Genomic DNA, 72,089 nt, shown 5'->3' with positions numbered 1-72,089 from the left:
CATGGCTTTTACCTCACCTTTCTCTCCCCCAGTCATCTCCACCATTTCTGTAAAGCACAGTCTAGTCAATATTGTAATTGATTTATGCACGTTATTTTTTACAGGGAATATCGCCCCCTAGCGGACGGTTGAAGTAAGGAACAACGTTTTCAAGCAGATCATCTACTCCTTCCTTGACAATTAATTCTGTGGCAATAATTTTGGTATTCTTAAACCAAGCTGATTCAGACACACACACACACACACACACACACACAAATAAAATAAAAATACTTTTGCATTTCCAAGGGTGGAAAAAGTATGCACATACAATATTATGAGACACCGAACAGAGTATAACATTTCAGTCTCAATGTACTTTTAATCAAATAAAATCTTTTTTCCCTTTCTGTTCATCAAATGCTTGTTAAACTTGTTCAGGTTATGTCTGAACTTAAAACATTTATAGTTTACGAAATTTGCTGGAAACGTGAGAGGACATTTTTGTTGAGTTTAATTTGCTAAAATGTCTAAAACTATTTGACATTTTAAAGGGATAGTTCACCCGAAAATGAAAATTATACCATGATTTACTCACCCTCAAGCCATCCTAGGGGTATGTTATTATTATTATTTTATTATTTAGTCATTTAGCAGACGCGACTTGCAAATGAGGACACCAGAGGCAATCAATTGTAGTATTAAAACCACTAAAAACTGAAAGTTTAAACTTTATAAATGCTACCTATACACATTTTAAAAATAAAGAAATTAAATAATGACAAATGCATACAAAATTCTCAAAACAGTTAAATGGAAAAAGAAAAATTAAGCTAAAAACAACTCAATATTAAATAACGTGTGTATGTACAACCACACACACACACACACACACACTTATGATTCAATATACATCATTTCATTTAGTCTGTAGAAGTATTAAAATAAGTCTAATTAAATAAAACTTAAGTTTATACAAACATAATAAATTCAGACATAATTTAACTAAAATTAAAATAACTAATACAAATCAAATGGAGCTCATAAAAGTTTTCTGAAGGGAATCGTTGCATTTTTGTAAGAAAAATATCTACAGCTTTATAAACCGTAATCTCTAGCTTCCGCTAACTGAACCTACAGGTTGACGAGAGAGTGGCATTCCAGCGGATGATAAAAGGACGTAGGCGTAGCGTAAGCTCCGGTGAGAAGAGATGAACGTGGAAGCACAGAGAAAAGAGCAAAACAAAACAGATCCCAAATTAGAAGTACAAAAAGAGCATTTGTTAAATAAATAGAAATGGAGGATTTCAATCAACCTTTCCTTTGCTGTAAACAAAACTGTGCTCACGAGACTAGCATATTCTCACCTGAAAGTCATATACACCTAGGATGACTTGAGGGTCAATAAATTATGGAGTAATTTTCATTTTTGGGTGAACTATCCCTTTAATAACCCACACACCAAATGACAATAAGGGAAAGTAGTTTCATAGAAACAAATAAATAAAACAAATATGTCGTAAAGGTCAATTTCAACATTTATGTTGATTTCAGGCATCCACCCCTCCACAATAAGAATAAACCTACATATGAATAAGTATTCAGACGACAAGTTGCAAAAGGCAAATGTAGCTCAAGAATGAGAGTCAATTTTAATAGTGCTTTAATAAAGTTCAGCAAAGGCAAAAATAATAAAACTCAATGTTTCAACAAAATACTAAAGATCTCTACTTACAGAACACAACCTTCATAGAGATGAGAATCAGAGACAGAGCAGTATGATTGGTAAAACAGTATATGAATAAACATTACGTTCCCTCACATAACCCAGACAGTAGTTCTGAAGTATTCTTTACTCGCCGTTAGAAAAGCAAAGCGAAACGTACAGTCCGGAGGATGTGTTAAAAACTCTCCCCATTAGACAAAAGACCTGATAGCTAAATTAAATCTGAAAGGCACAAACAAGGAGCATAATGAACTAACATCGAACAAACATAGCATGGACATAATTTAATGAAACCTATCAATACTTTCAACTGCTGAACATACAGAACACAACCTGTCATGTCACAGACTGTATGAGGGCACAGATTAAAAAGTCAGACTATATATTATAAAACAAAATATGGGAGGAAAAAAACAACAACAAAACACCCTAACAAAGCTCCACAGTGCACAGAATCAGGTGTTGAAATCCTCCTCGGCAGAGAACGGGCTGAAAGGAGCACTTCTTTCATTAAGAGCACAGTTCGGTTTCATCCCCTCGAAATTCAACGCTGCCTGAGCTTCAGGAATAAATACAAACTACTAGAAATGTGTAAAATAAGCCTGACCGCAAGTAAAGAATGAAGGGTGGCCTGACCGAGCACTTCATTGACACCTAACGCAATAGATTGCACACAAACACACGCAGGACAACACAAGCTCTGTGATGCACTGCCCAAAAACATGCATCATACTGACAGAGCAGATCTTTAGCCAGAGTACAGTTAGAAAAATCCATGACAGACGTACAAACACGCAAACAATTTAGTGAGATCGACAACGTTACACTTAACTTGCCTGTTTTCATTGGCGTCTCTGCTGTTGAACATACAAAGGTCTAAAAACATAGCAAATATGAAAGGGAATTATTGGAACACAGTTCTTGGTTGCTTGTTTTTAGTGTTTGTATAAGGTGGCAAAAGGTGATGAAATAGTCCTCGTGTTGGACGATTCTCTTTATCAGATGGCTGACCTAGCTACGGAAATCACCAACAAACAGGCACGGCTGCAGTAAACACTGGCCGTCTTTCTTAACACACCAGAGTCAACTTAAGTTAGCGCCAGGCGCTGAAACTGGCTCCCTGCGCCTAATGTTTTCATATTTCTGAGGGGCAAGAATATTGTTCTAAAAGAGAAGTTACGGACTCCTGTGAAACTCTACAGGTAAAAGGGCCATCTTAAAAGGAGGGGGAAAAGAAAAACAAATCTTTTGGATGGCACACGTTATTTTTGTGCCGATATCATTTAAACCGCACGGTAGCACTGGGACGTTACTCTTCAGCCCCCCCAAGTGGGAATCTCCTGAAATGTACAGTTTCAGGTCTCGATGTGTCTTGCCTTAAGAGTGGACAGTTCGGGGTTTCGTTCTTTACCATTTACCACTCTGCATCGCCAATGGCTTTGGAGAACACGTAATCCCGCCCGTTCAGATTCATTATCCCGTCTTTCAGGTGAAATTTCCATTTGTTCTTACTTCTGTGAATCTGAAGCAAAAGATATTGTCTGAATTTAATTTCATGGACCATCAATTAAAAAAAAAAAAGTTTGCATTAAATTTCTAAATGTTTAATATATCAGTGGCAGACCATTTTAATAACATTTTTATATATTGATTTTATTTATATTGAAGTTTAGAATTCATTTTTCCTTATGCAATGTCAAATTTCACACATCAAAATGATCAACAAATAAACTATCACGATAATGTCCTAGTTTATACTTCCCACACAATCTCTAATTTCACTTGTAACTTTACAATAAAAATAAATATTTTTGCATTTAATTTGAAGGTATGTAATGTGACGGTTTAATACAGTTTGTTTAACGTAATTCCAGCTTCTGTGGATATTTTCATGGCGAGAAATATGGCTGAATTGTATCATGTTTTTGTTAAACTGTTAAATAATAATAAAAAACTGAATAAAAAAAAAATTAGTTGAAACCAGCACAATCTAATAAAACATGCTTAATGGATAAAGGGATTCCAGTTTGATACAGTAAAATGCAGTTTATTTATTAGTATTGGTTATTAAAAGTAATGCACTTTTCTCTATGCAAATGTTCAATTTCATTTGTAAAAACACGTTAAAAACATTTTTGCATTCAATTTCTAGGTATGAAAACGGCATAAAAATCCTTTTACCACAGATTGACTTATTGCAACATTTAAGTGTTCACACAACAATGTTATGTCATTATAGTAGACCAGTGCAGTACAGTAGGTCTTAATATAGGCCTCAATGTAAAAAAAAAATTAAACTTTTGTAGTTTTAATAATTTATTTGTAATGAACACACTAAAGGTATTTTTACATTCGAGTATGTTTTTCTTGAATGCTTTGTTTAGATGTAAAATGTAATGCATTGTTTCTTATTTGTTCAACTGCTTTTTTTGCATTTGTTCTTATTTACAATAACAAATAAAATAAATAGCTATATTGTGATTATTAATATAGTAATGATTAAGAAAAGAACTGGAGAAAAAGATGCAATGCTGCTAGGTGAACCTTCAGAAAACTAACTATTTCTCAGAATTGAGTTTGCGGACTCTGTCGACTTCAAATGGGTGTAGCTCAGTTATTTTTCAAAAGATTCTAACAAATCTTTTAATTTCTTTTTAAAGAGAAATTTTAATGTCTTAAATTTTAGTCTTTTAATGGAGAATGTAAAGTTTTAAAATAACTAATTTTTCCAAAATCTCATCGTGACTCATTTTGCCAGCACAGGTCACATTTATATATAAAACTGTAGACATTTACCGACATTCTAGGTGGACTGAGCTATCACCCATTTAAGGAAGGGAGAGAAAATAAATAAGTGTATTCCTATTTATTTTTCTCATGTTTTAAAACTTGTATGTACACTAACAAATGAGGTAACGCAAGTTCCAATACTCGCCTTGTCATACTGGCAAACCACCACGTTCTCAGTGTCGAACAGCTCCTGATCTTCCTCATCACTGACGTCATCTCCACTGTTTAATGGCTCCTAAATTAAAAGATTGTCAAATAGATGAACTATGACTGGACCAGAGAAGACCAGACCAGTCACTGTCCAGCACAAGCATAGTTTCAGTAACATTTATATATAATTATAGCTTTATTCATCTTCAATCAGTTATATATTTAACATGCCGTTTTAATTAACAACAACACTATCCAGAAAGTACCTCCTCCACTTGGCCATCCTCTCCACCATCTTTCTCTTTGTCTTCATCCTCGTCCTCATCATACTCGTCCTCCTCCTCTTCGTCCTCCTCTGAGGATGTGTCTCCAGCACCATCCACCTGGAGCACCATGGGAGGTTGCTGCGAGGCCTGCTGCTGCTGTGGCTGTTGTTGAGGTGCCTGTGCTTGAGGCTGAGGCTGCACATGCGCAGCTCCCTGTTCTGGCTGCACAGCCATCGCTGCTGCCTGCATGACCTAAAGAGACACAACTCCCCTCAATACACACATGCCTCATGCATTTTTCAGTATTTGAGACGTGTACTTCAGGCTTGAGGTCAGACGTTCTGCTGACCTGAGTGTTCTGCGGTACTTTATTTCCTGTGAGGACAATCTGCTGTGGCTGGATGATGACTCCGGTCTGCTGGGGAAGGCCTCCCTGAAGAGGAGTCAACACCTACATGAAGAGAAACACATTCACTGCACTTTTGTGCTCATACACAGATCATGTGACTCCTCACCAGACTTTGAAAATCAATTGTAACATTAAAATAATTTAAAAAAAGCTACAGTAACAACCTGGTAATTGGTTAAATGGTAAGTTTACTTACTAAATATGGTGACAAATGGTAATAGATCTACACAGGAACAATACTACTAAAATGTACTTAATTTTTTTTTCCACAGGGAATTCTGTGATGTTTCACATTTGATGGTTTTTCCATTTAAAAATGTATTCCACATTAGGGTTGTTTTACATTTTGTGTGATAAAATTAACGTTTATTGCATTATTTTTGTGTTATGTACCATGGTGTTTTTTGCATGACATCATCATTTAAATATATTAGCGTTTACCTTAGTTTGTGGAAAAGCTACCTGTGGCAAATTCTGATTCATCACGTGGCTCTCTTTACTATGCAGATAAAGTAACTACGTAAAAAAAAAAAAAAAAAGAAAAAATAATCAAGCAAATCATACATATCACTTATAAAATAGTAAAAATAAATGAAAAAATACAAGTGTAATCTTGAAGTAAAAATAGAAAAAGCTAATTACAATACTCAACGTTAAAGTAAAGTTGCGTGGTAAATAGGTATAAAAAAAAAAATAAAAAAAAAAAAAAGCAAAAAAGATACTTAAAAAATACAAAAAAAACATTTTACTATGTTATAAAAGGAACAAAAGTACTCTGGAATACGTATTAACATTTTATGAAATAATCTGTAAATTTAAGTTGCTACTTTTTTTTTTTAAACAGTAAAGATCTGGCAAACACAGCTACACCATGCATTTGACTGATTATTTATAGTGTACATCATCTTTTATAAACCACTGGAGTAACCCTGCAATAGTAAAACCTGCTCTATTTCCATCAGTTCTCTTCCAGTAAAACAGTCCTCCATCAATTCTGATATTGCATTTTAAATAAGACTTCCTGCATTGGCTAGCAATGAGGAGGACCTCTGCTGACTCTAGGAAACAAATCCCACTCATCAAGTGCATAGACGCAGTCACAACACACCCTGCAGTGACGGAACTAGAACAAACGTGTCACTGTTGTGTGTTGTGAAGTTTGAAGCACAGACCTGCTGTATGACGGGGGCCTGCACACCTCCAGGCTGCATCTGTGGCAGGACCTGCTGCTGCAGCACCATTTGCTGCTGGGGCTGAATGATGTATTGAGCTCCATTGGCAGTTCTGACCACCTGCAGGATCTGACCTGAAGACACAACAGAGAGATGGGCTTTTATAAAGGCATTCACACACTTGTGTTAACATGCACATAGTCACGAAACGTGAACAAGACAAAAGAGGGAGGACAGAACTTGATTCTGTCTACCAGGAATTGATTGGATTGTAGAAAGAGGACGCAGCAAACTAAACATAATTATTTTATGTGAGTGACAGATTGCTAGCCAGCTGAAATTATTAGCACATTAAACGCAAAGCTTCCAAAGAAAAAGTTCCTAGAAAGCATCTCTGAGCCCGACAAATGAACAAGTTAAAACAATACGGACATTTAAAGGATCATTTACAGTTCTATCACTTACTGCTCAGTTTTTTACCACTTAAAGGGGTAGCTCACCCAAAAGTGGTAAAAAATGATGTCATCATTTACTCACCCTCAAGTGGTTTCAAGCCTGTACAAGTTTATTTCTTCTGTTGAACACAAAAGATATTTTGGAATTTTTTTTCTTCATATTATGGAAGTCAATGAGGACCATCAGCTGTTTGGTTACCCATTTTCTTCAAAGTATTTTCTGAGTTCAACAGAAAAACTAAACTCAAATGGTTTGGAATAGCTCAAGGGTGAGTAAATGACCATTTAAATTTTTGTGTGAACTATCCCTTTAAATAATGATGGGGACATGAAATATTGTTTTGAGAATCATTCACGAAATGCAGTTCCAGATTTTTACGAGTTTATACATTTTGCGCAACAAAAGCGCGCCAATATTTGTAAAAATTATTATTTTATCCTTATTTTCCCTCTGCAAAAAAACAGAAGTTAAAAGGGGCGTTACCATAAACTAAAATAAATCCCACTGCTGTGATTGGCTAACTTCATCGCACCATATCCTCAAATAATGTGTTTGCTTAAATTTTTAGTATATGGTTTAAAAAGTACCATTACTTGCGTAATAGATGCTGCATGTACTGCGGTTGTGTACTGTACTGATTTTATTGGCAACAGCCAATGATAAACTTGGCGTTTTAATAAACGTCAAAGCAGCATTTAACACTATTACAAACACACTGTAAGATTAAAATGTATTTACCTGCATTGCCTCTGAGGACAAAATACTTGGCACTGACATATTTAATAAAAGACATTTCTGGAATCATAAATAATTCAAAAAATAAAAAAAAGAGATTTTTATTCAGTCACTCTCTTTATCCAGAAGCAGTATGGCTCTTGTGACTGATTGACAGACACCAGTTGTTCGGAATGATTACATGTGATGACGCATGTTAAGGGGTGGATCAAGGAGAACCGCAATGATATTCCTGATTTGAACTACTTTTTATTAATGCAGTTGTTATGCAGACACTTTTCCAAAGCACCCTCACAAACCAGAGTAAAAGTCAAAAACAACTTTAGTCTGATAATGGATTGCATGCTTTTCAGAGGTCATGAACTGAGAAATCATGTAAGAGGTCATTGCACTATAAAAACATCCTCAGCTTTGTCTAAAAACAGCTTATATTGAAGGCAATCTGCCAAAACAACAGCTTGTGGAATGTTCTACTCTCAGTCCTTTGGTTTACTTCATTTTACCGTAGATTCGTTTAAAAACAAGGCACAATTTGACGCAGGATTTTCAAAACGGTTGAAACTAAAAGACAATGCTCTGATTCACTGAGTATTTATGCGTTTTTTAAACCTACAATACAGCAGCGTCCACCTGTGAAGGACGCAGGCTGTCAAACATACACAAGTGTTAGCCAATAGCAGTGGGCGTTTACTACGAGTCTAAGATATGCCACACCTATTCAAACACAGCGTTCTAATGAGGGGGGGTTAAAAACTGGACAGAAAATAGCCCATTACTTCTAAATTATGTTTTTGGTGTAAAAATCTTGATAACGTTATAGGTGGACCTCAGAGAACAGTACAAAAAAAAAGGCAGTTCATGACCCCTTTAAGAAGTTAATGGAAAATGAACACATTTATGTGTTTGTTTAAACGCCATTCCAGGGGCCCGTTTCATAAAACAAGTTTTCCAAATAAGCCAGGTTTATTTCATTTAGTTTGACTTATTTTGAACCAAATCAACTGACAATAAGTCAGACTAACTTAAACCTGGCTTATTTGGAAAACTTGTTTTATGAAACAGGCCCCAGCATCTGTGGCTATTTTCATGGCGAGAAATATTATTGCTGAATCATATCATGTTTTTATAATTTATTTTTGCTAGAAACTCCAAAACTGTATTTGGCTTAACTGTTAAAAATCTCTTCAAAAGAGTACACTCTGTGCTGGAATTTTTTTTTCCAATCTAATAAAACATGCTTACTGGATAAAGGGATTCGGCAGAAAGAACATGGAGGATATTCCCCTAGTATTAAAAACTTGTGTCATCCTGCAATTACTTATTCTAAAGCGGGTATGAACAATCTGGTCCCATCGGTTAAAAAATTCATAAAAACCCCAATTATGGAAGTGAAAATGACATTGTGATACGCATTTAAGTTATTTTATATTTGTTTTAAGTCATCTTGAGGCCCCATTGTTGAGAACTGGCTGATTGTAAAGTCTTACCCTGATGGGTGATAAGTTGCTGAAACGGTGCTACACCTGCGGGTAACGCCAAAGTTGCTGCTGTGGCTGCTGCACTCTAGTGGAACAAAAGATTGAAACAAGAATTGAATCCACAGAGGACACACATACATTAATGATCAGGTAGAGAGGGAGTGAGAACAATATCCTTGCTGGAATCTGCTGTGTAATCTAATTTGGAGTCGCCAGCTTTGTCTAAACCGTTTTCCAGGAAGACTCCACCCATCTGTTCTCCTGCTGGCATGAATGCTGATCCTACAGGGTGTTCACATGAACAGAGAACTACAGCGATCAAACCACTCCGGTCATTCACTGTCAGTGGGAGATTTCTGGATTGTGAGTAACGGTGACTGTTGGTGGGGTGATGTTGGCATGTTCAGATTTGCATCAAAGTTGCAAAAATGAGCAGTGATGCAGCTAACTCTAAAGGCCCGTTCACACTAATGACAATAACGACAGTTTTAAAAAGTGTTATACATTAAGACTTTATTTACTTTACTAGCTTGATGTGAACAATTAATCCGTGCAAATTAATCTGCTGAAAAAAATTTTCTTGGTAATCTTTAATCAAAATCTGAACATTTACTTACGCTCCAAACCACAACTATAATGCCACTGAGAAACAATATCAGTGGAACCATTTTCAGGATGACTTTTAAGCTCATGAATGAGAAATATGTCAACAGCAAGTCAGATTCAATCCTGCTTTAAAGACTTGAGCATTTAAAGTGGCAGACATCACCGCCTTAACCCAAGCCAACAGTAACACAACAGTAACCCCCCTTTTTCAGTTGCCTTGGAAGCATTTTAAAGCACATTTTAAATACCCAAAGACGTGAGTTAACCCAAAAACAGGTTTTATATTTCAATATTCCAAACACTAACATGTGAATGAGAGGAACTCACCATTCCAGTGGCGCCCATGTGCTGGAGAGCCTTAGAATCCTGAACAATGACCTGCTGCTGAGGAGCTGAGCAGAGACAAACAATTTACTATTGAATATTTACTGGATCTTATTTCATTTCTAAGAACTCGTGCATTTTCAGATCGGGCCTCACCCTGCTGCGCTGGAGGCAGGAGGATATGCTGTGGTTGGAGTTGTGGTTGCGTCTGCTGGGCATGTTGGACTTGCAGCTGTTGAGCTTGCAGAACCTGCTGCTCCTGCGTATGAAAACCCTCCACTGCCTTGGACTGCATCAGCTTACTCTCCCACAGCTGCTCAGTAACAGAAGAGCAGCGAGATGCAGGTTTGAATAAACCATCTATCCATGCAGCTTGTTAAGTATTCATTATAACAGCAAACAACTTACCGTTTTCAGCTCCATCAGGACCTGTTCATCCACTCCCTCATCCAGGAAAAGCTCTCGGACTTCATTGATGACATCCTCCATCACTGCTCTGTACACTTTAGGCTTCAATGAAAGCAAGCAAATCGAATCACTTACTACCGAATTACAAAATATTACAAATCAATATTATAAATTAATTCTTTAATGAATTGGTTGAATCTGCTCAGAATATCAATACATGGGTACCTGACGTATCTATGGTATGACTGCAAAAATGTAAAAAAAAAAAAAAAAAAAAAAAACATTGAAGATAAACCGCTTTCATGCTATTTGTAACTTTAAGAAAGATACATTTTTCTCATGTTATTTGTATGTTAAGTGTTTTTCCTACTTTTAGTCCCATTTTTGTCAACTACCCACATACAGTTCGCTTACAAACTGGACAGAAATGGGGGAGAAAAAATTTAAATCACTGACGTAATGAACAAAACATCTCTTGCCAGTGTGATTCATGATGAGCCAAGAAACAATAATAGAGATTATTTGGATTGAACTGAGAATTTGACCAATGACAAAAAGTTATTTTAATGGTCTTGTAGCAGAAACATTCAAAATAAAGGCATTAGCAATGCATTTATAATTTGTCTTTATGACAACTACCAAAAACATTTACGGTTTAAATATTTCTTAGGCAAACAATACATTTTTGTATTGTCTGTAAATTATTAATATATATGTTTTATACAGTTGTCAACATTTGAAGTGGATCAAAAAAAAGTTCAAAGTTGTCCTAAAACAAGAACACATTTTGGTTTTGGGACAGCTTTGCTATTGGGTAGAAACATGTCTGCAACAACCTGGGGACAAAACATAGTATAAAGTATACATAATATAAACAAAATGTGCCTAGATGTGGCTTTATGGTAAATTTTGTCTTATAGCAAAAACACTTCAGGCTTTGAGGGAACACTGGGGGTGATGTAATAACGCAAAAAGCCCCGAACTATGTTCGACCCGGCTCTTTGAACCGATCCGAGGGCTTTCAGTCCGACACCCCGACCACCGTCTGGTAACCGGATCGGAGTCGAAGCACAAATAGACACACGGCGCGCGATGCATCCGCTTCGTCCACAAACAGCGCGTGCACTGCGGCGAAACTGAAAAATGAAACTATATTCAAAACACATGCACTTCCGGATGCAGCAAACACGTCTTTCTCTAAGTTACCCAGAAACCACCATCGCTATGGCGCCACTAATACATTGTTTTGCTCAAACGGCAAACAGGCAGCAGGCTCGCGGTCTGCGTCGTGTCCCGTCCGTCGGCTCACTATTTAAAGCGCAGTCTGGTGTTTATATGCAGAGCCGGTGACGTAGCGCCGAGTAGCACCTTCCCATCCCGGGCAGACTATATTAGAGCCGGTATGGCTGTATAAAACCAGGCGTCTGAAAGGAGGAGGGTCAGAGGCGGAGAGAGACGCAGACAGAGAAGGGCGACGGTAGCCATGATGAAACAGCACCGTAGCGCTCAGCTCACAGGCTTCCGTGAACCCGTTTTATTGTGAAAATCGGGTCATATTTGGGTTTTTATGCATGGGATTCGGTAATATATGGATGGGGTCATGTACATTTCGTTAAAATAAGATTGTTGTGATGGAGCTTAGAAAGGCAGGACAACAAACAACAGCTTCCTTGAAATATACGCAGCACTATTGTATTTGTTTTGGTACAATATCAGACTCAAAGGGTGCTTTAGCAACAGACTGTAATATATCGAGTTACACGAAGAATGCGAGCCGACATATTTTTAATTTCCGCATCAAAACACAGCTTTTTACACGGCCGAGGCCAAATGTAAGAAAGTCCGTGTTAGTTTAACACTTTAATGCGCTTTTCCCAACACATACTAAAGCTTACTGCCGTGGATCAGAGCCTGTTTTCTCGCTATCAGCAAACACTTCCCTACAAAAGAGCTCAAATGGATCAGATTTGATGTGTACGTGTGTCTAATGTTTTATTATTGAAAATGCCAAGTGTGGGTTTGGTTAAAATGCGCTGCGTCTAACTACAATGCTTGGACACGTGTGTGATTTGGAGTATGAGTGCCGTTTGTCTGATCCTTACCACTTGGTTTGAGTTAGCCGAGCTCGCCATTATGAGCGCAGTGAGGGGAACAAAACACCGCGAATATCAAGCAAGAACCCCAAAAAACATTTAAAAAAAGCACGGAAACATCTAAAACGTTTAAAAAGTTGCCGGTTAAAGTTTCTGGAAATAAAAACACAGCTGTTTACGGTCTTATTCACAGTCCGAGGGCTGCTGATCCCCAGCCGTCCGTCTTCTCCGGTCCTCCGCCTTTATATACGGAGCTGCGCGAGACACAGGGCAGGGTCAAGCGGGCGCTGTGCGAAGTATCGCGAGATTTCGACGCGAACGCGACACGATTAGTCAGCAGATCCTGGATCAGCTCTTCGCTATATTTTCTCGTCTATCGGCATGAAAAAGACCAGCTGTTACACTTGTTCGATTATTAATTACTATGTTTGTGTATTGACCCTCTAACTCAAGCATTCTCTATTCTTTTTCTATTCTTTTGAGTTGTTTTATTTTTTTTTATAAAAAAAACCCCACTAACACTAGCGTTTTCTATTATATCTACTTGTTTTCTTTTTATTATATATATATATATATATATATATATATATATAATTATTATTATTACTATTATTATTACTGAGACCAAATTTATTACTGTCCACCTGCATATATGCCTAATGCTATAAAAACTTAAATATTTATGTTTTTAAAACGAATTTAAACTTTCAGGAATCGCTAAAAGTCATGTCATAACATAACTTTTTTATAACTTAGAGTTATAGAATTGCACTATTAACACAAGTTAAATGAATAAAGCAAGTTATGGGGAAATGTATAGCTAGTTCTTCATTGGAAAATGCAAGCCTAAAGGAGTTACCATTTTCAGCACACGAGGGCGATGTGTACCACTCCATAAGCAACTACTGCTTTATATCTTACAATTTATATTAAACATTCGTATGCATGTGTTTTAGATTTATTTCTCAGCACATTTAAGGAAAACTAACAGTGTCAACGTTTTTGGAGATAAATATTTCAAGAAGTTTACTTCTATAGGGAAGTGAGTTACTACCTCACTAATAGACTGGATTGTCTACATTCAGATCTGTTTCAGATTTAAGGCTGCTCTTTGCTTGCTCAAAATTCAGTGTAAATTATGCATGTCAGCACTTAGTATCAAAGGCAGTTTATGCTATGCATTGATGCCTCCTCTGAGAAGCATTAAACACCTAAATTAAATGACACATCAGGTGAAGCTTCTGTGCCACTTGAGTGCAAATTTGGTTTTGGAAGATAAATAGAAATGTAGAATTCATGTTTGCCGATGGAAATAGTGTCAATATCATGGAGTGTATTAAAGGAATAGTTCACCAAAAAAAAAAAAACTTTAATTTAGCGTTTTAGTGTGATTCTGGGAAATAAAAGTGAATTAAATTCATATAAACTGATGACACCCAAACTATGTGTAAATAAATTATATTATTGTATTATGTGTGTGTGTAGGCCTATATATATTTCTGCTTGTATGCAGTGCATGAACAATGCATATTTCAAACAAGACCGTTTTTCACTGGAGAAAGCAATATTATGGATAGAGGACTCATAGTTTTGCTGAAAGCAACAGTTTGAAGTTAAAAATGGATTTGTTTCTTTGATTTTCACTTCACAAGACATTAAAGGATGAACTTGAGTGGTGTGGATTATTGTAATGGTGTTATCAGATGTTTGGACTCACATTCTGACGGCACCCATTCACTGCAGAGGATCTGCTGGTGAACAAGTGATGTAATGCTAAATTCTGTTTAAATTAATTTCACTCACTTTCAAAATGAAACACTCTCTATGCATTATTTCTTCTGTGCTATGAATTTTTTGGCCTGTCTTTCAAGCAAGAAAAAGCACTTAAAATTGAAGGTGTTAAAGGTATAAAATACACAAGTAGTGTTTTACTCATAAAGACTCGACACAAAGACTAATAAAATGCATCAAGCACAGATTGCTTACTTATGGCTCCTGGAGTTGCATAGCAACAGAGATGGGCTCCAGTGAGCACAGGGAGCTGGTGGCTGCTGATTAAGCCTGTCTTGCCTTTAATTATGAATAAAGCTCCAGTTGCATACAACCATCATTGGGTCCCATTAGCCACACCCAAACTCAGAGCAATCAAGTCACCTTAAACATGGGAAAAATCAGTCAAGACTGCAGTTAAACCAGACAAATCACACACAGTGAGGACGTCTCAGATGAAATGGTTTCTATAGAGGTGATGATATAATATCAGCTCACAAAATAGGTTATAAAAACATTTTTACTAATGTTCCCATTAAGTTAAAAATATATTATTTGAATTTTCTCATTTTAGAAATGTTTAATGCATTTTTAGAATTTTACAAACATTATGAGAATGTTACTATGAATAAATAATGTTTTTGTGCTAATTATTAAAGACCAGACAACTTAGAACAAAACATTACCGCAAAAACATTTGTTCATAACTTTAAGATAATCTTGGCAGAATGTTGCCAAAAAAAAAAATATATAGTATAATATAATATATATATATAAATTTAGCTATCAACTGAATTACTACTGAAAATAAATAAATGACTTGTCATTTAAAACTCTGATATTTTTATTATTGCAACTGGAAGACAATACATTACATAAACATTATTTGAAGTTTCAGGAGAAATATGTGGAAAAGTAACAACATGATGTGACATTTATTGTCATATAGACCATGTGGTTATTTACATGTATAGATGAAATAGTTTGATCTTGTTCTTTGGCAATATGATTGCACACCAAGGAAATAGACAGCTTTATACTCGTACAGCATTGGCATCTGAGTGTATTGAAAATAGACCTGGTCAAATACATATTCATCATGATTTCATTGTGCTCTAAAAATCATACCAGACCACTAGTGACTTACGCAAGTACAAGGACGAAAACATATTTGGGAAAAACAAACAACATCAACAACATTGACAAAACCCTTATATTATTTCACACATAATTTCAGAGGCAGTGAGAGTTTTCCAATAAATAATTCATGCATATTTTTCTCCCCCTTTTGTCTTACATGGATTTGTATGAATCTTAGCCATTAAATCAGTTGTTTTTGGTACACAAAACAAATGGCATTTTATGGGACTGGAATAAATTGAAAGCAAAACAGCATAGCAGCAGCTTATTGCCTATATGCGGATAAAATAAAGTAGGGCCATCCCACCGTACGTCTTATTTTACATCATACTCACACTTAGACAGTGCCGCTCCATCACTAGACCCCCTGCCAAAGATAAATAGTCCTATCTTACTATTAAAAAAAAGTGCAGAAGTATCGAGCTGAAGTGTTTCAAAATGTTTGATATATCTGTGCTCCGCTCCCCCGGGGGCTCATAACATTCAGAAAGCGATTCATACATAAAGCGGAAGTGGAGTGTAAACATCGTGATAGATGCCGCGTAGCGAATATATGTTTGACGCTGACAGATGTCCACTAGCAGCATTCAAAACAACATTAAAGGAACAGTTCACCAAAAAATGAAAATTCGTGGACTATTTACTCAGCCTCAGGCCATCCAAGATGTAAATGAGTTTGTCTGTTCATCTGAAAAGATTTGGAAAAATGTAGCATCACCAATGGATCCTCTGCGGTGAATGGGTGCCGTCAGAATCCCAATATCCCAAACATCCCAATAAACCACAACATGACTCCAGGCTATCAATTAATGTCTTGTGACGTGAAAATCTGCATGTTTGTAAGAAACAGACCCATCATTAGGGTGGTTTTCATTTCAGATGAGTCCTTTATCCATTACATTGCTTTCTCCAGTGAAAAACTTGTCTTGTCTGAATCAAGAGAGAAAGAGTCTTTTTTTTTTTTGACAGTTTTTCACTTCACAAGATGTTAATGTTGTGGATTATTGTGATGTTTTTAACAGCTGTTTGGACTCTCATTCTGACGGCACCCATTCACCGCAAAGGATCCATTGGTGTGTGATGTAATGTTAAATTTCTACAAATCTGTTCAGATGACTGATCTACATTTTTATTTTAGAGTGAACTATTCCGTTTAAGGTAACGGTAGGACTCCCTTGCACACTTGGACATTCAGATTCACAGATGAAGTTCAAGTTTATGAAGGTTGGAAGCAAAAAAATAGAGCAAACAGACAAGCCAAGGTTGATTGCAAAGTATCGCGCTAATAAGGGATTATCCTAAAGCCAATTCTAATTCCTTGTCAAACTATTTCAGTACAATTTATGATATCAATGCTGCAGATTGCAATGAAAATGACAGTATCGAACCGTTACAAAAGAACAGAACAGACATCCAAGCACATGAACTAAAGGCAGGCACAACCTTAAAGGGTGTACAGAGTGAGAGGTCATCCAACACTGATTATTAACAACATTTGAACACTTACATCAATGAATTGAAAAAGGACCACCAAACCGAGGACCACAAAAAAGGCAAAATCTGTTTCACCTGATATTTAATACAAGGCAGATCTGTTCATTAATGGGTTTCCGTAAAGTCTCTTCCTTTGGAAGAGTTGTCTGCCGCAGAAGAGAGATACAACTTAAAAAAAAAAAAAAAAAAAAAAAAAAAAAAGAGTAAAGAAAGAAACCTACGCTTTAAGAGACGCCTCTGTTTTCTTGTAAGAAAATAAGCCATGCCTCATGCTAAATATCTATCTTACATGTTCTTTCATTTAGAAAAGAAAATACTTCTTATGTACAAGCACCCATGCAATATAACTGAAAAACAGGCAAAAAAACTGCCTTTTGTGAAAAGAAAAAAAAACGGGAGTAATTTTTACAGTGTTATCCTGACAGGACAAATTGCTTGGATTGTGATGAAGATTTAAAAAAAAGATTTTTAAAAACACCAACATTTTGGCAACACAATAGGCATTTGTGACACATTGCTTCATAAAAGATTAGTTTTAGTGTGCTTCAAATAAGAACTAACACCAGAAATGTTTTAAACACCAGGCATGTAAGAGAGAATTGGCATATTGCATTTGACCGTTACATTTGTTATCCACTGGACACAGGCCATTTTATACAAAACATCTGCTGCTTAATAAATAAATGGGTCAATGACATAACAACACGTGCTATATATGAGTCATGTCATGCGGTGTCACCGTTCATTATACAAGTGTCTAATTATTATTTTTAATTGAAAAACTGTCATTATTTGGCAAATTATCTGATGTTTTAAGTTTGCAGGGGTCCTATTTTTTATTTTTTGGTTGCATGACTTTGATTTAGCAGACCAAAAATGATTTGTTTTAAAATATTTCATTATTATAATACGAATTTAATAAAATAATATATTTTAAGGAATAAAATGCAATGCCATACTACTTTTAATGAGGACAGCTGTATCAAACTGACATTTTTAACTTTATGCCCCAAAAAACTATCACTATTAATTGAGAAATTAAAACATGGCCATCGTAGAAAAGGTCTATTCAACTAATTGTATGCATGAATTGCATTTTTAAATCAATCAATAAACCCAGACCAAGACAACTGAGCGTCATGTCATTGACCCAGATATTCATCTGATGTTTTTTGTAATATAGGTTGGTATTACTACTTTTTGAAACTATTATTGGTCTTACTAAGTGTGCATGGATTAGCTGCACTTTCATCAACAGGTTTCATATCTTTGGCACACTTGAGAGCAGCATAAAAAATCTCTCCGTTCAGCTTTCTCATGTGAACTAGAAGGATTGCTACAACATAATTAATTCATTTAAATTGTTCGGTAAGCTTGATGAATTAAAAGAAAAACATTTTTCACTCAAATGACCCAAATTTTACTATGGCTTTTTTCCCTCTTCACACACGCGCACACACACACACACACATTCGCACAAAACAACATGAACATGAGAATCTTTCACCCTGGAAATCAAATCTGACAAGGGACAACAGTGATTTTATTGATATTGCAACAACTGACTAGAATTCACCTGATATCCTGGAACAGAAGTATTTAGATCTGCGTTAATGGGATTTTCGTTCATTGCTAATCATTGGCTTCCTCTTTCAGCTCCTTCTTACACGTACGCAGAGCGTTTTTATTCACGCCGGTGTGCACGCCGGCCAGGTGAAGTAACGACCCCGCCGCCTCCATCTCCTCGTCTTCCTCCTCTTTGACCAGGAGCTTTTCCGCCCGTCTCTTCTTCAGGGGAAGCGTGTCGCCGGGGGTCCGTAGGTGACCTTTGGTCCACAGCAGTCTTCTGCGCTGGAGCAGCTGGGAAGGAGGTGGCGTGGCGTCCAGTGGAAAGTCTTTTTGCTCCTCCTTGACCTCAGTGAGCGTCACCTCCTGACCGGGGCTGTGGGCAGAGAGGGAACCCTGAGTGGAGCAGGAGGAGAGGGAGGAAGAAATGTCCCCCTTTATATTTAGGGACTGCGAGCTGCTGTATGTGTGGTCCTCCTGCTGATCATCGCTGGGTGGAGGAGAGTCACTGCGCAGGCTGTTTTTCCCCCGAGTCAGATAGTCGCCCAGGGCTGATCTGTTAAGGCAGACAGAGAGAGGCAAATCATTAAATGTATTACAGTTACACAGACGCTATTATCCAATATGACTTGCTGTGTATTCAGGGTATATGGTGTGTTATGTTATGGCTGATATTACAATTTTAAATTAATAAAAAATTAAATAATAAAAACTAAAATGAGCCATTTAAAATGCTTTATGTGACCCTGGATCACAAAACCAAAATAGCAATAGCCAAAAATACATTGTATGGGTCAAAATTATAAATTTTTCTTTTATGCCAAAAATCATTAGGATCTTAAGTAAAGATCATGTTCCATGAAGATATTTTGTAAGTTTCCTACCGTGAACATATCAAAACTTAATGTTTGATTAGCAATATGCATTGCTAAGAACTTAATTTGGACAACTTTAAAGGCGACTTTCTCAATATTTGGATTTATTTGCACCTCAGATTCCAGATTTTCAAATAGTTTTATCTGTCAGATTTTAAATAGTTTAATATTGTCCGATCATAACAATAGCTTTCAGATGATGTATAAATCTCAGTTTAAAAAAATTGACACTTATGACTGGTTTTGTGGTCCAGGGTCACATATAGTATATGAATAATATAATATTCAGTATAAAACATGATTATTCATTTTTTGATTTGCTAAGAGCACTATTCAGTTATTAGTGTGTTTAAAGACTAATTTAAGTAAGCATTAGATGTACTGTAAATGTAATAATATGGAAAATAAACTAAATTAAATAGCCTATACTGGAAAACATCCAATATACAGTATTTGATCTTTGTCTTTATTTTACATAGTCAAATATGTTTTTCTTGTTTTAAGCAAAAATCTAACAAAATTTACTAAGTTTTATGTAAAAAAAAATGCATTGAAAAAATATTTTAATGTTATAAAACAAGACAAAAGTTTTGTTTAAACAGCTTTGCATTTGCATTTTCTTCTGTCAGCTCCATTTATATGAATTAAAGACAAGAAATGTATTATTTATTCACTATTATAGTAATTATTAATATGATATAATACAGTTTCATTTCAGTTGTGTGTGTTTTTGCCATTTTTATTATTGTTAATATCTCTATTTTGCTTTCATTTTTGTTTGAGTTTTAGTTTCATCATTTCATTTTGTAAATGTTTGTACTTCAAATTAAATCTATTCACTTCAGTTAGTTGCCAACATTAGATTTTATTTGAGCTTTTTTCAATTACCAAAAACGATTTCAATTGTTGAGTTAACAAGAACAACTCTGATGGAGAAGGATATACTAACCTCACAGCTGTGGTCCTCTTGCTCACAGGACTCAAAGGAAGGGGTCTGATAACCGGAAAGAGCCCCTGAGCGGCAACACGTGAGCTATGCTGTATCACTCTCTGTGGAACTGTGAAAAACAAACCCCATTTACAACACATGGCATAAAATACACACAGAAAATATACTGGACTGCATTACATTACTCCTATTCAACCTATTTGTTTATGCTCCTCTCTGAGCTATTGTTTTGCTCATACAACCTCTACATTACTGATAAATATCTTAAAGAAATGCTTAGGAGAACTGAAAAACTTTTTTGATTTCAAGGCCCCTCACTGCCCAAGATAATAATCAAAGGCCCTCCATGTAGAGTAAGATATTTATGGTACTTCTGCAATAATGACAAAGCCACTTGTTTTCAAAATGGTTTGCTTGTTTTGATTTGTTTACAGAGGATATATTAAGATAATTAAAGAAAATAATTATATTCTGTAATTTCAAAATGTTCAAAAACTGAATTTTCCAGTAGTACAAGGGGATTTTACCATTTTTTTTCAATATAAAATATAATTTAAAAATAATTAAAATAGCAATTTCTCATCTGATAGAATTTTTTAGAGACAGAACTATTAAAAATTGTAATTCTCTTATTATCCAGTCTTCAAAACCTGTATAAATGAGGGAATAAACAAACAAAAAAAAGGTGATATGTTAATATATGTTAGTTTACATCTAGATTTTTTGTTGTTTTTAGGTCAAATTTAGCTTATTTTAAACCAACTTAAGCTATCTTATGGGACCCTTGGAATTGTGCTGATGCCCTCTAGTGGTTCCTGGCGCCCCGGTCGAGAACCACAGCCCTAATAAATCTGAAGAACATCACCCTGAGAATAATCTTGTCCACCTCACTGGAAAAATTCACCTGAAAATGTTCCTCAAACAAAGCTACTGTATTGCTGTAAAGCTAGTGTAGCATGTAAGTCATATGAATTACTTTCATGGTGCTTTTGCCACCTTTCTGCATGGAAAAGAGCAGCATGAACATTCTGCTAAACATCTCAAACTTAAAAAGTCATTTGTATTTGGAACAACATGAAGGTGAGTGAAAAGTAGGATGGACACATTATAAACCATTTCATCATAAATATTAACTAGGTGACATTATGTTCGCTCAACTGATTTGCTGTAAGGTCAATAATAGTATTCAATCCACCGCTACAGGCTTCACAGCAGGAAAACAAATGGAAAGTGAATCCCCTGAGAGTGAATAAATGATGACAGAAGTTTCATTTTTGAGTGAACTATTGCTTTAAGGGACACGGCAAAAGGACACTAGACAGCCTTCACAGGTGTCCAGCCACTCACAAACTGTAAGCTAGTAGCAAGCTTAAGTGAAGCGGCCTTGAGCTAAGACTGTCCGGTCGAGCAGTTGACACACACACACACACACACTGAGCGCTTTGCTTTTATGTAGACAGCCATCAAGACATTCACATCACTCAAACGCCAATAGCCCTGCTCAGACACTTTTCACAGGCAGCTCTGCCTCCATTATTCCATTATCAAGAGCAGACGAGAAGGAGAGAGGAGCCACTACAGACAGATAATGTATCCATTTCCTTCCATTTAGCTGCTCGCGGTGGAGTGGAAAGAGAGCACCCTGATTGGAATCGAATGGGCATTTAAACGGCCGGGACACCAACAGGGAGCAAAAGAGAGAGAGAGACAAACAGATGGACTGAAAGAGAGAGATGAAGGAGCAGTTGTGGGAAATGAGAGAATCAGCGGTAAAAAAAAAAAAAGAAAAAAGGAATGATTCCCATTTGTGCGATAGAGGTTTTTTTTTTTTTTTTTTATAAAATCAAAGTCAAGGATCTCTTGCAAGGTGCTTTTACAGGGCGCATTAAATCACTTGACAGGCACAGTTTTCTTTCCTGTTTTGACATATTTCCTATTAAAACTGGAAGTTTGAGTGGGACTTATTAGAGGGCTCGTCACGTTTTTTAAAATTATTTTTACAATTATTGCTGGATGGTGACAGGTGGTGTTAGGAGGTGGGTTATTTTATTTTAATTATTTGATTGGACAAAAATCCATGTAGTACAGGATGAGTCATCACTATTTTTGTTCCGTTTTCCTGTAAAAGACAGACTGTAAATTGTAAAAAAAAAAAAAAAAAAAGTATATTAAGTACTATATTAAGTCATTTTTATTTATTTGAAAGAAATTAACATTTATTCAGCAAGGATGCATTAAATTGATCAAAAATGACAGTAAAGACATGTCGATATTTAAAAAATTTCTATCTCAAATAAATGTTGTTCTTATGAATTCACTATTCATTAAAAAATCCTGAAAAAATGCATCATGGTTTCCACAAAAATAAGCAGCACAAATGATTTCCAATCTGAAAATAATGAATGTACATGAGCAGCAAAGCAGCATATTAGAATGATGTTTGAAGGATCATGTGACACTGAAGACTGAAGAATTATACAAAAAAATTCAGCTTTAATATTACGGGAATAAATTGCATTTTAAAATATGCTAAAATAGAAAACTTAAGTAAAATATATTACTGTTTTTCTTGTATTTTTGATCAACTAAATGCAGCCTTGATGAGCATAAGACTTAAAAAATAAAAATCATACTGACCCCAAACTTTTGAATGGTAGTGTATATTCACTATAGGCTAATTTATCAACAGTGAGGAGTACGTGGTTTCAAAGCTAATAAATGGATTAAAACCAACAAAACCCCTGATTATAATGGAGTCTTTAAGAAACAGATTAGAAGAAATGGCAAAAAACATAGGGCTTTTACCTTGTAAGAGCACTCCTCCATTCTTTCTGAAGAGTGGACTTCCTGGCCATAGTGGAGGACTGAGGGTTATAAACAGAGCGAGAATGAGAGAAAATCCAGATACTGTGAAAAGCATTGAGTGATAAAATCACATAATGAAAAAACTTTTGTTTTATGAACTTCTGAAATCCTAGTCACAGTCTAAGTATAGGAGATATGATGGTGTGGAATGCAAACTGGAGACTGAGAGGTAGAGCAAGAATCTAATTGAACAAGTACAGACTTTCTGGCGAGGCTTGGAAATCCCATTATTTACCATGATTACTCATTATAGACTGTCCACAGCAATGGATCCAAATGGCTTGTACATCCAATAACAATCGATATTATCCTTTAACTTAGATTGACTCACTCCTTTAGTCCTGAAATCAGAAACTCAAACTAACCAAGAGCATCATTTTTTTAAGTGATAGGAACAGTTGGGGGTGTTGAGGTTCACAGACGAGCAGACTGACATCGCATTTATCTTATCTCATTATCCTAATGTTGTAAAAATTATCCCACTGTCGTAAAATGCAAAATCTTTTAAATGAGTATGAGCATTTCTAATTGCATTAGTATGCCAGTGGATATAGATTAAAGAAATATATATCAAAATTAAATTACAACTATACAGTATTAAAAAAAAGTAAAGCATTGCCACTCATTACAACATGAAATGACAATTCACCCAATCTTATTTCTAAATGCATGTTATTGATCTTATTTTAAACAATCCATGCATGGTTTAATCAGGGGTTCAAGCGCACAGCGCTGAAACCCTATTGTAATTGTTAGAATGGCCAAGGATTAGCAACCTCCACGCAAACCAAACCGAAGGTCATAGAGACTTGAAACGTGACGGGATGGTAGTACTCGCACCACCTACAACGTCACCAAGGCTCGCCCCAATCGGCCTAACAGGGGTGCTACAGTGGTCAAAAGTATGAAATCACTCATAACTCCTAAACTGTTAATCACAGGCTCACGTGTCTTATTGTTGCAATCCTTGGCTCATTTTTTTGAAAACCTTACTTTTGCGAACTAGTCCTAGAATTTGCCCCCGATCGGAACCAAACCAGAGCAGAAAGATTCCTCAGAGAGTGAATATCAATAATTATAAAAAAGAAAATGAAGTTGAACTTTCGACTCACCATCGCAAAGGGACGCCAAAACGTGCGAAAGGGACAGGGCTGCTTTTACTAAAATGCTTATAACTGTTGAACAGAATGAGATATCTTCTCCAGACTCAGAACACATATGTAAGAGCTGAATCTGAGGTCACATGGAAAAAAACTTGCAGAGCTTGGCCACTTGGTGGTGCTATAAGAGGAAAAAAACATTGGCATTTTTAATTTTTACTTTTATGCCGGACTTCTCCAATCATTTTGTCAGCTTAAACCCCGCTTCCTTTTTACAATTGACGGCAAGCTCGCAATGAGTTCTGCCTCGATCCAATCCACAACTACCCAATCCATTTTACATGGCTATAGATCACAATATTGAAGAAAGAACCTGTTGCTACTTACGTTACATCACATCTTTTATGAAATAAACCATCTAAACTAGCTTGGACCATCTAAAGACCATGTAAAACTATTTAAGCTTTCATATTACCACAGTTTAAAAAAAAAAAATCCATCCCATTTCAACTGAAACACTTTACTTCACTTGCAGCATTGAAATTAAGTATAATCAACTGGTTGTACAAGTTATACTTAAGTCACATTAAACCAATCAAACAGAAATTGCTCAACTTATTTTGATGAGTTAAAGTAAGGTAAAAGCATAATCTGCGATAACTGTTTTTTACAGCAACAGACAATAAATTTGGAGTATCAGGTTTAATGGATGGATGGATGGATGGATGAGGCATATATATAGTGATTTACAATCATATGAGGGGATATCTCCTCAACCACCACCGGTGTGCAGTATTCACGTGGATGATGCGACGGCAGCCACAGTTCAATGGCGCCAGTGCGCTCACCACACACCAGCTACAGGTGGAGAGGAGAGTTGATTGATAATGGCCAGTGGAGGGAATTTGGCCAGGACACAGGTTACACCCCTACTCTATTACGAGAAGTGCCATGGGAATTTTAATGACCACAGAGAGTCAGGACCTCGGTTCAATTTCTCATCCAAAGGACGTTGATTTTTACATTATAACGTCCCCTTCACTATACTGGGGCGTTAGGACCCGACTCACACAGACCACAGGGTGAGCACCCCCTGCTGGCCTCACTAACACCTCTTCCAACAGCAACCTAGTTTTCACAAGAGGTCTCCCATCCAGGTACTAACTAGGCTCAACCTTGTTCACTTGTTTGCCTCCAAGACTCCACAACTGATGAAAAAAAGCTATTTGCAAAATGAAAGCCAAAAAGCCTTCTAAAAAGCTTTGTGTTTGTAAACAGAACAACTGTATAATTGACTGTACAACTGTTTACACAGTAACTGACTTTCATTTTTACAAAAGAGAACTAGAGACCACAGACTACTGAGAGCAGGTCCTTCATCCCACAAGAGGAAGTGTGGGGAGGGGGAAATCAAGGAAAAAGTAAGAAAACAGGAACCCAAGATTTTCTGTTGCTATGGAGTTTAGTGTTGCTAAGCCTATAATGCATTTCTTAGCACTAACTGTCTGTCCTATCTCTGGTTTATTTTTTTCTTCTTTTGCCAGACAAATAGCTTTGTGCTACTGTTCCACCTGTCTTATGCATGTGTTGCCATGGAGGTACTCTGGTCGTCACAGCAACAGCAGAGGAGAAGAAACGACTCGGGAAGGGCAAGCATGTGCCGTTTCTTTACATCCCACAGATTCCCCAGAGGACCATGTCCAGTTGCTGACAGAGTGTTCAAGAATGAGTGAGGAACTGACCCAAAACCCTCACACACCAGATCAATGTGTTATTTACAGGAAGGTCATAAGAGAGGCCACCAAAGAAAGGCTTATATGTGATATTTCTTCCCTTCGGGCTTCCTATCTTCTCTTTCTTAAAGATGAAGAGAAGATTTGTTTAATCCAAAGCTCTTTTACGGTCAAAATTATTCATGCCATGGTAAAGTTAACGTCCTCTCAGTCACATTTTGTTATTCCACACCAAGATAGGTTTTTGTGCTCATGCTCTTTATTTAGAAACGGAAAAGTCTGGACTAGGATTTTTCAGGGCCACACAAAATGGAAAGTGTGAATGAAAGTACCAGAAGAAAACAAACCGACGAAGAGGAAAAAACATTAACTGGTGGGTGCAGAGGAAAAGAAAAGAGAGGAAAAAGAAATGGACGCCAAAAAAAGCCTGAGTGATACATTGAGGCGTTACCTGTGGTATTGCTGAGGAGAGGCAGACGGGGAGGTAGAAGGTTTTGGAAGCCGAGGGGAATACGGATGATATGGAGTCTTCTTCAGCGCCTGAATCAGATTGTGCCTGTAGTCAGGATCAATAGACCAGAGAGAACCCTTTCCTATGCTCTGAAATACAAAAAAGACAAAGTACTGTCATGATACATCTTTAATCTTTCGATATCTTTCTCAAGATTAACAATATTATGAGATACTTATATAGGAAGGGTGGGCCACTTTCACACTCTAGATCCATTCCAACAGAGTTTAGCTCCAACCCTAATCAAACACACCAAAGCAAAGCAATCAATGTCTTCAGGATTTCTAGAAAGCTATAGGCAGATGAGTTTGATCTGAGTTGGAGCAAAGTACCACCCCTAGAGTGGAGAGGACCTCAACCGTCAGTGTTGTGGAGTAACTAGTTACACGTAACGGCATTACGTAAATTAATTACAAAGTCACTGTAAACAATTACAGTTACTGAGGAAAAATAATGACTAATTGAATTACAGTTCCTTATGAAAATGTCAATGATTAGGCCTACAAAGGGGGTTACATCTCAATATTTTCAGCAAAAAGCTAGGATATGTTGAATAATATTAATTTGTTGCTTCCTGCCATTTAAAGGCGGTTCAGTAAAGCGATGCTATTCTGATGCTTTTGATTGGTTCTCGTTTGCATCGCACCATGTAGTCTAAGAAAGAAGCAGCATAAAGCACTGTATAGATCCTTGCACACCGAGTTCACAGAAATTTGTGGTCTTTTTTTAAAATATGTGGCTCTAGCATCAAACTGAGCAACTGACATCCTGAAGTAAACTTTGAATCACCTGGGATAATCCCGCTGCTCCTTAATAAGGAGGGAGGACTCTCTTACTTCTGTATATCTCAGGATTGGGTGGACCCAATATTTCCTTTGTTTTTCTCTTTTTAAGACGCGAGAGGACAGCAAAATCATCCTCACTGCTTGAAGACTCCATTTAGTACAGTTTTCGCAACGGATTAATTAATGCGCATCGGACTCAGTGTGCACGGTTTCTGTGCGTGACTAATTTTTAGGATGAGGAATACAAAAAAAACACGAAAATTTCGGACTCAGTGTGCAAACACCTTTACTTGCAAGTTGGGCAAAACTGGAATTGGTACTAAAGTCTGCAGGACGCAAGAGCTAACGAGCCCTACTCTAAATGAGGATTTGAAATAGAACTCACTTTAGCCTGATGGTCTCAAGAACCTTCAAAGTTTATTTTGCAATAAACTGTACAGCATCACTGAGTACATTTTTGCAAAGTATTGAGAAAAAGCAGGGGAGGAGGATTAGACCTAGCACTCGAGACCCTCGTTGTCTCGTCAATACGGAGGCACCTTTAAAAAACTGCCTCAACAGGCAACACTGGTATATATTTTTAGATCAAAGAAGCCGTTCTCCACCTAATTAAGCTGTCTGCCCTCCATCAGGGGCTTCCAGAGCCATATTTCACTCTACCAAAAAACACAACTCACACAAGGCATGAAATTCAACCCGTGCCGCTTTGATCTCGGCTCTCGCATTAAGCACAAAAATAAGTGAGACGGGATGATGAAAGCACTCTGATATTATCGTAGTTACAGAACAGCCGCTATAGCAATGATCGGCAGTGCTTACCGGCACACTACACACAGCAATTAAGGGCAAGGTTTGATTAGACGGGCCGACAAGCTGGTAACTGCCAAATTGTTGGGGGAAGCAACTTTATTTCATGTATCTGTGTGTGTGTTTGTGTTTTTCACACTGCTGGAGGAGCCATTGGCCCAGCATGCCATTTCCACCGGGGGTGCAGGGTAATTCAAATACACTCCCCATGACTTCATTCATAACTTCCCCCACCAGTCTTCCATCTGCCCTCAATTAGCTATCAACACGCCTGCAAAACAACATCACAGACTGACGTACATCATTCACCAGCTCCGGCACGGCATCCGGGTACGGCTCCGGCTCACCTGCCTGCCAGAGCCGCACGACCCCTCTCTACAGGAGATAGAGGAGGAGTAGACATGCACCTGTGGTTTCACTGGTCTCCAAGGCAACAAGTAGAAGAGAGGGATGGCTGGTTGTCTGGTTGGAGGGTTTGGCACGAGGATCTCAGTCTACACGGAGACAATGATGGCGCTTTAAAACCAGTCCAGACCCATGTGCTAATCTTTGCCAACCGTGGTAAATGAGGAAAGCAGATCTCTGCCACAGACTCTACGCTCAGAGAGCCAGAATACATGATTGCCTATGTTTAAAAGAGAAGGTTTCTACTCATGGCTTATAGAGTATACACACATTTTCATGAATGTTAAAGGGGTCAAATCATGGAAAACTGGATTATCCACTTTTGGAAACTAAGCTGCAATAATGTCTTTTTCAGAAATCTTCACGGTTCTATTGCACAACCTCATTTAGACATGACAACCTATACATTATATTAATGCTTATTCAGTATTTAGTACACCTGCAAGGTTTGTCTGGTTCAAAGTAGGGCTGTGCAATTAATCGAATTTGATTATTATGCGCATCTAGTCAGTAAAACCGGTTTCTTGATTAGTAGTTAATCGCCATCACCTGCTTTCAAATGGAGCGGGAATTACTACACAGAACCGTAGTTCACTGACAAGCTAGACAATTTCATGTTCATAATCAAAGGCGATTCGTCTGCGATTATAAACGCGATATCTTGCCAGCTCTGTGTAGTAATTCCCGCTCCATTTGAAAGCAGGTGATGGCCATTTACTGCCAATCACTGAACCAGCTTTACTGACGAGATGCGCATGATAAACGAATTTGATTTAATTGCACAGCCCTAGTTCAAAGTTAGTCCCTCTTGCAACAATCACTGTAAAAAAATGTTTTAAAAAGTACCGTAAAAAATATGGTACCAACATTTTAGATTTTTACAGATTTAACAAAATGTACATTTAAAAACCGTATTTCATTAACTGACATAATGTTAATATACCAACCTATTGAAGTACTGAAATCTGTTTTGTACCACTGTAATACACTGATAACCAACAAAAGCAGGTGGTGAAAAGAAAGTCACATGATGAACCAAAGCTAACCACAAGAAGCTTTTAATACCAAGATATAGAAGGTACACTAAACACCATCATGGTAACACACATGAAACTGAAATAATGCAATAAACATTCATTTAAAAACACTAGATATAACATACAACCCTAATGTACACAACTAATAAGAAAAACATCAAATGTGAAATGCAACGCAGGGAATTCTGGGAATGTCAATTTATGATTTTTCACTGTAAATGATACGTTCTTTTTCCACTTCCAAAAACTGTATTTTACCGTAAAATTACATGCAATGTCCAATACAGGTTTTATATAGTAGGGGAACTTACCGTTAACCAATTTTTACAGTCTTTTATCGTTAAAATAGCAGTCATTTTTTACAGTGTACAACATCTGGACCTGAAAAGCATCTCCATCTACAGTGACTCAACGGTTGCCACGTGTTCTTACAAAATAGAAACAGCAAATGACATGATAGTAGATATTTTTGCAACTCTCTTTAAAAGTATGTAATGGACAGTCGCCACTTCAAGGGTTTAGGACTGTGTGCATTATTTTTGTGCCATCAGCGCTCTCACAATGCAATTTTGCAGCTTTCGGAGTGTTTAGCCACATGGCTTTTACAGCTCACGTGAAAAAACCTGGATGAAGGAGGAGTTTCCATGAGCCTGCTTTAGAGGGTTGTGTGCCAGCTAAACTGAGACGATTGGGAACATTAACAAAATGTTTTCTCCAAGCATCATGGACACCCTTGGGTTAGTAATTATAACATTTACATACAGAATACTTAAAGATATAGAAACAAAAAAACAATCTGCTTAATTAAAAGTGTCAGAAAGAGGGTAAAAATGGTCATGTAAAATTAGATTTTGGCTTAAGCAGCCTTGACTAACATTATAAGTGGACTTCAGGGGGAAAACAGTGTTAAAAAGTGTAAATTATGATTCCTTTAAAACATAGACACATTGCACTGAAAAATGCATATGCTTAGTACTTAGCACAAAATGAAGTGCGGACACATTTGTGGGGTTTGGCTGGATCTTTGACGACTGAGGCTTGTAAGAAAGCTGGGACTGATCTACCACAGTGTCTAAACATCTGCTATTGAGTAACACACTGTGAATCATTATACTTAGTCTGCTGTTAAACCACTAGTTTGCTCTTCTCCTTCAAACATTCTTCTGAAGTGTGTGAGATTTAATACCATTTTTAAACAAATCAAAAGAGGCTATTAATGATTTAAGTATAATCAGAGACCAACATAACTTTCAAGTAAAAAATCCTGACAAAAAAGAAAAAAAAAAACACTTCCCTGTTTCAATCAGAGTGGAAAATGAAACTAAATTAAACCCATATACATTCAAATTTAATTCAGTTAATTCCCTACATAGCACAACCTATATATATCCCAGCCTGTGTTGCCTATATATAACAGTCTATATTAGAAGGGTTGTATGTCAGTTTCAGTAGATTATTTTCTTCTGCCAGAGATTTACATTATTTTGTACTCCGTGAAATGTGATATAACTGGTCAAGTAACCTGAACTTTACCCATCAAAACAGATCACTGTGCTTCATGCCACTTCCCTGAAAGGCTCCCACATTTTACCCACACACACACATATACAAATCTACTCACACACATAGCAACGCAGCCAATCAGTTTGGCTGTTGCTACAGAAACAGCAAGCTTTTCATGTCAACTACGGCTAGGTTGCTATGGGACGACTACTTGGACAGGTACAAACACACTCTTATAGGCACACATACATAATACAAACACTCTGCCAAAGTACGATTTTATCGTTATTTGTCATATCTTAACAAAAAAAAGCATGATTGCATTTTGGTTATTGTCACGCACTGATTACAATTGTGCTATATTTGGATTATAATCATGGACTAGTTTACATATCCACAGCCCACATTCATAAAATCTCTTAGAAACAAACCATAATAAGAAGCCTTTGTTGACTTAGAACTAATCTGTCATAAATTCAATTTGGACTTTGATTTAAGGTTAATACTGCTTTAATAGGTCAATGACAAGCTGCTCGTTTGTTCCGTCCTGTTTATTTATTTAAAAATATGCTAAAATGCAATACATAGAGACGTTTAATTTCTGCATAAAAATTCATTTTTGTTCATTTTATTTTGTCTATTTTGTTTATTATTTAGTTAATTGTATTTATTTTTTGTGGGGGACAATGTAAAAAAAACGTAAAATGTGAAAAGTTTACATTTCAGAATTTTTAATTGCTTTTAAAAGAAACAATTATTAAGTAGTTTGGCATAATCTCTTTTTATTACCTTTTAGAGAATTTTATTTTTTTTAACAAAACGGCTTCACTGCTATTAATATTTGAAAAACTTTGTCTGCAGAGTCATGTGATGTGACCTACGAAATTCATGTGGTTCAACCAACATGCCAAAAAAAACATTAAACAGGATATGATATCATAGAAAGGACCCCTGCAGACCCTCACGACTGTGCGAAAAATCATATAATTTGACCTTTTTATGACAAGATTAGTTTAGGTTGTAAAAATGTCATGTGCTAATGATATTTATGAATTATTGTTTTTATTCATAAATTAATAATTAAATTTGGATTTATATTAAAAAATATATTTAAAAACTAGGAAATAATTATTTCGATTATGTGTTCAATGTGCAAGAAACCTGCATGAATACAAATAGTACATTTTGAAAAAGTTGGCAAATGTGTTTTTTTTCTTTATAATGAACCCAATTGTCCCAATAATGAAGGTAAAAGCTAAGTTTTCATAACTCCTAGACTGTAAGTGGAAAAGAAAAGCATTCAAGAACATATGAACGCCTCTGGGTAAAGTATTTAAAAGCCATCAGGACGATGAACTATTGATGGAAAATCACTCAGGAAGATGAAAGTGTGCGTTCCAATATAACAAGCGGCTCTGTTTTATCTTGATCCTCAGTTAACCTCAGTGAAACACAAGCCCTCACCTGACTGCGATCCTTATCCACCTTCTTGAAGCATTTGTTTAGTGACAGATTATGGCGCACTGAATTCTTCCAGCCAGTGGGGGCGCTGGCGAAGTAGGGGAAGTGCTCCAGTATCCAGCCGTAGATGTCTTTGACAGGAAGTCGCTTGGAGGGAGCGTCCTCTATTGCCATGAAGATGAGGCAGCTGAAGGAGTAGGGCGGTTTGCGGCTGGGACCCGTTGACAGGTGGTAGGGTGGCTCGCTGGGCTCAGGGGAGGACGACGGCGAGGAGGAGGGCTCGCGGCCACCGTTAGCATCCTGCAGGGGGCTGACGCTGCGCAGGCCCGAGTGGCCCAGGCTGGTCAGAAGATCCGTGCTCTCGTGCAGCCAGCTGAGACTGGTCAGCTCCTCGTCCTCGGCCCGGCTGAGGGAGGCAGACAGGGCCAGAGAGAGGTCAGCGGCCTCGGTGTCCTGGTAGAGCTGACTCAGACCCCGCGCCATGCTCCCGCTGCTGGGGCCCTCGGCCTTCTTCCCTGGGGGCATGACCACTGGACCCATGCAGCCCTCGGCTCCTGCAGAGACACGAGACAACACTCTGTGAAGTGATTGCTGGTTTTTAATGGGGAAAAAAATATAAAGTCTTTATTGTATAAGTTGAATCTGTTTGCATCTGTGAGCAAGCAGTTCACACACAATTGCCATTTTTTGTAATAAATAATATTTTTGTCATTTAAAAGGGCATTTAAAATACTTCCAGGTCAATTGTAATTACAATTGTAAAAAAGTAAAAGTAATTACAACTGCAATATTTCACAGTGTACTAAAATATTTAAGTATTTAAAATGAAGTATTTAAGAAAAATAGAATTATAATATTATTCTTAAATAAAATATAACATTAATTGGAAATAAAAAATAGTATTTAATAAAACAGCCATAATTACTCTCTTTTCAACTGTTAAATCATCAAGCTATTTTCTGTCAGTAAACTGTTCATATGAGCTTCTCATTACGAGTTTGTGAAGCATTTACTCTGAGAGTCGCTCTGAGAGACTGAAAAAATGCAGCACATGTATCTACTTAAATCACAGCCTTTGTGATTTGTCTGATCATTGCAGTCATATCACAATTTTGGTTTTATATAAAATAAACCTCCAATACTACAGTAAACATACACTTAATAAACGTTTGCCTGGTTTGTGTAGTTTGCAGGATCGATAAATACAGGAGGCTAAAATCACTGCATGTTAACTTAATCTCTTATATTTGTAGACCCCATGTTTGTCCCATGTTTCCCATGAAACAAACGCGTACTCTGTGAACTCCGAAAGAGAAATGAGACTGAAAAATCAGCATGAGAATGGGAATCCACTTCCAGATTTGAGAGGTGAGATCAGCAAACAGGAAAAAGAAGACCGAGTTGAGACGCTCTGAACAAATGCATTTTACAAAAGCAGTTAATTCAAGCATAAGCTACTCAAATTCAAAATTCATAGTACATTAGTGTCAATGGAGAAACTTTACAGAGCAGACAAACTACTTCAGCTAAACTCACCAGTCAAATTAGCAGCATTTATGAACATTTGAGCACAAACATTAGATTTTTAGGTCTCCAGAGATGAATAACAACTTAAATTCTGTCTGACCGATCCAAAGGCTTCAGAGGAATTGGCATACAAGTCATATGGGCTACTGGTTTTTTATTTATTTGGATACTTCAGGCACTTTTTGTTCTTTTAGGACCTTGGCAGTACAAATGAGCATTCATTATCCTTCTATGGAAAACGGATGTTCATTCACTCCGTGTTCCACAGAAGAAAGGAATGATACGGGGTTAGAATCAAATGAGGGTGAGTAAACGATAAAGTTTAAAGGGATATAAATAGCATTGCTTTAAAGTGAATATTTTATTGCATAAATAAATACATAAATCACTACCCTTTAACTTTTCTACCAAAGTTTAATTGCTGGGTTAGAATTATAAGCCAAAGCAAGTTAAAGCATTAAGTGAACTTGATCCAATCATTCAAAAGCTCTTAAAGAAGAGAATCAAGTTCAAAATCCTGGATACTCAAAAGATGGTGTTAAAAAGTCATTGTGACGAGTTAAATGGAAACAAAGATAAGGCAACTATGTTTTAGAGTAGAAAATAAAACCGATAATTGTGAGATCAAAGAAATAACGCCACAATTGTGCAGTTTAAAGTCACATTATGAGTTGTCATTGTGTGAAATACAATTGCACTTGAATAAAAAGTTGCAATTAAGAGAAACAAAGTCATAACTGTGAGTTGATTTCTCACAGTTATGGGAAATAAAGTCACATCCATGAGATATAAAGTCACAGTTGTGAGAAAATAAATAAAATTCCCATAATTATAAGAAGTTGTGAGATGCAAAACCACAATCACCTTTCTTTTCAGGCTTCCATTCAAAAATGATGTTATAACAGTGATGCAACCTTTTTTACTATGGAAAATCTGATCCGTTCTCTTGCAGCAGCAGTGTGTTTGTGTGTTTGAAGTTTCAGGGCGGTAAGGTTAGCAGGAGGTTGGATTTTAGTGGAAGTAATCCTGGCGCTATCTGAAGATGCATAAAATCAAAATAAGAACTTATCACACACTGCCCAAGTCACAGTAGGAAATCCAGTTAATCTCTCCCTACAGCGTTACCCATCAATTTTAACTCTCTCTCTGACACCCATGCCAACATGTACCCACACACAATTATACATACGCCACGCGTGCATGTCGAGCGACGTGCCAGGGGCAGCACCCCCCTGATAAGGCGATTCAATCAGTCAATACAGCATATGCAGCTGAGCGCTCCTTGGAAAATGCACAGTCACGCCTCAGGGCTGCTTTTGACACTCGTGCTTCCATGTCAAAGCAGAACCTCTCTTCACTCGCACTGATTGACAGCTGACAGCTAGCGCTGCATGGCGAATACAGCATCTGTATCCACGGCAACGGAGCGAGAATATTATCCAGCGCCGCACAATCTGGAGCAGAGATTCCCTGGGGTCAGTCGAGGCATGGCTGCGTTTATAAGATTATACAAATATGGACGGCATCACATCCACATCACAAGCGAGGAAAACAAACTCGCAGGTTTCCCAGCTGGAATCAACTAGATAAAAAAAAAAAAAAAAAAAAAAAAGTGTTTTTTACTAACTAAAATATAACAGAAAACTGTTATAGTCCACTATTTGATTCAGGTCTATGAATGTGTCCAATAAAGAGAAAATAATAGCAATAGGGAAGTCGTGGCCTAATGGTTAGAGAGTCGGACTCGTAATCCAAAGGTTGCGGGTTCGAGTCTCGGGCCGGCAGGGATTGTAGGTGGGGGAGACCAGCTGACCAGCCAGCTAAAACCAGATAAATACAGCGTGACCAGGCTGGGAATTCAGCTAAAAACCAGCTAAGATCAGTCAACCAACTTAGGCTGGTTTTAACTGGTCTTCCGACCTGGTCATAGCTAGTTTTCAGGCTGGTTTAGAGGGGTTTTAGCTGGTCATGCTGGTTTTAGCTGGTCAGCTTGGAAGACCAGCTGACCAACCAGCTAAAACCAACTAAAACTAGCTTGGCCAGGTTGGGAGACCAGCTGAGCAACCAACTTAAACCAGCTTGGCCAGGTTGGGAAACCAGCTAAAACCATTCTACTTCCATTTTAAACTTCCAGCCTGGTTATCGCTGGTTTGCAGGCTGGTTTAGAGGGGTTTTAGCTGGTCAGGCTGACCAACCAGCTAAAATCAGCTTGGCCAGGCAGGGAGACCAGCTTGATCAGTTCAGCCAGGATGGGGGTCCAGCTAAAACCATCTACTGGTTTTAGCAGGGATGTTAACAAATGAGTCGTAAACACAGCAAACTGACACATCTAACATAAAGTGTTATAATGTGTGGTTGTTTTCTAGGAACACATAAACGCACATATATACCACCGTTATGCAGGTTTGCTTTAGTGTATCTGTGGTGGCGCTGCCACAAAACATTACATCTGACAGAAAAGGGCCAGCTAATTTTACTGTTGCTATGACAACAAACTACTCGAACAGGGTACTGTTGGGGCTGCCAGCGAACTTCCCTTACGCTCAAGAATCAATTACATTTTACCGTTCACAAACAGAAAGTTTGAAACCGGCTTTGCTTAAACCCTTGAGGAGTGCTTTGAAATAAGGGGAATTCAGCAAGATATTTCAGGTGAGAGTTGTGGCAAATGACTAAAGAGATCTGAAAACTGGAAACTGCAAACAACAGCTAGCCCGACTGCCTGTTAGCACCTCAAATCTAGCAGATATTTCAGCTCAGTACAAGAGACACTGCAAGCTTGACAGCTTTAGTTACAACAAATGTACAAAAAGTACCACGGTATTATGATATTCTTTGATGTACCTTGGATAACTATGGATATACTATGGCATACAAATATTATAATCATGGATTAAATTAATAAAAATTTAATTTTTTCATTTAAGCTTTCGCCTACTGGCATAGTTGCAAGTAAAAAAGTCAATTTACATTTTGTTTTTTTTTGTTTTATTTTACTTCACAAATGGAACAAGGGCCATAACACCAAATATGAATTTTGTAATATGATGCATCTAGCATTAAAAAAAAAAAACAATCACTGACAGGCTAAAATCTATTTTATATATATATGTATATGTGCGTGATGTGATATGTCCATGTGAATCCTCAAGTTCTGTTGTTTGCTACTTTTTGTACATTTTTAATAATCTGTTAACGAACATCGGTTGGGAAAAATAACCGAAATGAACATCCCTATATCAAAATGTCTGATAATATTGAAATTTCAGAATTCTTCATCAATTTCGATATCACAAAAAACAACAAAAGTACAAAGAAACAAATGAAATAGACCTACATGAAAAACTTCTAGCAATATAAATATTACCTAAATTGTATGACGTACAAAAAAGTATAGTCTTCATTGTGTAAATTAATGGTGAATTTATTCCTATTAAAATTACAACAGTGATTCAGTTGAGAGCAGCCCAGAGATGTTCTTTCTTTTGTTTTTAACATTAATGACACAGATGTTAGCAGGTTTTTAGACCAGATCGAATGAACAGATCGAATATACTGATACTTAAGACACAAATGAGACAAGAAGCACAAGTTTCATGTGCGTGCACTCAAACCATCTCAGAGCGAGCACATACCAAAATATTTGCTGCTTATTGTAAAAAGAAAGGGAAAACAAAACAATAAAATCAAGGAAAATTTAAACAAAACATCAAAGAAGTGACAAAAGGGGACAAAAGACTTTTCCTATAAATGAAAACACCATGAGACATAAAACTGCTTTGTTTAATGACTTGTAAATGATATGTGATTAAATTACAACCGTTACTGCAGGAATTCTCATGAATTAAATCAAAACAAACAAAAGCAAATGTCTCAATGGACTCGAGTTCATTCAAAATATTAAATTCCACAAAACCTGCTAAACAAATCCTTCAACAATAAAGCGCCTTCACGTAACCCTGAGGTGCATCTCACTTATGAGATTTCAGTTCTGGTACGTAGAGTGCAAATAATAGACCTTTGTCTCGATGTCAACACCAGCATTGAGAGAGATTCCCCCTCCGTTCCATCACTGAAAAAATAAAGACTTGTTTAGTTTCCATTTCCTCAGTTCCCATGACAACATGTACATACAGCCAACCAATCAGCCAAGCCATGCGCAGATCAAAATATACGGTCCATCCTTTCAGCCAGCCACATCAGAAAAGTCCATAAGCAATGGCAGCAAGGTGAAAGTTCGTTGTCCGAAGGGGACGGAGCACACAGTGCTCGCCACACGACTCACGACACAATAGACTCGGGCCGAGAACTTGCTCCGTTCCATATGAAGCGCCACTACCCACCGGCTCTTACCATTGGAAGAGTTACGGCGCTCGTTTGCTTTGTTCCCCTGCTCCCTCGCTCCCTTGTCTGATCTGAGCTTAGTGAAGGTGACCGGAGCGCTCTCAGCCCGAGGGTCTGCCAGTGAAGTTTGGTGCAGAGAGCAGACCTCTACTCTCAGAAGTCAGGCTTAAAACAGCGCTGGCCCCGGGCCCCTGCATTCACAGCATACACTGGCAGCATGCTAAGAGATGCTTTTGCAGAGGGTCCCCTCTCTTTCTCACTCGGTTTTTCTCTCGATTACACGGTCTCTGCTTTTGACCTGAACATTAACTGATGGGAGAGGAGTAATCGGGGAAAGAGCAGGGAAGGCAAAGAAAACTCCCCTCTTTGCTTTTATGTTCGGTATGACAGCTTCTGCACAATACATAATTTCATCATTATGACAAAGCATGTGTAGAGGATATACTGGGCTGTAGTGCAAAAGGGGTGAGTAATTCTTGGTAGTTTATTAACAAAATACATGAGATATATTACTTGGTATCAAACAGAGTAGTACATTATATAAATGTTTAAATGTTAAAAGTATTTTATGCTCACTAAGCCTGCATTTATTTGGTCAAAAAATACAGAAAAACACAGTAATATTATGAAAATGTATTACAATTTCAAATATATTTTCCATTTTAATATATTTCACAATGTAATTTATTCATGTGATGAATAAAGCTGAATTTTCAGCATAATTACACCAGTCTTCAGTGTCACATGATCCTTCAGAAATAATATGCTGATTTGCTGCTCAAGCAAGATTTATTATTCTCATCGATATTGAAAACAGTTTCAACAACTCATATTTTTATGTAAACATTGAAGACTTATTCAGGATTATTTCATGAATAGAAAGTTAAAAAGAGCAATTTATTTGAAACATTACAAATGTCACTATTGATCAGTTTAATGAAGCCTTGCTGATTAAAAATAAATCCCTGCTGATTAAATTAAATTACATTCTCTGACCTCATATTTTTTTACTTTTCATATATACAATTATATAAATATATTCGTTAAAATTAAATAAAATTTTAAAAATCATATATAAAAAATATTCCTAGTCAAAGAATCCAACCACACAGTTACTATTTTGACTCGTCACTCAGTTTGTAAAAACATTTTCCCAATGTTTAAAAGTTGTGAAGCTTTTATTCTGGTTCAAGCTCTTACATTATTCATTCAGCAAAAACAGCAAACTGTCATTCTGATGTGTGCACTTATTTTTTTAGGTGTTTGAACTTCTGATTGTGCTGAAACTGCACTTTTTTACATTACACTCCTGATTTAAAATGGATATAATTTACTAGATTTACATGATTATGATAAGAACTGAAAGACTGTATACTGTGCACAGACAAGTGAATGTATTACACTAGTCTCCTATAATAAACTCCACTTTGGAAACAGTGCGATAACTGTATATTTTTAATATTTATTTCCAGTGCTGCACAACTATACTTCAATTCTAAGTTCATTACTGTTTATTTTTAGAAACCGAGGCACATGTGGAAAGGATTTTCAGCGGTAAACATCAGAAGGCCACAGATGCCGTCGATGGAGTTGCTTTAAACTTGAAATATTCCCTTAAATGTCCACCCAAAGATCAATGAAAGGACATTCAAAGTGTCCATTCATTCAAGTCTTAAAAGTGTTTACAGAAACTTTCCCCTCTCAGTCTGAAGTCGAGGTGGTTCAAAAACACAACCGCAAAGGCTTCAGCCCTGTGGCATCACCACTTATCTCCAGCAAACAGGAGGACGGGCCGCTCGCCATCAGCCTGAAGTTGGTTCCCGCAGGTAACACCACTGACTAGCAACCCAGCATTGTTACCCAACTCTTTCCTGGCCCTTGACCATCAAGAGAAAGAGGAAAAAAGAACATCCTCTAGTCATTAGCAGGATTTCAAAGTCGACGCGTCCTCCAGGGTATGCTGTTTGACAGGCCCTGCCAGGGTAACGTGACTGAGGGATGATGGTACCATGATTAGACAGAAGCTCTAGGGAGCAGGCACGCATCCACAGATCTGAGCACAAAGGCAGGAGGAGGAGTGGAAGAGGAAGATGAGACCGGACCGTGAGAGCTGACAGTCCAGCACCAGATACATATTCATCAAACGTGCCCTTTGTGATCCGTCGAACTCGAGACACCACACACTTCTGCTGTTCATCAAACTCGGCCGCCTCCGCGAGACCACCGCAGTCCCCTGCGTCCTTGCCGTGTCAGTTTGTTCAAACAATCCCGTTCGCATCCTTCAGCAGTTTCAGTCCACTTCCTACACTGGCCAGGGACTGGACATTTTAAACGCTGTTTCACGCCATGAAACACATGCTATCAGAAGGACATCGGTCGTGGTGTGTTATACAGCGATGTTGTTGATAATACCAGCTGTTTTGATGCACAACCTTGTAATCGGGTCACAGGTGGGTCAATGACGTGATGCTCATTTTTTGTCCTGTCTATTAATTCATTAAAACAAATTACAATTCACACATACACTGACTTGAATATTTTTCTTCTATAATTAGCATGCTTTTGCAACTCAAATTAATAGGATTTTTTGGGGGGGGGAGATACATTTAAAAAATGCACAAAAATGCAATAAAGCTGTCCTGACATCATAATGAAAAAAGCATTATTAAACGAACACATTTTTTAAATATTTTAACAAAACTGGTTTACTGCTTAGTAATATTTGAAAATCAAAGTCATGTGGTGGGACCAAAAGGAAATGACATAAGGGCAATATTAATTATATAGTCGTTATATTTATAAATTAATGCTGTCTAACGATTAATCGCGATTAATCACATCCAAAATAAAACGTGTTTGTTTACATAATATATGCATGTGTACGGTGTTTATTTATTATGTATATATAAATACACACATATAATACTTTATATATTTTGAAATTATTTACATGCATATACATTTATATTATTATATGTAAATATATTTAATTTATAAACATAACATTTTTCTTAAATATATGCATGCATGCGTTTGGTATTTATATACATAATAAATATACATACATTATGTAAACAAAAACTTTTATTTTGGATGCAATTAATCATTTGACAGCACTAATATATATTTATAAATACTTTTTACTTAAGAAAGCTTCAAATAAATAATGAAAAGTTATTAAAAATAACAATAAAACAATTATTAGGGTGCGTTGACTCAAGTATTTAATGTTTTCTATTTTAATATATTATAAAATGTAATTTATTCCTGTGGTGACAAAGCTGAATTTTCAGGATCAATACTCATATACCTTCAAAAATTATTTTAACATGCTGTTTTGATAACAACAATTATCATCAATAATTCCTATTTTTATCAATGTATTATCAGTGCAGTAATTAAAAAAAATATCAATTTATAAAATAATGATTACACTCACGTATTCAAGGTGTTTTACTTGGTTACACCACATGACTTTTTAGAGTCATTGAATTGAAACATTTTAGAAAATGGCATAATTATTTAAAATGGAACTATAAGTATTCCACAAGCATATGAAACCATTATAAATACAAAGAAATTACATTTCTAATTTTTTAAACTGGATTTTTAAAGAGTTTTCCTTTAAATCACAGAAACATTAGCATCTTAATGTTTAATGGATCAAGGCCCTTGCTTATGCCTGAATTGTTGTTCAATAATATACAGATTCACATCACAGAGAATTAAAAGTGTGAAGCAACAGAGTCCATGACCGGTACACAGCCCTTTCCACTTAATTCCACGATTCTCTCAGAATTCCCAAAATTAATTAAAACCCTTGTGCTCTGGTAACAGACATGATGATAAATAGACTCAGATGTTAAGAGTGTGAACTATGAATGAATACCTGATTCCTCAGAGCATGAATCAGAGGAGTCAGCATCTCAGCTCCACTCCTAATCTTCCCGAGGGTCCCTCACATAATAGTCTTTGGCACTTAATCATCACAATAAGAGGACAAAAGAGGAGCTTTCCTCAATGACAGCTTCTTGACAATAATTGACCCTTTATTGTGCCCAAGAATAAAAGTTCAGCGCTGGGATCGAGACCAAGGAGGTCTAAAATACCTGCAGAAACGATCCATTAGCATTCACATTTACCTCAATGGTAGTTACTCTGCCGATACAGGATGTGATTTGAAATCTGCCATATAATTTTGAATGACTGTCAATAGAAAAAGATGTCTCTATAATGGAATTGTTTCAGCACTTGCTTTAATCTTCAGCTGGTTGATGCTAAGTAAGTGAACTCTGAACCTTCAGTGTGACCCTTGACCCATCAGCATTTTCCAGGGGTATTGAATTAAGTGCAGCGTAAGTTATTGTAGCTGAAAACATCTGCAACATCTACGGATTCACTAAAATGTTGGTCACCAGTTAAAATAAAAACTCAAATAAAAAATAGCATAAGATAACATAAGATTTCTGATTGTTGTCTGAAATAGCCAGAAATTCCCATTCATAAAAACTGAAGCAATCACTCCGTTTTCAGCACATTAATAAAGTGTCTAGTCGCGCTTATGCAGAGGCTGTAAGGCAGTAACACATGAGAAGAGAAATCGAAGAAGTCAGAGAAGCTTCTGTTGCCTGCCACCTTCCTTTTACAAATGGAAAATACATGTCAATTTTTTTATATTCTGGTAAGATAAAAAATACAGTTTTTAAAACTTGTACATATACCTTAAAACTTGTCGAAATCTATAAATGTAACGGAGGGGTGGGAGAACTTTAAAGAATATATGTAAGGAATAATTGACGACGGGCCGTTGAATTATTAGAAAAATAATGCACACCCGAGGTGGTGATGCGGCCACGACGCGAAGCGGAGTGGCCGTTACACCTCGGGTGTGCATTATTTTTCTAATAATTCAACGGTCCGGAGTCAATTATTCCGCTTATACTACGGTTGCCACACCTCAAGACATCGATCAGATTATATATTTCAAGGGATTCGTCCGGTTTTTCTACTTAAATCGCTATTGTGAGTAGGATTATTTCTTCCGCATCTCATCCAACGACTCTTTTGCTAGTTCCAAAACGTCATTTTAAAGCTGGCAATGGAGGCTTGAGCCGTTGATAGCAGACTAATGCAGTTAATAATGAAGTTATTAGAAAGAGAGCGAGAGAGACAGAGACACAGAGAAAGAGAAACAGAGAGAGAGAGAGAGAGAGAGAGCTTGTATGAATTAGGCTACCTCTGTGTGTCCCTCAACAGTGTTCTGAAGCACCGTCTCTAAACTGTAAGTCTGCTTTAAGATGCAGCGCTGTTATTACCTCGCTAGTGAGAAATGTCATGTGTAGCCTTTAAGTTGCTACACTAGGCTAACTGATAAAATCGTCAGGGCAGCGCTGACAACGATGCGAAGTGATATGGAACTGTAATGCGGTCAAGAAAGCTGCCTGGAGCTACGTTCGCCGTGCTTTTACCTGAAAATAATTGCACACCTCAGAACGTTCGTCAGCCAATCAGATTCAAGCATTCAACGGCCCCGTAGTATAAATATAAATATCTATCCATCCATCCATCCATCTTTTATTTTAGTTATATATAATATATATAAAAATGTTAATATTTTATGTTAAGATTTTAGTTTTAAAAAATGTTTATTTTCTAGTTATCAACTAATAATATATATATATATATATATATTTTTTTTTTTTTTTTTTTTTTATTATAAATTATAAACAAACAAATATTTAAAACTAATTTAAAATGTCTACTCTGATAAAAATCATTATCAACTCTGATAAAACAGATTTTCAGTTTTGAATTGTCCCCACGTTTTTCACTCCGACACAGCAAAATAAACATGAACCAATTATTCCCCTGCCTGAGACTGAGTATTATTTACTGAATCTCCACTCCAAATACAACTACACACACACCAAGCTAAGATCTTTCTATGAACTATGTTCTTACTGTACTAGTTACCTGCTTGCATTTATTGAGGTCATCTTGGAGTTTGACTGACTTCTCTGACTAGCTGCTCTTGTATGTCAATAAAGAAATAAGCACAAAAGCAGACAGTTCATATTCATCATATGCTTTAAACAGTCAGCTAAGGCCATTCTATGTTTATGTACTGCATGTGTGGACCTCTCCATAGAAGCGCTAGTAACATTTCAGACAGGAGAAACTAGACCCGCAGCACACTCATGACCGTCACAGCTGTTCATTCAGACCCCATCAGAAGCCCATTCTCAGATGTCCAGTGCTATGAATGGAGCGGCCACAGCCTCGGCAGAAAGGACTATTAAGGTATGAATGCCACGCTGCTCTTTACCTAAGCAGCAGCAGTGAAAAAAGATGCTCCTCATTCCTGCTGTTGTTGGTAGAGAGTGAGTTTAGGGCCTCTCTCAGACTGCGCTCGGCTTTGCGCTGGTGTTTAAGCTCTGACATCATACAGGAAGGTATTTTTCCCCTTTGCATTGCCAAAGAACAGGCCCACGCATGGTCCAGACAGAGCACAGGAGCAGAGGGACATGCTCATGAAAATGTGACTGGAGAGATGAACATAAGAGATCTCTTAATGCTTGAGATCTGGGAAACAGAAATCCTGGATACGCTGCGCACCTAGCCAGTGATGTAATCAAGACTCGGTACCAAGAGAGAAAAAAAACACTCATTTAGATCCATGTGTGTGATTTTATTTGTGGCGTTTTGCTCAGAAAGCAGATGATTGTTCTTCCTGCTGGAAACAATCAGAGTGCACCAGAGATTTCCCTTTAAAATAACACAAAACAAACACTTATCTCACCAATCACTGTCCGCCATCTAATGCCACACCAGTCAACAAAACAAAATTATATATATATATATATACATACATACATATATAGAGAGAGAGAGCAAGGATGCAATAAAAATAGCAAAAGTGACAATAAAGTCATTCATAAGTACAAAATATTAAAAATGAATGCTGTACATTTAAACTTCTTAAAATATTGATAACAATAAGAACCATTATTAATAATTGATCACTAAATTATATCAAAATGATTTCTGAAGGATCATGTGACACTGATTGGAGTAATGATGCTGAAAATTCAGCTTTGCATCACAGGAATAAATTACATTTTAAAATGTATTCAAATAGAAAAGAGTCATTTTAAATTGTAATAATATTTCTGTTTTTACTATATTTTTGATCAAATAAATGCAAATAAATGGAGATTTTTTAAAAGCACCTGAAAATCTTACAAACCTCAAACCTTTGATTTTTAGTGTACACAATTAATTAATCAGATCAGTTACTTTAAGAAAAAAATATTCATTTTAACAACAACAACTTCAATATAATAAGCAATAATTGCTTTTTCTGACCTAACTTCATATACACACACTGATGTCCTTGATAGTGACATTAACTTATTAGCCATTGACTATTGCTATTTAAGCAATACTTTAGCAATAATGTACGCAATAAACTTATAAATTTGTTTCCATTAAAGGGGTCATATGATGCGATTTCAAGTTTTCCTTTCTCTTAAGTGTTAAAAGCTGTTTGTGCATAGATAAGATCCCTAAAGTTGCAAAGACTAAAGTCTCAAACCCAAAGAGATATTCTTTATAAAAGTTAAGACTCTGCCACACCCCCCTAAAACGGCTCATTCAAACACGCCCCCCCATGTCTACATCACAATGTGGAAATATTTGCGTAATGCCGCCCAAATGTGCACGCGAGGAAAGGCGGCATGGTTTCAGTAACCACAGTATTGTTGCTGCATCCAAGACCGGGAGACGATAGGTGTGTTCAGCTTCATGCAGCACCGAACAGACCGATCGGCGGCTGACTTGAAGCAGTGCATGCCGGGTTAGAAAAATTGTCCGACTTGAACCGGCACCGACGCCACGTCACTGTCACGTGTGGCATCAAAGTACCGCGATAGCAGCCGGCTGACTCAGCTGGCACAGTTTCTCCAGACTGACTGCAGGAGCGCTGATGACGGCACAGCTGTTTCACGATTGGCCAAATTCACCACATAACAACAATGACGTGCGTTTCTTACGTCTTCAAATCCAATACTGCTCACAAATCTTATTTTACTTGGAAAATATCACATTCATGTGAAAAAATGGACTAAGGCTAAGCCAAACTTTGAACATTTTATAAAAGAGATTAAACAATATGGTACTACATCTGATAAAATTAAGAATAAAAAAGCAAGAGAGACCTATGAAGCTTAAATTGTTGTAATTTTACCCCTGGCATGAATTGTTTCACTTTACATATTCTCATGAATTTGTATTTGTTTTTGTACTTGTTGTATGCTTGTACAAACCCTTGTATAATTTTTGCATAATAATAATAAAATACTGTTTTTAGAACAGTAAAAGCTTTTTTACTGTATAGTCGCAATGTTATATTGAGTCACATTTAATAAAAAACACCGATAAAAGCAAATATACCCCCACTTTATTGGTATTTAAATAGTATATGTTTATGTTGAACTTTATTCTTGAACAGATGGCCCTGTATTAAGCAGTATATAAAAAGTGTTTCTGTTGCTCATGAAAACATTTCTGAAACGTCTGTGCATTTGACAAATATTGCATGTTATTCACTTCATCTGTGATAAGAGTATCCAAACACAGCGAGAGCATTACTACCGGGAGCAGAAAGACTTCACGTCTCCGCTTTCAATTCCGCCCCCGGCTGCAAGCGGCTACTCTCGCCGATAGGCCTGTGTGGCGCTGTATGAAGTCAAACACACCTACTGTGTGTTTCTAAGCGAAAGCAAAAGCACTTTATTTGGCCTCCCTAAAGTAGATGCAATTAGGAATCATTGGTTAAGATTTGTTTACAACACAACAGCACAACCCAAATATTCGAATTTGTGCAACGCATTTTATGGACGACCGTTTTGTGAACCTAGTAGAGTACAAGGCTGGCTGTGCACGAAGGATATTTCTAAAAAAAAAAGGGTCAATTCCGACTTTGCTATGACAATCTGGCACCTCTGAATCAGCGACTGTATGTATGTTTTGTTATTAGTTCAAGTATTTGCTATTGACTATTCAAATGTGGAGTTTTGTGCATAACGCGTCGTGTGTGAGTGTGTGTGGGGAACAGGGTCGCATCACAGCAAAGTGTACAGCCTGTCAGAAATCATCTTAACCGCGGCTTGTGTACTGCAAATACATACAAGCATCATCACTAGGGCAGGGTAAAAAATATAGATTCTCCGATTTTAATCGATCTTCAGTTTAACGCAACGATATCGATTCGGGAAATCCCCGAATCGATTCTTAATGCGCGTGCTTCACATAAGAGGATATGAATATTCACCTCTCGTCCTGAAGGTGTCACCATCTTTCGAATTGCTCCACTAAAAAAAACAACTGTGTGCACCCTATTATTAATGTAGATATGTATTTCAGTAATAAACTTAAGTAGGAGAGTTTCAGTTACCAGAATTTATATCAAAATATGGATCCCATGTCTGCAAAACTAACATTTTAAATGAAATATTGATAGCTAATCGATATCGAATCGAAACGAAACCATAAAAATAAGAATCGAATCGCAGAATTGGTCACAATACCCAGCCCTAATCATCACTGTGTCTAACTAACTTGAAAGTTGAAGCTAGCGATTATGGTAAGGGGCGTTACATTTCCGATGCGTGCTTGTGGTGTTCGGCCAATCACAAAGCACTGGGTCAGTTGGCCAATCAGAGCAGACTGTGGTTGTTGGAAGGAGGGGCTTTGTAGCGTTTGAGAGAAACAATGATCTTTAAAATAGCATCATATGACCCCTTAAAATATCCAGTTTCACTTAGAAATGTAAAATTACTGAAGTAACACAGCTTTTGAATTGCAATTCAATTCATTACCATGCCAATTCCAAATAGAAAATGTAAAAAATATTACTTTTCAGAAAATCCAACCTTTGGATGTCTTACTTGTAGATGACTTTGAACATCGGGATGTGGGATAGGAGACAGTATTTTACATCATAAAAAGACACACTTCAGCTTAAATGATATAATGTCTAAAAACTGAAACGTTCAGCTCAAGCTGTTCTTTGACTCATGAGGTGAGTCTGAGAGATCATCCAGCCGGTGCACTCAGACCCATGCTGTAAGCGAGCTGACACTTTCACTTTTACAGTCCAAGAGAGGGAAGAACAAAAAAAAGACGAGGATGGAAGAAAGAATGCTGTGAAGTAATTTTTCATCTTTCATAAGGATGACAATAAAGCACATAAATCCCAAATATGGTCCCGATTACTGTGGCTGTATAGGAAACAAGAGTTCTGTTTGAAGGTCACACGTCATTTTAGAATCATTTGAGATTTTTTTATTAATACTATGAATTAGTTTTTATTTTTAGATCTTCAATTTCCATTTCAATCTTAGTTTGGGTTAGTCATGTATTTTTATGCCTATATAGTTTTACTTTTAGTTATTTTAGTACATCACGTTAAGCGAAATAAACATGACAAATATTTCCTGAAATTAGCTGATATAAAATACGTTTTTTGTTAGTTTTTCAAGGAACAAAAAACATTTACTTTAAGTATCAAAAATGTTTTATGGTTTTAGTTTACTATAATAATCCCGTTTAAACCTTTTACAAAATATTTATTTAAATAAAATATTAAATGAAAAGTAATGAAACTAATGAAAATACATTAAAACTTGAAATAAATTTAAATAATACTGAAAATCTAAACATAAAAGCTATATAAAAAAATAAAAGCTATACCAAAATATGAAGAAATACTATAATAATATAGAAATAACGCTAAAATAAAAAGCAATAATAATAGCGATAACCTAAGCAAGCACCACTAAAAACTTCAAGAATAAACAGACCCTGTTCATTTTAGAAAATGACACAATGGCCCAGTGGCGAAGATGATCAAATCACTTATGGGTCACAAAGGCATGACATCATCATCACCACCACATGAAATCTGGGCTTTTATAGCTGCTTATACTCCAGTAAAGATAAACGCAGCTAATCATTACTCCTGCTGACTGAGGGTTAGTTTGGACGATAAGACATACTTGCACAGAGCTCAAAATGCTTCAAATATACAGCTGCCCCACTACACACAAAGTACAGTGCCAACCACTTTCACCAGCAACCGGCCAGTAAATATGCATGAAAAATAAAAATAAAAACAGTCACTGACTCACGCAGCCAAAACGGCCGTCGACCAATCAGAAGCAGAGCAATCAGTCAGACTACAGCATGACATCATGAGTCATGACATCAGCCCCTGAAACTAAACACCCCTCTCGCTCATCGCTTTGCTCTTTTCTCTCAAACAAGTTCAAGGACACTGAGAGGAAACACAGTGTTCTGGCACCAAGGCGACTGGTTTTGAGGCCAGAAACTCATTATCGTGGCCGAAGAGTTACAATTGCGCACTTGTTTTTGCGTCTTTAGATTAATTGGATTCGCATTCCAGGACTGATCCTCATCAACATTACACACTGCATTGTGAAGTACAGCATATTGAATAAGTTCATATAAATAATATAAGGTTTTTGTATCAACCTCACTACATTTATATAGATTTTATGTCACTTATATATTATACTTCAAGCTAATTCCATTTTGTTGAGGATTTGAAGATATCCTGACTTAAAAACAAGAAAAAAATAGCGGCCGGTGATATTTCAGTATCATTGATATAGCCTAATGTCATAGATTTTATTAATGTTTTGAATTAGATTGCAATTTTATAGTTTGATTTCAATTTAATTTTAGTAATCTAAAAGTTTTACTAATTATGTTGTTCTTTTTATTCGTTTTCTGAGAAATGTCTATATAGTCCTTACGGATTTTATTCATTTTTATTTATTAGGTTTTAGTTGTTTTAATACTTAAACTGAATGAAAACGATGTTGACTTGGCAACGGTCTGAAATGAAACAAGTTTGAGTTTTTTAGACTTAATTTCATTTCAGTTAACGATATTTATTTAGTTTCAAGTAACAAAACTGTGTTTTTATGTTCAGTTTAAAGTAGTACACGGTGATACTAATTAAGAAAATGATTTTTATTGTGTTTTATATTTTTAATCAGACATAAGAGTTAAATGAAAAATGTGTGTAAAATGAAAAATGAAGTGTATATCATAACAGTTAATCTTATTGGTCGGCAGTCCAAGAGTGCTATTATTCAGCATTACAGCACAGGAACGGTTGCACTGTTGACCGGAGTGTGCGAGCGGTAAAAAGCGATTTTGCCTGAAATAAGAAGCAGGTTTTTAAAAAGCAAAAACATCTGTGTTTTCTCTCACATTAGGTTCGCTCAGAGCAGGGTTTCTCCACAGAAGATTGTTTTTTTATCTTCCAAACAATGGACCAAAACTATTTGGTTACCAACAATATCTTTGTGTTCTGCAAAACCTGAGGTTAAGCAAATATGACAGAATTATTACTTCATATTCCTCACAGGACCTGCTGACCGGTCATCACATATTGCATCTGATTTCAGGTTTTCCAGTCCTGTGGGGACCTTTGTCCCAAACACTCATTCCCAAAATGACCAAATACACTTAAACTGAGCACAACAAAACAGCCTTAATACCAAAAATGGAAAAGCAATCTGGCAGATAACACTGTGATACAGTCACCCAAGAATCCAAACCAGCATCCCAAAAGTGTAAACAGACTCCACACACACACACACACACACACACACACACACACACGTGGCAGCGTCCATATGTGCACAATCAGCTGTGTAGAGCCAGTCAGACCGAGGCGTCTTTCTGCTGTTGCTGTGCTCCTCATCAGATCTGCCTCTCCTAACTAGTTTTCCGCCTGACAGACACAACATACCACACACACACACACACCTACCACCATCTGTCCAGGCTATCACAGAGATCACAAGCAGTCTGTGGTAAACCTGTCTTCCCCACAGAAACGCTCCTGAGGTTCCTCAGATGGTCTAACAGATGAGAAGTTAATGACAAAACTGTGGCGTTTCCTTCCAAATCCACGGCAAACTTTTGTCTCAAGCCATTCCCTCCCGATTTCGCACAAACAAACAGCCTCGCGCGCTTTTCCCAGTAAAAACAATGCAGTCTTTCCTCCCAGACAGGAAGAGCACCCCCCCCCACACACACACACACACACACACGTATTCCCCTCGTGCACAGCGATGACTCATTTCCACAATGCGTCCCTACACTCCCAAACACACTCCAGCCTCCTTTTGTTAAAAGCCTCTACAACAAACACACTCATAAATGCGCGCGTGCCCTAAACATCAACAATCGAGTCACCTTTTAATCCTGATGCGCTCTGAAGAAGCCCTTCCACGTGTATTCCTGTCCTCCCGATGGAAGCGGGTCAGTTCCTGCACTCCAGCCCCTCCATGTTCTTGGAGTGACCACAACAACAGAGCTGCGTTCCTCTAGTCTCTCTTTGCCTATCTCAGTTTTCCTAAGCAGGGGTGTGCTCTGAGGCTTAGGCAACCCCTGGAAGAAAATGCAGCGCTCTCTGGGTCCTAGTGCTCGTCTCTTGCATTCAAAAGATGCCATTGTCTGTGGCTCAGGGGGAAGCCCTGCTCACCAGAGGCTCTACGGAGGCTGCAGGTGGCATTTAATGCTGCAGTGGAGAATGTGTTTATGTATCAATTATAGGGTGATAAAGCAAAGAACTAGTCAGATTTATGGCCATAGCTGCTGAAGATAACTGTAAAAAGTGTCAACTGCAGCATTTCATTTACACACATACTAAAAAAACCTTAGAAACTATTTTCACTCTTTTTAATAATAGGCCTAAGCTTCACAATTAGGCCTGTGTATCACAGAGAAACGTAACACTGAATTTTTCACAAAGTATTTTTTTAAAAAAAGGTATTTTCTGGTAAAACATAGGCTGTGATAATTTTATTAAGATAAAAATAATTCTTTATAGTAGGCTATACTGCTATTGTTTCATTTATAGATGCATTTACGGTGGTGGCAAAACCGACAGATCTGAATATATTGACCTTTTTGTGCCTCCAAAACATGATTTCACTTCTTAATGTTCATGAAACATGCAGATGGCTGTTCTGAGCACAATAAATATCAGAAGTGAGTCGTACTGTTTTTATCCACTTTTAACTTAATATTTGGTGTGTCCATCTTCTGAAGCAATGACAGCAGCACATCTCTCTGGCACGGTGTCAATATATTTCCTGAGAACTTCAACACTAATGTTGTCCCATGACTTCTGCACCTCAAGCAAAAGGCTTTCCTTTGAATGTACAATAGATCTCTCCAGTTTATTTTCCAACTCGCCCCAAATTTCTTTGATGGGTTTGAGATCTGGACTTTGAGGAGGCCAGTCCGTCATTTTCAATGTTCCAGCAGATTCCTTCTGTCGCAGGTAGTTCCGGCAATAATTCGTTTTATGGCTACTGCAATGATTCAACAACTGAAATATGCCAAGTGCTCTAACAACTTTGGCCACCACTGTAAATGTGCTTTATGTTGCACTCTTGTTCACAGTGGTTAAAGGCCTCGATTTACTGATGTATGAAACAGCAATGAAGTTATTGAGCAACATCCAGATTCTTGGGTCGGTTTGGATGTACAGCCTACAAAAAAAATCTGATCTGGGCCATGTATTTTAAAAGATATTGTTATTTACTGAAATTATTGTGATTGCATTATCAAGGGAAATAATCAACAACTATGGCTTTTGTCACAATCGTGCAGTCCCGACCAAAAAATTTAACTCCAGCACTGTAATTTGTGCTGAAATCATAAAAGCTAAAATTATGATCAAAGCCACCAACTATAATCTGATTGGTCTCATCATGTGCATATTCTTACCAGTCTGCTCAGAAATGATACCAGGTTGCAGGTTTTCTTTCTTTTTACCAGACTGATGTCTGGCATAATATATATATATATATAAAATAAATTTTCAACATTCTGTATTACATTGATCGAAAGTGACAGTAAAGACATTTCTAATGTTACAAAAGATTTTTTGAAAATTTGAAAATATATTAAAATACAAAACAGTTATATTAAATTGCAGTATGATTTTATAACATTACTTTTATTTTATAAAATAAATTCAGCCCTGGTGAACATTTTTTAATGGTAGAGTATATATCCATGAGCAGAACTATATATTCTGCTCGTTCACAAAATGTATGTCCATGATAGTCAGTATTGGACAGAAAGAAATCCAAGTTACAAAAACAAAGGGAAAAAAAAGTAATTTCCCCGTAATTATACTTCTGGATTTTCTGTACACTGCTGTGTAATTATTTGAATATTTCCATTACCATCTATTATTAGTACACTTCAACCTAACACACCCCTAAACAACATATAAAACCAAAACAAGCTATAATTGGTTTGCTATATAGGCAGTCATTTCTCATTTTCTTCTCAAGTGGGTGGTTCTTGGCCAGAATAAGTGCACCAGATCTTATGGAAACCCATCTATATGAGACGATGGCAGTCAACTGACCACTCAGACACTGGCTGGGGGAAAATATGCAAGGAATGGGCAGAAAAACACAGCATATTTTGAACACCATGCATGAAGCCGGCCTCTCTGTGCGCTGCGTTTCTCAGGAACCCATAATAACTGGCTTCAGCAGAAGACGACATACCAATCTGCTGAAAAGATGCATTATAGATCTCTGACATTCATAACATTATCCCTCCACTGGCAGTCATACTTCTTTTTAGTGGGATTTAAATGCTTTTACAGTAGTTAAGCACAACATTCGTCATATAAATAAAAGGGTTACCTCCAAAAAGAGACAACGACATCAACTCCAGGTGAACCACAATTGCAGGGTGAAAGACAAGATGATTGTCTGAGTGATGGATTGAAAGGCTGGAGATAAAGTGAGAGAATGACAGATTACAGGGAAAGCAAAAATGGGGGGGAAAGAGATCTTGCCCTTGCACGCTAGTTTTCAGCAGCGGCTTGGATCGATAGTAATCCAGAGAGCAGGAGTTGTTTATTTTGGAAAGTCTGAGGGGCCTGAAAGGGTGGCTGCTTTCTCACACAGCCATTAATCAGATGGCGGGGAGGAACCAGCGTGTCAATGCCCACATGCCTGTCCGCATACCACACAGCAGACACACATCACTGACTTACTGTAGTCGTAGCTCACACACCCTCCTCCTCTCCGCCGTGTGCTGCTGAACGCCTGTGTGCTCGGCTTAAACCATCTGAAAACACACAGGACACAGAAGTAATCAGTTATCTAGCAGAAAGTGACTGGTTCTTAGGGGAAACCGACAGCTGGGTAGTCTGATTTTTTTTTTAAAGCGTATCTGTGTGGATTATAAGTGCTGTATGCTGTATATAGAGAGCCATGGAACAGTTTATCATTTATCAGCACAACTATTGCACATCTCTTTATATTCTCTTTAATAATGTGAATTAATTCATTAGTAATGAATTAAAAATAAAAACCTGCTGAAAATTTACTCTCATGCCAATCAAGATTTACAGTAGATGAGTTTGTTTCTTCATCAGAACAAATCTGAAGAAATTTAGGGTAGCATTACACCACTTGCTCACCAACGGATGAGCATTGAATGGGTGCCGTCAGAATACAGTCCAAATAGCTGATAAAAACTAGTGCCGTCAAGAGATTAATCATTATTAATCACATCCAAAATGAAAGTTTTTGTTTACATAATATATGTCTTCTGTGTATATTTATTACGTGTATAAATGCACAGATACAGTATATTTTGCAAATATTTACATGTATTTACATATATATTTATATTCATATAATTTATAAATATATTTAATATACAGTATAAACATAACATATTTTTCTTAAATATATACATGTATGTGCGGGTATTTATATATACTGTACATAATAAATATACACAGTACACATATATTATGTAAACAAAAACTTATATTTTGGATGCGATTAATCGCGATTATTCGTTTGACAGCACTAATAAAAACATCCATCATTTAATGTCTTTTGAAGTGAAAAGCTGCATGTTTATAAGAAACAAATCTGTCATTAAAGCATTTGTAACTTCAAACAGTTGCTTCAGTCCTCTATCAATAATATTGTTTTCCAGTGAATACGTTGTTTTGTCTGATTCAGGAGAGAAATAAGCACAGATCAAGCACTTTTTACAAACAGTCCAAAACAGTTCTAAAGAAATATTTTGGTGGATTTTGATGAGAGAGAACAACAGGGGATGGACTTTTCACTGGAGGAAGCTTTATTATGGAAACATACATGCACACATACTACATATACAGCTATATCATCTCCCTGCTCTTATATAAAGTTGTATATACTAGTGTGGATATAATATCTCAACATCTTGATTGCTTATATCGTCACAAAAAAATTGACTCTATTATTGCCCAGCTCTAATCTACTAAATAATGACATGAAAATAATCTAAATATTAAAATTTTCTGTAAATCTGCTTTGAAACAATGTATTTTGTGAAAAGTACTATACAAATCAATTTTACTTGACTTTATGGAGTTCATTCATGTGGGGAGAGTAAGGTGTAACAAGAAACTTTACATGCCCATGGCGAGATATAAATGTGTCCTTTAAAATCACTCACTCAGATTATTACAGAGGTTTGCATTATCAGTTGCTCCCTAACACATACATTTTGTGAAATACTGTCAAATAGCCACACAGAGCAATGCAATGAACTGTGGGCTTCATTTAAAGACCCATGAAATGGTTTCATGAAGGACATATCAAGGTCTTTAAAAAACCCAAGAGCCTTAAAGGGATAGTTCACACGGAAATGACAATTCTGTAATAATTTACTCACCCTCCTGTCATTCTGAAGTGATTAGACTTTAGATAAGACACAAGAACGAACCTCACTGTTTCTCGCAAAAGCTCAAATATGCTTGTGTGACTGCAAGAACAAACCTCATTGTTTCTCACACGTCAAGCAAGCACTTTTGAGCCTCCGTTGGCCATATTTGCTGTGCTCTATGTACGTGCACTGATCAATGTTTATAAGAAAATAAAAGCCTAAATTGAATCTGTTTATTAAGTGATGTGTCTCTTCAGAAAGCTTGGATCAAACCAAATCAATCAATTCATTTTGGAATAATTTTATCTTGTCTTTATGAACTTTTGAAGTGTCAAAGTTTTGGTTACATCATTTGTCAACTCTGTCAGGTTTGAATGAAAATATCTTAATTTACATTTCAAAGATGAGCTTATGGGTTTGGAAAGACATGAAGGTGAGTAAAGACACAATTTTCCTTTTTGGGTGAACTGTCCTTTCAGACACCAGCACAATCTGGAAAAACCCTGATTTGATTCTTCCTACTGTTAGCATGCCATCAATACTTTCAGTCCATTTTCAAAAACATACAAACAGCAATGAAAACTCCTAAAATATGTATCTGCAAAAAGTTATTTTTGTCAACTTTTAGGAGTGAACTAGCATTTAGATGACCTCGAAGCTTACAAATGTGGACTAAAAGCCAGAAAACTTCAGTTTTGTTTTCATGGGGTCATTAAATCTATGATATTATTCAGTTACTTTCAAATTGTTTTAATGCAAACAACCCCAAATATAATGATCCCCTTGCGAGGGACTCCATTTTCTAAGCATAAAAGCAGATGAAGACCTATTTATTTTGTAAGTGTTATTACATTTAATTTGTTAATAATTTTCTAAATTAAATAATTGGATTCATATTTTTACTGTGCCAAAGGCAAACCAAATTATTAAAAAACATTATTTACAATATTACCTGTTTTAAGTGTTTGTTTAAACTTCTGCTAACTAGAATTATGTATATTAACTGAAGAGAAGCAAATTTATTTTTATAGCACTTTTCACACTTAATTCCAGAACAGTTTTACCATTAACGTTGATGTTCCTAAAAATACATAATAATAAAAACCCAAATTCTTATTTCTCTCAAATGTTTGACAGACATCCTAGTTCTCAAGAAGGGGACCGGGGCCCACTAGGGGGCCCTAGGAAATTTCCAATGTGGAAGTTTTTTCCCTTAATAAGTATTGTTTTTACTGATACCAAATCAAAGTCTTGGATCTTCTGGTCTGAGCCCGGTCTCATGAAAATGCGTTAATATTACACCAAATAAAACGAAAACTCGTGGTATTGATATGCAAAAAATGGACTTTGGCGTTCGATACAAAATTTGTTGGCGTGCATATGATACACAGTTTTCGCGTACATATGATACACATCTACCCCACAACCCTAATCCTACCAGTCGCGTAGCATATACAGGCCAAAGTCCATTTTTGCGTATCAGTACCACGAGTTTGTGTTTTTATTTGCCGTACTTTCATGAGATCGGGTTTTCTGGAATCACAAAATGAATTCATGTTTTAATGTACCGTACAAACACTCAGTTCTTGTTCAATTCAAATATCCTTCAAATGTTGTGCTGGACAAAGTCAACAAGGAGGTTCAACCAACTCTGAGTTGACTTACTGTGAGTTCCTGTGTTTCAGAACAGCTGACTTGTGTGTTAGTTCAATTCACTCTGAGTAGGTTGACTCTGAGTTTAGCGTGTGCACCACGACCATGAGAAGTCATGATCAGTGGAGCTCCAAAATGATGATTCACCATGGCAACAGCATCGGACAAAAAGACAAAGTTGAATACTTAGTCACTATTATAATATCAGAAGTGAAAAGTGTAAATTATTGAACTACTCAAAAAAATTAAATAAAAAGAAAAGAAGTAAAAACACAATTCAGTCAAGGTAAAGCTTTAAGCATAAAAGGTTCATGGGTGTATGCTACATGACATTACAAACATTTGACATATTAAATATCATTCAGTGTCTATTTCAATGCGAAGCAGCTTTTTTCCACATACGCAGTCTAACGCTCTTTTCACACAATTAAATATTCTCTAATATCCAACCTAATACATTACTTAATTAGCGTAATTAAATTAACATCTGACTTGTTCTCAGTCAACAGCAAGGCAGACGCTTGCAAAATGGGGGGACAGCCTGCAGCAGCACCACTGACAGATGCAGAGGAGATGCTCAAATATTGGGAGTTTTTAAAAAGTTTTGGAAAGAATAACTGTTGCTTTTGTATTTGTAGGAAATAAAGATGACCAAATAAATTGTGAATAATTTGTTTATTTAACAGCTGTGGTGGTGGTTACAGCATATATCTTTACTATCCTTCCATCTGGCATGCTTCCATTCAATACAGTAATCCGTTTCATTTTCAGTAGGTCCGATGCTGGGAATATGCGTGGCATTAATGCATCCAACCACAATGGAAATCCTAAAGGAAATTCTAATTATTGGGATACTTCCAGAGGTCACAGCAAGATGTTATCAAGTGTGCGTCATTTACCAGATTAGCCTCATTTAAATAGATTTCTACAACACACTGACCTGCAGTCCTGTGCAACTCCCCTTTGACGGGCTCGTGCCCAGGAAATAACACAAAAATTCTCATAAAGAGCGTGAAAGCAACGCACACTTACCTTACCGCTCTGCATGCAGCACACTAATGCGCTCTGCATCTCCAATGTTTCATAGAAAACTAGCATTTAAAAATGGTACAGCTCAAATAAACATCCATGTGAATATGACAAAAAAACTGCCTATGAATTAATGCAACCTCATCATCTACAGCAGGGATCCTCAAATCTGGACCATTCCTGCAGAGTTTAGCTCTAACCCTAATCAAACACACCTGAGCATGCTAATCAGAATCTTCAAGATCATTAGAAAATCACAGGTAGGTGAGTTTGATCAGGGTTGGAGCTAAACTCTGCAGCAGATTGGACCTCCAGGGTAAGATTTGAGGAACCCTGATCTACAGGATCCTGTATAAAAGGAGATGCCATTTTTGTTACTTTGATGGTGTCTGCATGATGACAATTTGTGCATTGAATGAATACCTGCACTGCAAAAAAAATGCTTTTCTTACTTAGTATTTTTGTTTTCTTGTTTCCAGTCAAAATATCTGAAGATTCCTAAATCAAGATGCATTTTCAACATGAGATGGAGGAAAAATGTTTTGATGGAGGAAAAAAAAAAAATACTAATTTAAGTGCATTTTATTTTTCTTATTTTGCAAATGATCTGCCAATGGGGTAAGAAATTAAAAATAATATTTTTTCCGTTTGCATTAAGATTATTTTTCTTACCCTATGGCGGACAATTTTACATGTTTTACGTAAAATGCACTTAAAATTTTCAACAGCCATAACAGTCTTCCAGTTTCATCAGTCGTAGTATCCTTGAAAGTAAGCAGGAAAATCACAAATTGGGTTTCGTTCAAAGTGTTTCCTTGCTTTAAAGAGAAGTGTCCTGAATAGCACATGTACCCGACGTCATTTATTAGTCACTGGCACAGACTCAAGCTCCAGGGGCAAAAATGTCCATTTTAAACACTCAGACCTTCAAACCAGATCACGCGCAGAATGTGACTTTATTCATTGTGGCATACAGACACGCTCGGCTCGTGCCAGAATTTCCATCTGATTCATGAAACGCTGAGGTACACGTGCGCTCCTTGTATTCAAATCCCCCCACAATCTTCCGTTATCAATCATAGACATTGGATTGTTTTCCAGAAACACTTTCTAATGCGCATACAACAGGAGAACGGAGGCAGGGGGCTTTTGTCTTTCAGGAGTCCATAGGAAATGATGACCCACTTAATAGAAAAATTTGGAACGCTCCCGCATCGTGCATTAAAAAAAGGCCTCCCAGTGCCGAGAGACAAACAATAAACAAAATCAATGAGGTAGGAAAAAGCAAACAGAGCTTTTGGATAGTGTGTGTGTGCGCGCGACGTCGGTCTTCGAGCGAAAGCTTCAGTAATGATGACTTCCATCTGCTGAGATGGGCATTGCAGGAGGAGTAATGAACAAGACAATCTGGTCACCGACATTTAATTGAGGAGCTTGATGTCATCTGCTGTTTGTTTGTTTCCCCCATTTTATTTGCTAAACTCTCAGCTGGTGTTAATTGCGATCAAATTGCTATCAAATGTTGGAAGAACATCAAATGGGAACAATATGCTTGGTTTCTCTAGCATTGATAAAGGTGCGCTTGGTACTTCTCATTCACGAGCCTATGTATATGCATATGTACGAATTTGTGAGTGAAATCTGTGTATGAACGTTAATTTTAGTGTCATTGAGATAATATTCTTTATACATATTCGAAATGATTTTCAGATATAAATTTTATGTATGTCTATAGTTTTTAAATTCAATTTTCAAATAAAATTTTTTTTATTTGAGCACATCAAGTTAAACTAAATGAAGCTGAGAAATGTGGCCTCATCAGCAAGTACAGTAGGTGAAATGTAATAAATGTCAGAATCCCTGGCAGCCCTTCAGGCAGGCTTATTTTAAGATTTCAGTTGCCCAAAATGAATTGAACTAGCCTGAATAAAAAAGATATAGGCTGAACCTCACTGTGGACAAATCAGCAAGATCAAAAACGTCTGTGATTGTATTTTTTCTTCAAATAACAAGTCAAGAGAGTAGGATTGCAACGGATCACAAATCGCATGTTCAGATCATACGACAGGGTCACAAATCAGATCATTTTTTGGTGAGCAATTTTTCAAAAATTATTATTTAAAGAATACTTTAAGTACTTCGATACAACAGCAAAACTACTAAAAGCATAACCAATAAAGGTCAAACATTATTAAAAGGCACCTATTATGCAAAATTAACTTTTACATGTTGTTTGAACATTAATGTGTGTTGGCAGTGTGTGCAAACAACCACCCTATAATAAAAAATGGTTTTTTATGGTATCCATTATGGTTTAAAACACATGATTTCAGTGTGATAGACATGATAATCAAAACAAAAGTTTTAATCTTATTTGCACCACTCTTATCAGTGTTTAATTGAAGTATTTTGCACATATCGCTAAGTAAATCATGTTCTGCTTTGAATACTGCATTTACTTTGCAAGAGGATAACAGTAATGCGAGTAATATCTAATAACCATTAATTGTGCATGCTCACGAAAATTACATAATGCATATTAATCATACTGGTTGACACGGCCATTAAACAAACATGCAAAGTTTTCTGAAACACGACAGACCAAATATTGTAGTTCACAATGATCCCAGTTGGTTTTGTTTTATCTCATATACAGGAGATTTCCGTCATGATAAGAAAGAGTACTGGTCTTATTGTCAGTGTCACATAATCATAATATATCACTTACATTCCTCATTAAATGTTATGCTTTTACTGTATAAATAAAAGATGCTTCCTTCCGCCTCTTCTCCATCTCCCTGTGTGGGAATGACATCATCCTCTGGCAGAAGCATCACTGCAGTTTACGCCACTAATTAAATATTGTTTGGCTTTATATGAGATCTTTCATCAGAACAGTTTCAACGAGAGCCATAATTAAATGCAGTTTATTACAGCTGTTCATACTGTAAATTAAACTAGTACTAGGCATCTTTAAGATGTGTGTGTGTGTGTGTAACAATAAAAAAAAACTAATTTATACTTTAAAACATGTAATTAATTCCTGTAATGCAAAGCTGAATTTCATTCAGCATCATTACTCCAGTCTTCTGTGTCGCATGTTGAAACATGCGTTATAATGTTGCGACTTTTTGACTAAATATTATAGAATTTTAATATTGGGCATTTATCTGTTAAAGGCCATAATTAATTATAACAATTATTAGCTTATCTGTATCAGCCATAATTTAAATAATTATTGCATGGTCCTTTGCAGTGTTGTTATTGTCAACTAAATCTAAAACTATTCAAATAATTGAAATGCTTAAAATAAAAATTAAATAAAAATAAATAAATAAATATACACAAATATAAAATAAATATTCATTGAAAACATAAGAAGTTAATCAAAACCTATAATTATAAAACTATAATTTTTTTCTAATAATTTAGTTTCTTGGAAACTGTTTATACTGAATTACTAAAATGCAACAAAAACTGAAATAAAAATAAAGCTAAATAGAAATAGTAAAAAATAAAACTTACAAAACTTAAACTTTAAAAAATTACTAAAACTTAATTAAAATAAAAATTGAAAATCTAAAAACAATCTAAATAAAGACTACATCATAATCTAAAGAAATCTAAACCATTTCTTATTATCAATTTTAAAAAGTTTAATGTTTAACTACTTAATGTTTTTGTGGATTTTCGGATGAATAGAAAGTAAAATTAGTTCGACCCCAATTGTTTGAACGGTATAGTGAAAGTTCAGTGTTTATTTTCTCTCTCATGTTGGTTCAAATCTGTATGACCTTTTCTTCGGAGGAAGACAAAAGAAGAATGTTTTACCAGTTTTTCTTTCTCCATATAATGAAGAATTCATTATATGGACCAAAACAACATTGGTTGTGCTGTGTAGTGTTGAAGTGGTTCTCTAATTATTGACTGGAAGGACTCAATGTGTCCATAGATAATTATGTTTCTGCTCCTTTAATAGTAAAGACAGGTGTTCCTCAAGGATCAATTTTGGGGCCAATTTTATTTTCTATCTATATAAATGAACTTAATGAGCTCCACCTTTAAAAGTGGACTCTTTACAGAATGCTCTAAAATCATTTCAGACTTCTCTTGATAACTTAAAATTAGTGTTGAATGCTAAAAAACTAAATATATTATTTTTACATATCCCGATTATCATTAAATGATTTTATGATTCAAACTGTAAATGGTACACAGATTGAAAGGGTTGCATCTTTATCTTGGTATCTGGCTCGATGATAAGCTGACTTACAGCTCTCATACTGATTGAGTCTTTTTTAAAAATTGAGACCAACGTTAGGTTTTTATTTTCATTTAAAAAAAAAATTCTCCTTTGTTGCTCGAAAATGTTTACTCAGTATTATAAAAAGTCAACATCAGCTAAAATCATGTGACATTTAGCTCTTTTTCCAACATACTTACTGTAAGTACTGTACACACCAACTTTCAGGAAAACAATTTGAAAGCAATCAATAGCAGCACAGAAATAACCCACATCACCTAGAAGTATTTGTCTGGGGTTTGCAATTGATGCCTCTACTGTATATTGATGCATCCTACTGTAACTTCATCACCTGCTGACTGTACGTATTGCACAAGCACTCCGAGAGTCTAATGTCCGGCTAATGCATTACTCATGTCTAACCTAACTTGTATTACAACATGTCATATCACTCATGCAACTAAACCCTGATGACAGGCCTTTGGATTTGAGTCGGCTCTTCTGATCATTGGTGGCCGGGAGTGGCAATGAGTTTGTAGAGACACAGCTGCTCATGAAGGAGTATTAAATGAATATCTGTGGCCGTAATGAAGCAGAAAATGACAGTGGAGATGACAGGATGTTGTGGTCAGCAGGCCTCCACCCTACATTTATCAGGTGCCCGCTTGCGCTCTACAAGAACGAGACCGAGTCCAACAGGCTGAAATACGGTCAGCTCGGCTTTAATGGACGTGTCTGACAGCTTTTCATTCAACCCGAGACATTCTCTAAATGATGATTTATTCATGTAGTCTCAGTTGAATGACACTTTTTTTAATTTGTTGATTTGAATTTCGGCTCAAACAGCCAAGTGTGCCAATTTAACAGTGGTTACTGTGTTATTTTCTCACCACTGATTCTGCTTTAGAGTTTAAGGTCTCTTCAGTTTGTGAGCATTTTATTGTTATTCAGACCAGAAAAGTAGGGCACAGAAGGTGATGAAGTAGCTGTAGTTTTCACCAAAGTTGTTTCCCCTAGTTACCGCCAACGCTTCTGAGACATCTTATAGCTGAAATAGGTTGATTTGTGAAAGAGTTTCTGAAGGCAATGACCATTTAAATAAAATGCTACAACTAACATTACAAAGGAAAATTAAATGGGTTTGCACAGTAGCTACAAAAACTAAATCACTTGGCAAAAATTGTGGATTAGAAAATCAGAGATGCTCAAGGTGTCAGAAGAGAAGTCTAATAAATTCATCAGTTTAAATGAACTTCTGTACTTACTCGATAATGACATACTTGAGTACATTCTGATATGTCACGGACCACACGAGATTTCATAATATTTCCATACACGGAAGATATTGACGTTTTAGCAGTGTTAATATTGTTAACTAAATCTAAAACTATTAAAATAACCTAAATGCTTAAAACCATTGAAATAAGTTTAGGTTGAATTACTAAAATGACGAAAACTAAAATATATCAGTTAATACTGTATATTTAATTGCGCTGCTTATTTACTGTATTTTCACATTTATAGAATACCTTAGCTATCTAATGCTCACAATTAATCTTTATACTATTAAATGCAATGTTTAGCAAATCTCGGGACCAATATCTATTTTTTTCATTCTGTACATTATAATGTTGTGATGCATACATTCACTTGTAACTTGTAGCTTTAAAGCTACTTTTTTATCTTTTTTTTTTTTTGGTGTGTTAGAATTTTAATGTTGTTAACTGTATATCAGCCAGAATTTTAATAATCACTGCATCTGTAAAATAAACATACACATTTTTGAAAAAATGTTCCAGCATTGTTGTTATTGTGAATTAAATCTAAAACTATTAAAATAACTGAAATGCGTAAAATAAATTAAACTGCTTAAAAAAATAAAATATAAATATTCATAGAAAAAATGTAAAAGGTTAAAAGAAACGTTAATTATTAAACTATACTTTTTTCTTGGCAACTGAAGTCATTTATGTTGAATTATTAAAATGACTAAGGCTAAATAAAAATACTAAAAATAAGAAAATTCATTAAAAAATACTAAATCTTAAACAAAAACTAAAACAAAAAATGCAAATATGTACAGAAAAAAAATCTAAATATGAATAAAGACTACAATATTAAAAAAAACAACAACAAAAAAACATCTAAAACAACACTGAGCCATAGCCTGACCCAACATGGATTTTAATTTGATAGTTTATTAATTATAAAGAATAAATGTATTAAAAAAAAAAAATCTGTGCCTGCTGAAAGGGTTAAAGCAGAACACCATTCAAGACTTTTCTGTACTACGTGAATGATCTGCCATCAGCACAGCATGCCAACACAAACCCCAGTCCTACACACCTCAATGAGACACTCGCAAAGGGGCCGTTAACGATGTGATATCATCTTTATATTCATGCGAACAAATGATATTTCATGCTAAAGCCTTTGCTTTCATGGGCAATGGCACACTGCACTGTCACCATATGGGGAGAAGTGAGCCAAAAGCTCAATCCCAGATCACCCATGCACTGTTCCACCCCAACCACAGCAGCGGGATATAATTAGATTGGAAATTACAGAAAGTTACAGGGAGCTAAATCCCCCATGGATTGCGTGGCTATAAATGTCTTGCAAAAGCCAGTGGATGTATCACCATAGCAACAACCCTCTTCTGCATTCTATTTTGAGGGAAGGAGGAGAATGGTGAAGTGGAGGGGGAAAAACGCAATTGAAAATGATACATTATTCAAATGCCAAAAAAAAAAAAAAAACTTTTCAAATGAGAACCGCTGCGAAATTCATATGCATATTTTTGCTTGGCTTCACAAGGACAACATGAGGTCAAAACAATGGGGTCGTTCATCTCATTTCATATATGAAGTAATGCTGGTAATGAATGTAACCAAGAGTCTTTGAATTTTCAATGTTTTGAATTAAACAGCCATTCAAAGGTCAAGAACATTTCATTGATATTTGTAGCATTATGATCTTCCGTTCCAGTTGCCATCAACGTTTCACTCTAATTTTGTGTTACTGTGTTTTTATTGGTTGTCAATGCTTATTGGCCCAAGACTCTTTGATATTCCGGTCTGTAGACATGACTCAGGTCCTCTGACACAGTTTGAAATGATTTTTTTTACATTTGTTCTGATGCACTTCCAAATGTGCTATTAAATCAGATATATATCCGATATCTGGACATCTGACCTGCGTCTAAATGCATATATCTGATTCCCACTGAAATTCCAATCCATCACAATGCAAGGGCGACACGTTTGCCTACAAAGTTAGCATTTTAATGTCTTATTATGAAGCAGACATGCTCGCATAGAAGAGGAAACTTTCAATATTGTTGAGGTATTGCACACATAAAGAAACAGGGTCAATCATGTCGATATTAAAGCGATCACCAACAGAATATTTTTTTGGGGGGGGTTAATGTAAACAGATATTGGATACCAAAGTGTCAAAGGTGAATGTAAACAGGCAGAACAAAATAAATAAATAATAAAACCAAAAATGAAAACTCTGTCATTAATTACTCACCCTCATGTCGTTCCAAACCTGTTAGACCTTCGTTCATCTTCAGAACACAAATTAAGATATTTTTGATTAAATCTGAGAGCTTTCTGACTCTGCATAGACAGCAACACAACTGACATGTTCAAAGCCTAGAAAGATCGTAAGGACATCGTGGATGTCACAATGAGGATCCACTGCCTTAACAGTCACCTAAAAACAACAAAAAGGACCATGTGCATGAGTGAGAACATCAGATAACCCTGCCAAGATCAAACTGAGCAAAGGACAGTCATAGAGCGCATGGTCTGGTTATCTGAAGACCTGCACATCCTGACTGAGAAAGCGATCTGTCCCTGACTCACACTGGATTGGATAGTGACAGAACATTTGTTGCACATTTAATGCTCCTGTTGTTATATTTAATAAGAAGCAGCGTACCGAAGCGCCTATAATCCTCTAAATAGCATTAAAATGGACAATTTACTATTGCCAGGCAATGTAACTGTGTAAAAATACATTACAGAATATTTGAAGGGAGACACTTAGGGTTGTTGGGTAGCTGCCGATTTGGCTAAAAATGCCCCAACTTTCTTATATAACCTCCAACAGCAAAAAAAGAGATAAGCACTATTAACTCAAAATGTATATCCAAAGTGCATTATGTTGTAAATGGTACATTAAGGAGCTATTATATTATAATTTTATAAATATATAAATGATAAAATTATATACAATTATTATTGCACATATTACTCTCCATACAAACTCACTGCCATGATATCATGTACTGGATTGTTGCTGTGCGCTTGCTAGTTTGTTATTGACGGTTGTCATGCTTATTGCCCCAAGACTTCTTGATTTTCTGGGCTCAACGCTATCTCATGACCAATGCGTATGCATTTTACAAGGTGGCTAATTCATACAAATTCATGTGACCTCACTCGTAAGATTTTGTACGATTTTTGTGAGGGTTGGGTTAAGGGACGGGGTTACGGGCAGTCATTTGTATGAATTCCTATGAATTTGCCATCTTGTAAAATATGTAAAAATTTTTTGAGGTCATACAAATTTGTGTGAATTAGCCACCTAGTAAGAAATGTATGAGATCGGGTTGGGTCTCTAGACATTACACTGGTCCCATCTTCAGTGTTTACTGGATTTTTATTTAATAGTCCACCAAGTAAAACCTGAAAATCTGTCAAATCTGTCAATCTGAAAAGATTATTAAAATTATATACAAGTTAGATCAGTCACACTTTATATTCGGTGGCCTTAACTACTATGTACTTACATAAAAAAATAAGTACAATGTACTTATTGTGGTCATATTGTATTTCAAAACACTTCTGCTTCTATTGAGGTGGGATACGGGTAAGGTTAGGGACAGGTTTGGTGGTATGGGCAGGTTTAAGGGTAGGTTAAGGTGTAAGGGTTGGGTCGACAGTAAATGTAATTACAGAAACATATAGGTATTTTTAAATATATAAGTACAATGTAAGAACATGTATGTACACAATAAGTGCATTGTATCAAATGATTAATTTAAATGTAAGTACAAGGCCACCTAATATAAAGTGGGACCGTTAGATCAATTGCATAATTGAGAATTATATAAAATGCAATAATTGCACATAATGCACTAAACTCCATACAAAATGTCACTATTTATATCAAATGCATCAAAATGTGTGCTGATAATGCAGACATAATGCACATATTAGAAACATTTTGGAAAAATAAAAAAATATAATATACTATAATTTTTTTAAAGTAATTTAATAACATATGTAATAATTTAATACACTTATAATAATTCAAAAATAAATATTATTTTCACTGTTCTTGATCACGACACAGATAAATACAAAAATAATAATTTTTTAATAAATTGAATAATGTTTTAAATAAATTATTTCTAAGAAAAAACTCTGATGATATGACTAGCATTTGTCATATAAGAGCTGTTGGCTCATGGAGCTCATGTTCTGATCCCATTCCCCCTCTCTCTCCTTCAAATGTCCTGTCTCTTCAAATAAGCACATTGTTTGCCTTTTTGTACAAATAATGATTAATTTCAGGTCATCGGTCATAAGACATCACGAGAGACTCCATCAAAGTACAATGAAAGTCTTTCCATAAATGCTGAGTTTCCAGTAAATGCTGGAAATGAATCACGCGGGGAAATGAATCTACACGAAACAAGAGCAAGAAGCAAATAAGAAAGAGAGGAAGGAGATGTCAGATCGAATATAGAGGATGGGTTTTTACTGGTTGGTTAATTAGCTCCTTTCAGCTCTTTTCTATCTACTGCAGCGTCCTGTGAGGCTTATCACTGTCCTTAATGCTCTATAGAAGAGCCCAAGTAGGATCTCCATTCACTCAGTGCCATGGCGACAGGGCAGTTACTTGCGGTTGTAATTCCATAATTATGGCAATTAAACTGCTGGAGTACATGGGAGACACAGTTCGCTACAAATTATCATCTCTCAGAAAGCAGACAATTGGGGTTCAATTGGTTCAGTGAAAACAGTAATTGGTGAAATGGGCCATTGAGAGGCACCGCTGTGGGAATGGCTCTGTGGAGGAGAGAGAATGGAAAGGGCAGTCGCTCACTCACGGTACACTGATCGGGGTGCAGGCATTTGGTGGACTGAAGATGCCATACCAGTACAGCTAATGGGAAGGCAGTCGGAGGCGTTTCTCCTTCATTCCTGAGAGAGCTGACCAAAAAATATATCAGTCAGATGGCTTGTGGTGATGACATCATCACTCACTTGGGACGTTGATGGATCGGCCCCCATAACCTACGTCTCAAGGTCTCTGGGAGAAACTATGCTGCTTTAAATGGATAGATGGATGTCCAGGGTTTTGAGCTGCTTTATTATGGACATCGATGGGCGCTCTGGACGTCTAAATGCATGCAGACATAGAGCGTGAAGGACGGTGATGGTCACAATCCTTATTTTCGTCAATATAAGACACATTATGCTTTAGTAAACCCACATTAACGGTGCTGTGAGGATTTATGTGACCACACATAAAATGTCCTTAGTAACTGACAGATCTTACTGACATAAGCATCCTGAGAAATCACAACTGCTATCAGAAAGTCAGCCAATCAGAAAGGATCTCTGCCTATCAGTCATTTCATGCATTTAGCCTGGCTCACATCAGATTGGCGGATATGTCTTTGAAGGGTGGGGTTTTAAGATGGTATGTGGTTCAGGGAATTAAGGATTTGTTGGCTAACGTTGGCAGTTAGTAATGCAAGTCCATTCCTGAGTAAAACATAAACAGATAAACTGTAAGATTAAATTTGATGTAAGAAATAAAGCTATTTTTAGAGTTTGAATTCACAATTCATGAAATATAAAGTCATAATTACAAAATTTTTTGCAATTTTGAGATAAATTTGCAATTGTGAGATAAAGTGGCAATTTAGAGAAATAATGTCACCAATGTGAGATCTGAAATCGCAATAGTCAGAAAATGCTCATTTATGAAGAAAGATTAAATTAAGAAATATAAAACCACAATTACAAGAAAAAAACGTAACACTGAGAAGTAGTCACAGTTATGAGAAATAAAGTCATAATTATGAGACGTAATTATGAATGAGGAAATATAAAGTCACAATTGTGAGAAATAAACTACAATTAGGAAAAATAAAGTAACAATTTTTATCTATAATTTATAATCTATTTCATAATTACAAGAAACAATTGCAAATATAAGAAATACATTTGCAATAGTTAGAAATACAGTTGCAATTAGAAGAAACAATGTCTCAGATGAAAGATTGGAAATCGCAATCGTGAGAATGTTGCTATAACAAAAAATTGATAAATGTACAGTTATAATTACAAGAAAAAACTATACATTTACAATTGCAAGAAATATAGTCACAGTTTTGAGAAGTTGCAGTTGGGAAATATAAATTCACAATTGTGAGAAATATAGTTACGATTATGAGAAATAAAGTAACAATTTTGAAATAGTTATAATTACAAGAAATAGTTGCAATTATTAGAAATAAATTTGCAATTGTGATAAAGTGGCAAATTAGAGAAATAACATCACTGTTAAGTTGTGAGATCTGAAATTGCGATTGTGATAAAATGCTCATTTTTGAAAAAGATTAAATTGAGAAATATAAAACTACAATTAAAGAAAACACACCAAGAAATATAATAAAGAAAGAAAAATAGTCATAATTATGAGCTGTAATTAGGAATTAGAAAATACAAAGTAACAATTGTGAGAAATAAGTTAGCCTACAATTGGGAGAAATAATGTAACAATTTTGAGGTATAAAATCATAATTACAAGTAATATTAATGCAATTATTAGAAATTAAGTAGCAATTAGAAGAAACAAGGTCTCAATTGACACATCTGAAATGACAATTGTGAGAATGGTGCAATTACAAAAAAACTGAAACTGACAAGTATAAAGTCATACTTACAGGAAAAATGCAATTGAAAGAAATAAAGTTGCAATTGCAAAAAATAAAGTCACATTCATGAGAAGTTGCAACTGAGAAATATAAAGTCACAGTTGTGAGAAATATGTAATGAAGAGAAATAAAGTAACAATTTTTAAATATAAAGTCAGAATTACAAGAAAGTCACAATTATAAGAAATAATTTCTGCAATTGAAATCAAGTTGCAATTACAAGAAACAATGTCGCAACTCAATTGTGAGATAATGGTGCAATTGCAGAAATTGAAATATAAGACAAATATTAAGTCATAATTACAAGAAAAAAAAACAATTGTAAGAAATAATGTTACTATTATGAGAAATAATATTTTTCATTAAAAATACATTGAGATTACTGGGAAGGTCAATGGAAGCTGTCTCCAGTTAGAAGAATGGTATATTAGCAAAATAGCTGAAATTACTTCAGCAATATATTTATGCACACTTTAACATACCTGCAATTCAATAAGTTTTATAGTTTATTAGTTTAACAATATAGATTTCAAAGCCTCCTTGCAAATGATATTAGTATCGGCTGTTAGTATCGGTGTTCATGTGGAAACCAATTGAGAAGTTTGTTCATTCAACAACAAAATCATTCTTGTAAGATCCACAGGCAAAGTTAACACTCTGTGCGGCTGTAGATGAAAGTCTTCGTGTGTGTATACGAGTGTGTGTATACGAGTGTGTGATGAACACATACCTTTGCACCCATCTGCCCTGTCTTGAGAAGGTCACGAGTGAGACAAGAGTTTGATATTCATCTACCCATTAGAGCCGTCAGTCATGTGAGCCATTGTCTTCTGCTTCAGTTATCTGATGGATTGTTAACACAATAACAATACAAACAGACATTTTTTATTTAAATTCTGTTCAGTTAATGCAATAAAAAATGGTTCACA

The 72,089-nt window shown here is 36.3% G+C and overlaps 2 protein-coding genes across 8 annotated transcripts; both read right to left on the bottom strand.

Moving 5' to 3' along the window:
- Positions 1–1,625: 1,625 nt before the first annotated feature.
- LOC306843617 (transcription initiation factor IIA subunit 1-like) lies at positions 1,626–12,875 on the bottom strand. Of its 7 annotated transcripts, none has more exons than XM_079375183.1 (11): positions 12,602–12,875; positions 10,500–10,601; positions 10,248–10,404; positions 10,095–10,159; positions 9,171–9,246; positions 6,493–6,626; positions 5,762–5,836; positions 5,261–5,362; positions 4,912–5,163; positions 4,641–4,730; positions 1,626–3,227 (listed from the first exon to the last, which is right to left on the bottom strand). In XM_079375183.1, the coding sequence occupies exons 1-11, from the start codon at positions 12,629–12,631 to the stop codon at positions 3,120–3,122; spliced, it is 1,191 nt and encodes a 396-aa protein (XP_079231309.1). In that variant the 5' UTR covers positions 12,632–12,875; the 3' UTR covers positions 1,626–3,119. The 7 variants fall into 7 exon arrangements, with proteins under 7 accessions (XP_079231309.1, XP_079231310.1, XP_079231311.1 ...); XM_079375184.1 differs by having other exon boundaries at positions 5,783–5,836; positions 12,602–12,842; XM_079375185.1 differs by having other exon boundaries at positions 12,772–12,842.
- Positions 12,876–17,841: 4,966 nt separating this feature from the next.
- LOC306843843 (forkhead box protein N3-like) lies at positions 17,842–51,916 on the bottom strand. Its single transcript, XM_079375530.1, has 6 exons — positions 51,758–51,916; positions 32,597–33,147; positions 26,536–26,684; positions 23,192–23,250; positions 20,387–20,495; positions 17,842–19,118 (listed from the first exon to the last, which is right to left on the bottom strand). Exons 2-6 carry the CDS (start codon positions 33,131–33,133, stop codon positions 18,629–18,631), a joined length of 1,344 nt encoding a protein of 447 aa, XP_079231656.1. The 5' UTR covers positions 33,134–33,147; positions 51,758–51,916; the 3' UTR covers positions 17,842–18,628.
- Positions 51,917–72,089: the final 20,173 nt, after the last annotated feature.

The sequence above is a fragment of the Barbus barbus genome (genome assembly GCF_936440315.1).
Source record: "Barbus barbus genome assembly, chromosome: 24".
NCBI classification, from domain to species: Eukaryota; Metazoa; Chordata; class Actinopteri; order Cypriniformes; family Cyprinidae; genus Barbus; species Barbus barbus.
The sequence above is the reverse complement of the archived record's forward strand: the minus strand, read 5'-3'. Positions and strand labels throughout refer to the sequence as shown.

Excerpts from the sequence above, each read along its gene's own strand:
- LOC306843617 (XM_079375183.1), bottom strand. The coding sequence starts at position 12,631 with ATGGCGAGCTCGGCTAACTCAAACCAAGTG. Across the intron at positions 10,405-10,499 it reads TCCTGATGGAGCTGAAAACG|CTGTGGGAGAGTAAGCTGAT; the intron begins GTAAGTTGTTTG and ends GTTACTGAGCAG. Across the intron at positions 3,228-4,640 it reads TGGTTTGCCAGTATGACAAG|ATTCACAGAAGTAAGAACAA; the intron begins GCGAGTATTGGA and ends CTTTTGCTTCAG.
- LOC306843843 (XM_079375530.1), bottom strand. The coding sequence starts at position 33,133 with ATGGGTCCAGTGGTCATGCCCCCAGGGAAGAAGGCCGAGGGCCCCAGC. Across the intron at positions 26,685-32,596 it reads TGGATAAGGATCGCAGTCAG|AGCATAGGAAAGGGTTCTCT; the intron begins GTGAGGGCTTGT and ends TTTGTATTTCAG. Across the intron at positions 19,119-20,386 it reads AAGAGGACCACAGCTGTGAG|ATCAGCCCTGGGCGACTATC; the intron begins GTTAGTATATCC and ends CTGCCTTAACAG.